At 38.7% G+C, this 63,667-nt stretch overlaps 1 protein-coding gene and 3 non-coding genes across 5 annotated transcripts; 3 read left to right on the plus strand and 1 right to left on the minus strand.

Annotated features, from left to right (window-relative positions):
* The first annotated feature begins 867 nt into the window (after positions 1 to 867).
* Positions 868 to 977, plus strand: LOC112082565. The gene has a single exon (XR_002897233.1). It is a non-coding gene; the product is annotated as a small nucleolar RNA R71 (small nucleolar RNA).
* A 17,077-nt stretch (positions 978 to 18,054) lies between these two features.
* On the plus strand, positions 18,055 to 21,346 carry LOC18029990 (EPIDERMAL PATTERNING FACTOR-like protein 9). 2 transcript variants are annotated; one of them, XR_002896880.1, is made up of 4 exons: positions 18,055 to 18,373; positions 18,510 to 18,568; positions 18,728 to 19,796; positions 20,723 to 21,346. XR_002896880.1 is itself a non-coding variant. In XM_006414920.2 (3 exons), exons 1-3 carry the CDS (start codon positions 18,163 to 18,165, stop codon positions 18,881 to 18,883), a joined length of 426 nt encoding a protein of 141 aa, XP_006414983.1. In that variant the 5' UTR covers positions 18,070 to 18,162; the 3' UTR covers positions 18,884 to 19,024. The 2 variants fall into 2 exon arrangements, 1 of the variants encoding a protein (XP_006414983.1); XM_006414920.2 differs by lacking the exon at positions 20,723 to 21,346 and having other exon boundaries at positions 18,070 to 18,373; positions 18,728 to 19,024.
* A 3,099-nt stretch (positions 21,347 to 24,445) lies between these two features.
* On the plus strand, positions 24,446 to 24,552 carry LOC112082466. The gene has a single exon (XR_002897141.1). It is a non-coding gene; the product is annotated as a small nucleolar RNA R71 (small nucleolar RNA).
* A 37,407-nt stretch (positions 24,553 to 61,959) lies between these two features.
* Positions 61,960 to 62,066, minus strand: LOC112082614. The gene has a single exon (XR_002897280.1). It is a non-coding gene; the product is annotated as a small nucleolar RNA R71 (small nucleolar RNA).
* Between the last annotated feature and the right edge of the window lie 1,601 nt (positions 62,067 to 63,667).

Genomic DNA, 63,667 nt, shown 5'->3' on the forward strand with positions numbered 1-63,667 from the left:
GCTTACTCTCCCAGTTTGGTGTTTCGAAGCAGATTAGACATCTTCCCTGTGGATCGACACCCTAAGTCCTACAACGTACATATGTGCACTCTCAGACATTAGGTTTTTATAAACACAAGCTCTAAGTGCTCAAGCCAAAGCTCTCTGCTCGCAGGTCTCTCGGTGAGGCTGCTTACTCGTCAACTGCTCCTTCTTGGCTTCTAACATATGCACTTTGTTGGCACTAAAAAAAAGGGTATTCAATCCACTAGTGCATTACATATTCTGAATCGAAACAAGAAAGAGCTCATAACCACTGCTTGTGAAGAGCTCTCCTCAAATGAAGGTGCACCTACTGTTACTATCAGTGACGTCTCTCTCAGGTAAAGTTTTGATCAGGCAGAAGGCTACGTCTTGTACTCTTGCAAGTAGGGAGTCTGGAATGGTTTTTCAGTGAGAGGTTAGGAGTTGATTTAAAACTCCAGACCAACGGGCTTGCAAAAGACTTGCAACCCTGAGGCCCATCACATCTCTTGATCTTGGAAGTTTTTCTTAACTTGTTTCTGTTATCAACATAAGTTTCAATAGGGTTGCTCCAATCATCAAGGTTATGTGTTGTGCAAGACCTTTGAGGATTTTGCAATCCAAAGTGATCCATTATATGATAAAGACATTTCGTAACATATGAGTCTTCTTGTTTGACCTTAGGACGTCAAGATTTGGTTAGGAGTCTTCTGTTTCTGGTACTTCCAGCTAGATTAGTAAAAAAAGGTGTGAGCCTCATCTACAGATCTAGTAGAAAAATCTCCATTGCTAGAGGTATCAAAAGATGTTTTTAACTCTTCATTAACCCCTTGGTAAAAGATCGTCAATAAGCGTTCTTCAGAAAATCCATGGTGTGGACAATCTCTCTGATAGTCTATGAATCTTTCCCAAGCATCATAGAGGTCTTCTGTGTCTTCCTGCTGAACTTTTTGTATCTCGTTCCTTAAAAGATTGGAACATTCTCTAGTGTAAAAGTTACTTAAGAAAGCCTCTCTACACTCTTTTCACGTCTTTATGGACACAAGTGGCGAAGTTTTAAGTCATTTACTAGCTCTACCAGTCAAAGAAAATTGAAAAAGATTGCACATATGGTAATCTACATTTTTCGATATGGTTGAACACAGTTCTTCAAATGATTCAGTATGATCTATTGAGTGTTCAGTTGGATAACCACTAAATTGTTGTTGTTTAAGTAAACTAATGTAGTGTACCTTAGCTTCAGAATATCCATCCTCAGGTAAGGGTGGTCGAATTGCACATCTATCTTCAAAGAAATTGTGAGCTGCCTCGCACTCACTAATCAGTTGTTCTCCTTTCTTGGTATGTTTTGGTTCTCCAATCGCCTCATTGCTATCATCGATTGGGTCATTGAGCTAGTCATTAGATGGATCACCATATAGAGGAGGTGGCTTTTCAGCGAGAGGGTCAGGACTATTATCCTGATCATCCATCAAAAAGTACCTGAAAAATGCAAAGAAAAATAAAAAATAAAGAAAAGGTATATAGAATTAAGCAGAGATTTGCAACGAAAGAGATCAAAATCCCCGGAAACGGTGCCAAAAACTTGGTGCGAGCTAGGGTTAGGGGGTCGCAGATTAAGTTTTAAATTTATAGAACCCTAGTACCCTGCAAGTGCACAGTTGTGCGATGTAGTACTTAGGGTATCAATCCACAGGGATTATGAGTTTTCAGTGCAAATCAATCAGGGACTTAAGACTAATATAACAAAAAAAATGGGGTTTTGGTTTTGGTGTCACTAAATCTAAAATGCAAAATGAAATAGAAGGTTGTAAAACAATAGAAACTAGACGCTGGGCTTAAAGGTATTAGAAGGGTTCATTAACTGATCTAATGATAGACAAACAAATCGATAAAGGTAATCAACTAGTAAGGTTTGCAAAATCGAATAGACACGGGTATGATTAGCCAACTCTCGTCACCCTAATCAACTAATTACTCAAACTCGACAAGTAGCTTTCGTCCCTTGCCGTGAATGAGATCATGCATTATTAACAGAATTCATCTATGCTCACGATTCTCTATAGGTAGTTTTAGTCTCCTATAAAGATTTCACTCGTGTCCCTTCTATGTCAGGTAATCCAATACAACACTCTTGGGGCTCGAATTAAACCTACGATCAGTTTCTAAGTGGCCAGCAAAGAAAACTTGCATTAAGAACAGCAACGAACGAAGGAATCCTAGAATTCATTGAATGAAGACATGAATTCCATTTGAAAAATCTCTTGATAACCTAACTGGGAAACTAGTTAGACATAGCTGAGTTCAACATCACAAAAGTATTTAAGGTTTATGTAAATTGAAATAAAGAAAAGTAAAGAAACGAAAAACATGGTGAAGAAGGAGATTCGTTGGTGCCCCTCTTGGTGGCTCCTCTTCAAAGTTGGCTTCTCTCTATCTTGGTAAACTCGGCAAAATCGGGCACAACCCTCTTTGAATGACCTAAAAGAGGTATATATAGTGTCTGGAGTCTTCGGGAATATCTAAGATTTGCAGGACTAATGACAAAAATGACTTGAGCTCTAAAATGGGCTTCTGAGGCTTGGAAATAGGCTCACCGCCGTTGATAAAGTTGTGGCCGCAGATAATAGACCTCCGACCGCGAGTGGGAGTGATCTCGCCTTCCGAACTATGTTGATTAGCTTTCAGTGCACCAAGCATATCTAGAGATCTAACCGTTGGATTGCTTCCATTCCAATTGTATTGAAAGCTGTTTATGTTTTACAACGTGTGTCCAAATTTGGGGATGATCAGACGGTGGAAAAGTCTTCATTTGTTGCCAAACTTTCAAAGGCCTGAATTTATTCAAAAATTATACTTTTGCTCCAAAATGCACTCATTTTGTCCAAATATCCTGAAAACTCTTTTGAAACTCTAAATATGGAAATCACTTAAAAACTGTTGAAAACTAAGTTAAGACACCTGAATAACATCTTATCATCCATAAAAGTGGTCAAAATACGGTGTTATCAAGAAGGTAATACCAAATGATGCCAAAAAATTCTTGATCCATAAGAGCTCTTGTACCGTCAAAAGTAATGCAAGATATTCTGATTCAGTACTTGAATGGTAAATGAGTTTCTGCTTCTGTGTTTTTCAAGAGATAGGAGAAACTTGTTCATGATTATTTGTTATGCGACAACCAGACCAGTCAGAATCACACCACGCAGTAATGGTAACGTCCGTATAAGCACGAAGTAAAATTCCTTGGCTAGGAGTCCCTTTCAAGTAACGTACAACACGTAAAGCATCTTCCCAATGTGCTTGTTTTGGATTTTTCCTAAACTGAGACAGCACATGAACTGAATACGAGATATCCGAACAAGTCACCACCAAGTATATTAATCGACCTACTATATGATGATAAGGAGCATCATTTTGTAAGATTGGACCATGAGCCAACACCAAACGGTGATTCTGTTCAATGGGAAAAGCCTGGTGGTTTAGCTGCAAGAAGGCCCCTATCATTCGTAATCTCAAGCGTATACTTGCATTGACATAGATAGATTGCAGTGGGATTCCGAGAAAGTTCCTAACCAAGAAAATATTTCGAAACAAGATCCTTCATTCTAAAAATTTACTCAAGTAGTCTTTGAAGGAAGCAAGGATAGACATGGAGCTCCCAGAAATAATAAGATCATTAACATACACGTGGACTTGTAGATGATCCCTCCGTTATCCTAATTGAATAAAGAGTAATCGGTTATAGATTGAATAAACCCATAATCATGTAACACTGTAGCAAGCTTTTCGAACCAACATGGTGTCTTCTTCAACCAAATATAATGACTTGCGCAATCGACAAACTTTGTTGTTGTTCGAAGCATGAAAACCTGGAGGAGGACACATATAAACCACTTCATTCAAGTCACCATGAAGGAAAGCGTTATGAACGTCCATTTGATGGACTTCCCCGTTCTGAGATGTAGCAATCTGCAAAAATGTTCTCACGGTAGTCATCTTTGAGGCAAAAGTTTTCTTATAGTGATCACCTTCGACTTGAGTGTTTCCAAGAACAGCAAAGCCTTCTTGTATCGTTCCAAAGAACCATTAGATTTGAATTTGAGCTTAAAAAAGCACTTACAGCCTATGGCATGCTTTCCAGGAGAAAGATCTTCTACTGTCCATGTATTATTTTCCTTAAGAGCCTCGTATTCATCACGAACAGCAAGACGCCAATTTTCATCCAGAACAGCATCTTCAAAGGATCGCAGCACAAAAACAGAGGAGATCGCAGAAAGAAAATGATGATGTTTGTCAGCAAAATTTGAGTAATCCACATAAAACTCAAACCCGTAGGGAGCAACGATAGGACTTTGAACAACATGAGATATCTCTTGGAGGATAACATCAGAGTACTTCTTTGGTAATTGCTTATGTCGAAGACCACAACCTAATTCAACAATCTGGGATTCAGTTGTAGTAGACGGTAGATCTGGTAAGGCACCTGGTGAATCAGAAGGCGACGAAAGGTCTGAGTCTCGTGATGGAGAAGTCGACTCTCGTGAAGAAGAAGAAGTCGTCAGAACCGGTTCAATTTTAATGTTCGGTCAATTTCAGGATCAATGGCAGGAGAAGGAACCGAGCCTGAATCAGAAGAAGGAACCAGTTCAATTTCAGTAGATGTGGTAGGTGTAATAACTGGGTTCCAATTAGAAATGTGTCCTGGTTCAATTTCAGGAGACAAAACAGCTAATTTCTTTGTAATCGAGGAAACAAGGTCAGCTGGCGAAACAAAAACACTTGGAGGAGGTATGAATGGCGACTCATTGAGAGAAGCAAGAACATCCGAGGAGAGAGATAACGACGACAAATCCTTGAAAACTTCTCAGAGGAGATGTAGCGAAGGCAAACTCTGATTCACAAAAAATCACATATCGACTCGCAAATATTTTTCCAGAGTCAGGATCAAAATCACGTAACCTTTTTGTACCAAGAGGATAGCTGATGAACACTCCTTTGATACTGCATGAAGCAAACTTATCACCCTTGTAATTCTGATTGTGAGCATAACACAGACACCCAAAGACACGTAAATGAGTCAGGCGGTGGCTGATTGTATAGACACTCAAATGGTAATTTTCCATCCAAAAGCGGTGTAGGAGTGTGGATAATCAAATAAGCAACTGTCAAGATGCATTCATCCCAAAACTCAATAGGTAGAGAAGCTTGAAATCGCAAAGCTTCGACAACATTCAAGATATGTCTATGCTTACATTCGGCACAACCGTTTTGTTGTGGTGTACCAACACAAGAGGTTTTGTGCATAATTCCTTTCTCTCAAAAATAAGAAGTCATGCACATGAATTCCGTGCCATTATCGCGGCAAAGTGTTTTGAAATGAGTGTCAAAATATCGTTCAATAAGAACAACAAAGTCTTGTAGAATGTGTTAAACATATTGCTTAGTGGGTAACAAATAGAGTCAAATGCTTCTTGTATAGTCATCAACGAGAGTAAGAAAATATCTAGCACCACAGCGAGCTGGAGTGCGATAGGGACTCCACAAATCAAAATGAACCAAATCAAACAGAGCTGTAGTTTTATTATAACTTGTAGGAAAAGAATATCGAGTTTGTTTGGTATGGACACAAGTCTCACACACTTTATTCGACAAAGCAACACCACTAGATAAATCCAACATAGGTAGTAAATCAAAAACTTTAGAAGAGGGTTGTCCTAAGGGTTGGTGCCATATATCTGCGGTCACACGTTGCACTTGATTCATTGCTCCTTCGAACTCCATCCCTCGAAGAAAGTAAAGCCCGTCCAACTGTTCAGCCACTCCAATCAGCATCTTGCTAATGCGGTCCTAAATCTGGCAAATCTTATCAGTAATCTGAAAGAGACAAGTTTTTTGCCCAGTCAACTGAGAAACCAAGATCAGATGGCATTGCAAACCATCAAAAAACAACACATTCTGAACAGTAACAACTGTTCTTTGATGTGTAGCAACGGTAATTTGGCCATCTGGTAATTTAACAGGTAAAGGAACCATATTCCAAACATCAGAAAGATACTGAAGAGAACCAGTCATGTGATTCGTAGCTGTTGTATCAATAATCCAGGATGATAAGAAGGGTACACTACAAACAGCATGTGCCATCGTATCCACCTATTCTTCTAAAACACGTGAAGTGTGTTTAGAATACTCGTCTTGGAAAACTGCACTATAAGCCTCATCCAATAAGGGAAGAGGATCATGAGAAAGAAGATTCAACTTCACCGCACCATAGAGCTATTCATCAAGTCCCTTTAAGAACTCATGTAATCGGTCTTCTTCATGCTCTTTCTCAAGAAGAGAACTCTCGGGACAGCCACAACTTTTGGATTGTCAGGCAACTCTGCTAAAGACATCCAAAGCTGCATTAATTTCCCATAATAAGTCTCAATGCAGAGACCATGTTACCAGCAAGTCGGGAGTTCAGTTTTGATGCGTTGAACATGCTGTCCGTTCTTCACAAAGTAACAGCGTCGGATATGTTCCCAATAATTCATCACAATTTCAGGATTAGATAAGCTTAACCTAAATGTATGCGGTAATGGTCAGCTTGATCCTGGACATAACTAAAGCGTTATTGGTCCACCAATCCTCCAAATCAGGAGAATTAGACACATGTTGTGGTATAGAACCATCCACAAAGCCAAACTTCTTTCTCGCCTTGAGAGACATGCGAAGGTTTGTAGCAAATTCGTTGTAATTAGGTCCTTTGAGTAGAGGCTGAGAAATCAACGATCCCGGATTATCACTGGAGGTGAGATCATAAGGTGATATCGTCCGGTGTTGAACCGTGAGTGGCGGCTGAGTCGTAGGTGTGGACTTAGCTGAAGTACTCACGGAAGAGTCGGGGAGTCCGTCTGTGCCAGACATCGTATCGTAGAAGAAGAGAGACAAAGATGAAACAAAAACAAAACGAGATGTCAAAGAAAGATAAGGTGAAGTGAAAAAAAAACGAGCAAGAATTTTTAAAGCTCTGATACCATGTCAAGAAACCAAGATATGTATGAAAGGATTTCTTGTTATTCACAATGATCAAACGATCTTACTTATATACAGACAAGTTTAACCTAGCTTCCTGCATATTTAAGAAGATTACACAACTAGAAAAATATGAAAATATTCACAAAGTATATACGAGTAAATCTCAATAGACGGATATATTCCATATACAGTATCTGTCATAGACCTTGAAAAATAAATCACGTTAGATAAAGAGGAAAGCGAAACCTGATCAAACATGTCCCTGTAAGATTTTACATAGAATTGCTCATGAATCGTCCACCTCATATAAAGTTGTCACTCTCACTATTTTCTGGGTACAAGATCGCACAATAATTTTCTACTTGTAGTTTCCAGCATTCAATACGAGATGAATAAGCATGTCATACATGGTGTCTAAATCTTCCGTAGTTAGCTTGTGGTAGGGATGGCCACTGATAGGATACCATATTAGTTCCCAAAATATAATAATTATAGATCTGCATCAGCTAAAAATAGTTAAAAATAATATTATGAGAGTTTAGAAAAAAAAATGTTAAATAACAACAATTGGTGATTTTCGAGCTAGAACCTATTAATTATATTTTATTGAACTAATAAAATTATATATGTTTTCCACATATATATATATAGATTTTATTTCTTAATAAACCACTATAACATGCTGATTAATAAGAACAAAAATGGAAACGTATATTTTGAATCCATAGTTTATACTCTGAATTTTAAAAATATTTCTTCCACAACAAACCTTGAATAACTGGAGATTTATGTATTAAGGTTGTTATAAGGACCATAATCTTCTATTTTTTTTATAGAAACAATTTCTAATTTAGCCTTTCATTAAATTAAAAAGTATTGAATATATTCTCATATTAAATTTCATAATATTTATGTCCCTAAAACTTTTATTTTATACAAAATAACCACATAAGTTTTGACTATTTTAACAATTAACTTATGCACATGTGATTCTAAAAAATTCTTATAATCTCATACTGCGTCCTAAATATATGCTCAAAATTGTCATTATACAGCAGGGCATAACAAATCACATCGATTAACTATAACAAAATAAAATTATAGCAGTTTTCGTTATAATAATCATAACTGTTTACATTCTATAATGACAAATATAGTCAAATAACATAGATCAATTATGAAAAATGCGGCATAAAAAATGATTAATACATGTCAATTTTTAACTGGTTTTACTTTATTAAGATCTTTTAACTTTATTGTACAGAGTGTAAACCAAAAACTTTATTTTAACAATCAGGAAAAAGTTTGTATAAACATAACCAAAACATAGAACAAAAAAAATAACCATATCAAACTCTGAAAACATCCATTCGAGAAGTATGCTCATGAAACACTTTTGGTGAAATAAACTGTTTAAGTTTCTGTCGAAAAAAAAAACTGTTTAAGTTTCTGATTTTAAAGGTTGTATATTATATGTTAGAATTTTTAAAGGTTGTATATTCTTGAATGTCAGAATAGTTAATCTCCGCTAATATATATTATGGTCAGTGTGAAGAGCTGCCATAAGTCTAAAGCGAATTTTTTCCCCAATTTCATTCATGATATGCTCTAGGTTTATACTAAGACTTATTTTTCTACTTTGCTTCAAAATTCATAACACGGTACAGTTCTTATCCACATCAAATCATATCACATGAAAAAATATTATAAGTATTATAGATTAAGAAACCGGCCAACTTGATGAGTCGTTCTGTTTTTGTTAGGTTTTATCAACTCTTATAAAATCATTATATTATTTGCGAAGTAAATCGAGTTGTGGTTTAATGCACAGATTTGGATGTCGTTTTGATTAATGAAATCTTTATATTCTGATTGGTCAGCTAATGTTATGTTTTGATTGGCTGGTGTTAATTAATTATTACTCCCTCCGTTTCACAAAGAATGTCGTTTTAAGGTTTTATTTTTGTTTCACAAAGAGTGTCGTTTATATTTTCAATGCAAAATTTTAAACAATATTTCAGTTTTAAACCTATTAATTTAATGTATTTATTAGATGAAAACAAATTATTTAATATATTAATAAGGGACAAAGTTGTACTTTTAATAATTTTCTTAATATGTGTGAAAAATGTCAGAATGACACTCTTTGTGAAACGGAGGGAGTATTATTTTAATGTCGTTTTGGTGGAAAGTCTTAAATTACACTTATGCCATTAATAAAAATACTATATTCTGATTGGTTCAGACATATTTTTCGGATTGACAGTTTAATATATATATTTAGTGGCTAATGAATTTTCAAAAAAAAAAATGTTAATTCTGTTGGTTGGTGGCCCAACTTTCTTAACCAACATGTAACAAGTTCGAATCCCTGCCTCATTAAACTATTTTTTCCCAATTTCTCTTATTTAATTAATCTCTGTTTGTAAAAAAAATCTCGCGATTGAAAATTGGAAACTTTATATTTGTTTATTTTATGTAATTATTATATATTTATAAAAACATGAATACGATATACCTTAATTTATCACTTTCCAAAAGGGAAGTTTTCCTCAAAGTCAATAATCAAATATTTGATTAACAAAAAGATAAAATCGTATCTAGATTTTTTGGATTACATAACAATCGAATAATCAAAATAGAATATTTGATAATATCAAAAATTATAATAATAAAAAGCGTTAACCTTACATCACGTTTTCGATAAATACTTTGTATCTCCTCTCATATTAGTCACAAGTTTTTTCTTTTTTACGTTTTTGATCTATGATTTGTTTCATGATATCGACCTCCTTCGTTTGATTTCTGTTTAGTGATTTTTCTTTAGGTTTAATCTCTATCAATATTTTTGATTGCTTTTCTTTATATATTTTTTGCTCTTTCGATTATTATGTGTTCTGTGTATTGTTGTTAGTTCTAGGGTTTCGTTATTGGTCATCACCGCATCAACATATCTTTTTGTTTGTTTGTGTTCTGTGTATTGTTATTAGCTCTAGGGTTTTGATATTTATTTCTTTGTAATTATATCTTTGTTTTTGTTGTATTTGCTATGAAACTGATCTTTTGATTTTGATTTTTTGTAAGATAAATGAATTAAATAAATAGAGAGCAACAATTGGCAGAAAATAATAATTCGGTGTGGACTTGTGCATCCCTTCCATATTTCTGTTTTTGTTCTTAGTCAATTTTTTGTTACGTGTTCTTTTCTTTTTCAAGGGTTCTAAGAAAAAGGTAGAAGATGAGGAAGACCAAATAAAAGAAATTGACGATGAGGAGAAACCAGAAGAATTAGATTAATCACTCATACAACAAAAATCAATCTTAACTCTGTTCGTATTCGTTGATATCACCAACAAAAAAGGTATGCCATGCCATTGAATTGTGTATCTTTTATTTCTTCTATTTTAACTACTACGATTGAATTCCTTTTTTTTGACAATCTGATTATTTTTCTTTGCCTTTTTTAAGATTTAAAATCTGTATGTCAAGGTAACTCAATATTCCTTTCATATTCATTATATACGTATAGTAAGTTTTTTTTTTTTTGGTTTTTGTTCTACAATTTAGTCAAATTCTTTTTTTTATATGGTTTTTAAGGGTTCTTAATGAAGGTCGGGGGTTGAGGTATTGCCTTAAAACTCTTAGTTTGTCTATTTATATTTTCTCTCGCTTCGTTTTTCTTCTAATTGTTTTTTAGATCATATAAAAACATGCAGTAGAATTATTATAAAAAAAAGGAAAACCCCATAAACCGTAGAAGTATTTACGTATAAATACTTTGCTCTTTTTCTCATATTCATTACGTGTTAGATTTTTATTTTGTTCTAGGGTTTAATAGAGTTTTCTTTTATTTAAGTTCATTTATAGTTTGTGCATATCTGTATCTCTGTAGTATTATATGTTTCTGATTGATATGTTCAATGTAATGGTGCAGATTTTGTAGTTCTGATTTTGTCATTATCTATTTTCTTAGGTCACAACAATCATGGTTTATAGGCGAGTGGATATAATCGGTCATGATGAAGAAACTTTCAGAAGGTTGACGACTTTGTAGTTCTTTTAACTCATTTAGGTTTGTTTTGTTTTGATTTGTGCTCCTTCTATTCAACTAAGGCACGTTAGTTTAATGGTTTAACACGTTGGTTTTTTATGGTCGAACTTTTTTTTCCTTTGTTGTTAAATTATCTATTTACTTTATGGTTTTCAGATTGTGTTCTATCTGATCTCTCAGTGAATTATTCGGACGTATTTGAAACAGCACACACGTTCAAACGACATTAACATTATATCATGCGTCTGTTTGTCTACTAATCAAGGCGCGATGATGACACAATCATCAAAATCTCTTCTTGGTATGATCTGTTATGTTTTCTTTGAATTGATTCACTTCTTTGACTATTTTTTGTCTATTTTTTCTTGAGATATATACAGTTTGTTATTTGAGAATCAGTACATGCTTTTCAAGTTAACGATTTTTTTTGTGGATCAGTGAATGATGTTGGGTTTCTAGGGGTAAATTCTCTTCCAATCAACAAAGATGAGTCTTTGAGTCTTCTCTGGTCGACCTTCCTTATTTTATAGCTGCTACTGTGAGTTTCATGAATTGTCTTGGATTCTAGACTTTTGATTTAAATTGTTTAATTTTTCTCTATGGATCAGAAGAGAGAGAATTTCAATGGACTGAAGTGCTTTCTTTGGAACCTAGAGCCTTCGTCCACAATAATTTATTGGTAAGTGTTCTTGATTTTAAGAAATTAAATATAGATTTCAATTTATTGAATAATTTTTTGCAATGATTTTCTTTCAGCTTTTTATGGTCTTAAATCAAATTATATTGCGTAAGTTATATTGTAGCTTAATTAAAAAAAAGCTTTAATCATCAATTTACTATTTTATTTGACCAGGCGATTGATGAATGTGAATATTTAATTATCTATCATAGATAGTCTAATCGGAAAGTGAAAAGATAGCAGGTTTGGTTTCTTTTCTCCATGGATGCTCATATTCATATCTGATAATTTCTTTCTCATTAAAAAAAATTAAAAAAATTCTGAAAGTATTTCCTGATCGTTTTGATGATTTTGTGAAATTATTTGCACTAGAGGTGAGAACAAGCTAACATACTCTCCTTAGGAGAGGAAGAATCAATGTCACTAATATCACTGAAAAATGAATTGGAGACTACACTAATCTTGGGCATGCTTATAGTTAGACAGGTGTAGATACTAACCTTTTGCCATGCTTAGATAGACCAAGAGCTGAGCATTTTTGCATTATTAAGGAGCTTAAATAATTTTCCAAGGGAGTAAGTTGTTGATTAGATGATTTGTCTGTTGAATGTTGTGTAATCTGAGGAATTTGAATGCAACTAATGCAATTATTCAACACAATATGTGAAGTAATATATAGGTGCACTGAAACCGTTATTCACAGTTGATTGATATTGACTCTATATGATCTTTATTATTGTTTATGATTCTGGTTTGTTGCTGCAGCAAAGGAGGTTGTGCACAGGAAGAACAAGAGAGGCTTGTGGGCCGAATACTAACGTGGTAATAGTTGAAACACTCAGGCTCGAGGAATAGCGATTTGGCTAATGAGAGAGGTAAAGAAAATGTTTTATATCAAGGCACACAAATAGCTTTCTCAAAGAAAAGAGGTACGCAGATAGTGTATTTAACTATTGATATAAGCATGGTCTAAATATCAACTCTCATTGGTCTCTACAGATAATGTAATAATCCCCAAAGAATGCTTTATGGTTCTTTTTCTCTCGGCAGCGCACTTAGACCAGAGCTATTACAAGTCAATGTCGGGGTAAATGATCAGGATGAGGCTGATGACGGTAGTGAAGTAGTTTTTTGATCAAAGGTAGTGAAGTTGTGGTATTTGATTTTTTAAACTTATTTTACATCAACATATATAAATAACGTTGGTATAGCTCTGTTATTTTGGTTATGAATGTGATTACCATGTATAGTTTCAAAAATATCAGGTTATAGACTAGATGTAGTGTCTCTTATGTTTCATGGATTGATCTTTTTAACAAGTGTTGTGGGAGAGTACAGTTGCAATCTATTTTGACTCTTTCTTTGGGTTTGACTAATAGGTTAGTCATATTATACAGATACAGTCCAACTTTGTATTCTGAGAGACTCGAGTACTGGCTCATGTTTTGACTGCTGAAGGTGTATGCATTTTTTCCTTTGACATTTTCTCACAGTTTATGATGTGCCTCTCTGATATTATAAAAGCAAAGAAGATATGCTTGCTGAGGTAGGGATGCTAGATGGTGAGAACAAGTTATTGTCTTGGGTTAGTGTTTTAGTTTATAAGCTTTGTTTTTTTATCTATCTATTTTTCATTGAGAAGTAGACGCTTGAGCAGATTTTAAATTTTGTTTCTTTCTCTTTATATTTCTTCCTAAGAAGATTTGGTTGATGGTCTTGAACGTTCGGGGAAGCAAATGTGTATTAGAAGTTTTTGGTCAATTCGTTAACTAAACCAGACAATCTTCTTGGTTTGTTATTTCCAGGTTCAGTTCGTTTTAATCCATTCTCTCTAATAAAAAGTTACTTATTTTTATGACTTGGTTTATTGACAATTATCTTGCCTTACCTATTTCAGGTTTTTGAAGGCTTTGGAGATCTCGCATATGGTAAATATTTTGTTCTTTAGATTTTTGGAGTCAGAGTAGTGGTATTACTTCCCTGAAAAAATGGTTTTGGAGATTTTTACGCTTATGATTCAATGGGTATTTGTCATCATCAGACAGTACACTGAAGCGAAAAGAACTGTTAGGGAGAGGCCAGAGAAAGCGAGAAGATCTATAATGGAGAGGCCAGAGAGATATATAGACTGAAAATTCTTATCATGGACAAACATAGGAAAATTTAGAGTAAATAGCTTAGATATATGTAGGTTTAGAAAGAATTAAGAACTGTGTTTCTATGTTTCATATAAAATATGTTTGCCACCTCTAAGCTGGTATCTAATATATGTTTTCTTTCTTTCATGGTATAGGTTTTTAGTTAATAAAAAACATTTTACACGGTTAAAAATGAAATTTATATTTGAAAATGGAATTTTTCCTCATCATATGTAGTTAAATCTTTGATAAATGAAAAGATAAAACCGTATATATGTTTATAAACCTATTTAAAAAGGAAAACGCGTGTATGATAATCTAGAAAGAATATACTATAATATTGATGCTTATCTTACGAAAAATGTCAAAACGCCTAAACCTAAATCTCTTTCTGTATAAATAGTTGTGTTTCACTCTATTCACGACTTGTGAGTTTTCGTGTTTGTTCTAAAAGTTTAGCTATTTTCTTTTCTTTATGTGCTCTTATTTTTATCGTATTATAATCAGAAGAAGAAGATGTTGAAAACAGATAAAAAAATCGAAGAAGACAAACAGGATAAATAAGAATAAGTGTAAGTCAGTCAAAGACGGTGAAGAGAAAGATGGAAAAAAATGAAAGATAATATGAAGGTGAAGATCACAAAGTATGAGAATGTGAATATGAAGGAGACTAAGAAAAACTATAAGAAATTAGGTAATATAGATACACAGAATAACAAAGAATGATAAAGATAAGGATATAAGGAAGATAAAAAAGAAGAAGAAATCTGAAAGATGACAGAAAACAAGAAGAATAATTAGAAAATCAAAAGATGTTGTAGAGAAACTATAAGAAGATGAATATGAGGAATACGAATTCATATAAGATAAAGAAATATGGGAAGTAAACAGAAAACAAAAAAAAAAGAAGGAATTCAGAGAATAAAAGACGAAGAATTACCAAAAAATAAAGAAGAATACGCAGATTAAGTCAAAATAGAAGAAAATGAATACATACACGAGGTAAGTAAGAATAAGAGAAAGAAGACAAATAAGAAGAAGAAGTCTAAGACGATCAAGAGGAAGCTGATAAACAAAAATAAAAGATGAAGAAAATGAGAAAGAAGAAAAAGACGAAGTTGACTAAGAGGTATTTTAGAAAATACAAAGACCAAGAAGTTGAAGATGAGGAAAGAGACCAAAAGATGAAGATGACAAAGTATGAGAATATGAAGATAAGAAAGGATGCTAAGATAAACAAGAATAATATAAGTACCAAAAAATAAAAATAATCTGAATCAAGGAATGTGGATAGCATGAAATAACGAAGAATAATAAGCATAAAAAGATGAGGAAGTTGAAGAAAAATGAGAAAAAGCGGGAAGATGAAGAAAACAAAGTATACAAAAAAGAAAATTGCAAGATGATGTAATCAAAGTATAAGAAGGTGAAGATGAGGTATAAGAATTTAAATAAGATAAAGAATATAAAAAAGATGAGAAGAAAAATTGGAAGAATAAAAAAATAAGCAGAAAAGTTAGAGAATACGAATATGGTAAAAATGATGAAATTGAAGAGGTAAAATGCGAGGAAGCAAAAAATCTGAAAGATTAAGAAGAAGAAGCAAATAAAAACGAAGTAAAAGTGAAAGAATACATAGACAAGATAAATAAGAATAAGATAAATTAAAGGAAAAAATGAAGAAAACCAGCAGGAAAAAAGGAAGAAGTTGAAGAAGACAAGAGGATAAAAAAGAAGTAGAAGTTGAAGACGAGGAAGAGGAAGATGAAAAAAATGAAAGATCAAGAAGATAAATTGATAATATATATCCGCATACAAAGCTAATAAAGATGAATATATATTCGCATACAAAGCTAATAAAGATGAATTTTTAAAATACAAGGACAAAGACATTGAAGCTGAGAAAGGAGACCAGAAGATGAAAATGACAAAGTATAAGAATGTGAAGATGAATAAAAATACTAAATAAAACCAAAAGAATAAGAAGACGAAAAAAAGACAAATACGATGAGCTATGGAAGATCGATAGCATAAAATAGAAAAATAATAAAATAAAAGGATGAGGAAGTTGAAGAAGAAGAGAAAACCGGAAGATGTAGAAAAAAAGTAGACAAAGAAGAAAATCAGAAGTGATGTAAAGTAAGTACAAAAATATGAAGATGAGTGATAAATAAGACAAAGAATATCAAAAAAAAAGGAGTAGTAAAAATTGAAAAAAATAAAGATAAAAAAGAAACTAGAGAATACGATAATAGTAATGATGAAAAAAAATAAAGAAAATATGATTGGTAAATTTGGTTTAATATTTACTTTATTTGAAAATACTGATAGTTTTTTATATATTTAATATATCGTAATAATGATTGCATACTTTGATATTATGTAAAATTATGAATGGATTGAAAGAACCATATTATATTTATTTAAAATATATATGGATATATAATATTAAGACTAATATACATAATAATTTCATAATTCCATTTCCACTTTGAGAACATATATATACAATTGATTATAATGAAAATTTTGAATCAAAAGTATAGTTTTTATAAAAAATTTAAAAAACTGTATGACAGCGCATGGTATGAAAATTGAAAGTAATTGTACAAGCTAATTATCTATAAATTCAATTTATAATTTTGAATGTAATTTTAAAACTATTAAAAATAATTATCTATAATAATTCTTTCGTCTGATTAAAAGATTTTAAAATTCAGAATAATAAAAAAAAAATTTAACATTAGGGTTGCTGTTTAACTAGAGAAAAAAAGGTCAAACAAAAGTGTCAACCATTTATCACCTTACATATCCAAAATAAAAGAAAACTGAAAATGAATTTGATAGATTCAATGGCTAGGAAAAATATGTGAGTGATCAAAAAAGTAGTCATCTTCAATACTGACAAAATCATCTGTGTAGTCTAGCATGCAAGAACAAGATAAATAATGAGTCGAACATTCAACCATTTCATTTAGGAAATTTACAAAATGATACCGGTAAACAATGCTTGCATAAAATGAGAATTTTCGACTTCAGAAATTGGAGGATCAAACAATATTTTAGAGAATTCTCGGCCAGAACATACACATATTTCATCTGCACAAAATGAAAAATTATATTAACTACAATTGATATACGTTGATATATGGTTGATCGCGAGAATGAAAAATCACCTCCATAACGACACATCTCCCAAAATCTCAATACACAGAAAACGATATTGCGACGAAAGGTGTTTTTTAATAGGGATTCAAAATGTTCAGCTTCTATGCCCCACGCTATGCAATTGATGTCGAGACCCCTAAAAACCAGAATTAAGATGTGATTTTCCTTAATATCGAGAATACGATAGTAAATGTTTATATATGTATTAGTCTTTATTGTCTTAAATAATTTATATATCATGTTTGTGAATATTTTATCATGTTTATCATTGACATTAAACTCTCTGATTTTACTAATTTATAGCGGTCGTCGTTTACAAGTGCATCTAGATGGTGATCACTCAGAATTTTTTTTAGGATCTCTACTTAATTGCAAACAACCTATTGTCATCTGTGTTTTAAAATTTGTAAAGGTAATCTAAGTGCATGACATCTGGATTGTTACAACAGCCTTCAAATGTAGTAAAGTTTTGATTGATCCTCCATTCCCCGAAATTCACCGATTCAAAAATCTTAATTTAGAGACTTAGACATAGATATTTTTTCTGAAGGAATATTTATTAAAGTTTGTTTCATTACTATCTAAAATACCATTTTTGCTATATTTGATCAATATTAATGGTATAATTTCATTTTATTATTGTAAATAAGTGTTGTTCATCTTAAAAAGATGATATATACTGAAAGTTTAACAAGAAATATTATACAATTTAACTATTATCCTTAAACTCAAATATAAAAATATTATACAACTTCTTAAATATATAAAATCCGCGCTTAGCGCGAACAATCACCTAGTTATTAAGTAAATATATTTGATCATAAATTACCAGCGTGTTGACGCGCGCGTTTGTTTCTTAGTTCACATAATGGGACAGATAAATTATAACAGATGTATATAAAAAACATGATATGTGATAGGGAGAGAAGAGACTAGATCATACATAAGATGAGTTATCTATGATGTGCCCAAAAAAGAAAAAGATGTGAGTTAAATATGTTTTTTTATTCCCTTCTGTTTAATTTTAGTGGGTTAAAAGTGAATACTTCATCCTCTGTATTTTCCAACTCTTATCTCTACGTGTTCGCAAACATCACCATTAGATGATAAGTAGAAGACAAAACTTACAGCCAAATAGCCAAAACTTATCTCTCTCCAAAACATTTGGTCCATACGATAAAGCAAGAAGAAGAATTAAGAAGACGAGGAAGAAGAAGAACAAGATGAAGCATGAAATGAGGAACATCAAGCCTCGATGGATAACACTCTTCTTTCTTCTCTTTGGTTTGCTTCTTGGAAATTGTGCAGTTCAAGGTCTCATCCTTTCCACACATGTCTTCGTTTTCCATTTTCTTAGTTACAACTTACAATATATTAATCTACATCAATATTCGTAACAGTAATACTATTATAATTATTGTTATTTTTAAAATTCTCCTATATGTGTCAGCCTCAAGAGCTCGTGTTATCGCAGATACGGTCTCACTTCCCTCACAAATACATCGCCTGGTAAATTCCCATAGAGAGATATTTTGTTTTTTCAGTAATTACTTGAAGGAAACAATAAATTTTATAGTTGATTTAGTTGTATAATAATATAGTAGTTTGTATGTATGACAATATTTTAATGCAGAATTTTTTTTTGAACATTTAAATATTTTTATGCAGAATTTAAGGAGGCTTATGATAGGATCGACGGCTCCAACTTGTACTTACAATGAGTGCAGAGGATGTAGATACAAATGCAGAGCTGAGCAAGTCCCGGTCGAAGGCAATGATCCTATCAACAGTGCTTATCATTATAGATGTGTTTGTCATAGATAATAATGATAATCTTTTCTTTTTGCACTTCCACTGCAATTTTTGTATCGAGTTAATTGCATTTTCTCTTTTAAACGAGATATTTTGGTCAACATTATTGCTTCATCTTTTTCAATTTATAGGATGTCGTAGAGATTTTTACTTGATTTTTGTTTTTTGTTTCTATGCCAATATTTTTTTTTTAATCATGCAGTGTATTTTCGTATCCATTGAAATCACTTAACTTCTTATGTTCTTATGTAAAGGGAGATTAAAAAAACTTGTGTTGTTTTTGAAATCTCGAGCTTTCACACAAAACTTCTTATAAAACCGAACTAGTATGTTAATTATTAGTATTTCCCATTTTATGTTAGCCTCTTTTTAAAGCATGTGTTGGTCTTGATGATGATGATATGGTGATGATACTAAAATTGGGGTTTGTGGGTGTAGAGGCATATAAGTGTGTTCAAAAATCGCAGGGAAAAATCACATGCTCATGTGGTCCAGATCTAATACATAGGTCAAGAAAGGATCACATGAGCGAACTAGAGTTGGCATGTTTGTAATTTTAGCTCCCTCTCTTTTGTTCTGTTTCCCATAAGAAAATAGGCGTTAAAGGCCTTTGTTCCATTAGGATCAATAGAATGTTACAGAATGTTATGTTCCTTCCTCTTTTTTGTTTCCTCGCATCGCATGAGGATCAAAACGCTTTTTCTTTAGAGCTGTTTGGTGTTAGACTTTGAAGACTTTATAGGTTCACAGCTTTTTTTTTGACCAAACATGTTTTTTTTTTTATTTTTTTTTTTTTAATATAAATAACTCAGTGTACATCTCAGATCTGATCTATGGAAGGACTCAGACTAATCCCTAGTGCAGCCCATGGATAGACTTTTTCTCTGGATATTCAAATGGGCTGAAAAAAAAGGCTCATATCCATGTAAGTGTCCAAGAATAATGTATTATAGTTTCGTATAACAGGTGGATCGAACTTGAAACGTGTTGGCGTCACAAATCCATCTCATTACCACTTGACCACAAAACCTTGAATCATCTCCTAAATTTTTTTTGTTATTTTTTTAGTTGCAATTTTATTTACAAGCTAAAGAATATTTACAAGCATCTCCTCTAGCTTGTAAACAAAATTGCAACGAAACAGTAAAAAAAAAAGTTAAGGATGTAAAGGATTTTAGAGACTTTGAACTAATTTTGGGAAAACACAAGTGTGTTTGGTGAAACTACTAAAGATTTAAAACTTTTAAAAGCCTAATCTCCAAGTAGCCCCTTATTTTTTTTTATATATCGAAAAAGTCTTTTGTAACACTGCTAAAATTTAACTAATAATACATACCTAAAATCTTTTTTTATTATTATTATCTATTCAGATGTATAGATCATAAACAAATAAACAATGCTTATCATTATATGTGTTTATAAGGATTAAAATACAATTTTCAAATTAAGTTCTAAAAGTCTAATTCGCAAGCAGCCCTTAATCTTTTTTATTAATATGAATTTTTTTTTTGTAACGGCCCTACAATTTCAAAACTTCTTTGAAAACGTCACTTAATTAATAAAAATAAAATACTAAAATTTAACTTCAAAATCCAAAATCCTAATCAAAACAAAAATCCAAAAACAATATAGTATTGATAAAGAAATCTTGCTTTAAATCCCTGAAAAGCTACAAACTTTTTAAACTGATCAGTTTAACACAAATTGTGTGTTTTTCTTCCTCTTTAATATTTGGGTATTAAAATAAGTCTTGTGGGCTGATACCGTTTGGGTTGATGGTCTTAGTTTGCAACAAAGACGTTACGGTATATGAGTGGAGGTGACTGTAATCCTCTGATTTCTCAAATACAGTGATGCATGTGGAGAGATGATGAGGACATCGAAACAAGCACCACACAAGCCGATGAAAAGCTGATAACAATACCAACTATGAGGCCCGCATCAAGGACAAGGTCAGGCACTAAGAGCTTAAAAGAGGATTTTAACAAATCAATAGAGGGGCTGATCACGCTCATAGATCATGAAAAACTCAAAGAGAAGCTACTCAAAGGGGTGATCACTTGAGAAGCACCAATGGAGCCAGTAACCCAGTTCAACACCTTAGAGACACAAGACTTGGAGATCACGGCAGGATCAAACTGTGTGGAGCTTAAAGACCTTCAAGAATTCAAGGACACCAAAGAAACGCCAAACAATGACTACTCTCAAATTAAGCTTCAAGCTATACTATTTTTGCCGGTCTTACAAGGCAACAAGGAAGCAGCATTGTTTGTCATTGCCAAACAAGTGGAAGCTCCACTCTCCGAACCAATGTGAGTATTTACATTACAGGTTATTCTCACAAGTTTCTTGTTTGTTTTGCAGACACTTTTTCCTTAGTCGTTTTAGAGTTTTAGTAGTTTTTCCATTTTTTTTCTTTTAAGTGAAACGATAGGTTTAGTACTTTCCTTTTTGTAACAATTTCGGCCAAAAGAAGCCACCAGGTGTCGAACCATTATATAAGGTTCCTTCTCAGCTTGTAAATTTTAAACTTTGATTAATAAAATACCCGGCTTTTCTTAGAAAACAAAACTCTAGCCGCAGCTAGTTCTGTCTCTTCTTCTCTGGTGTGATTCCTTTGAGGCTGAGATACAAGACTTATCATAGAGTTTCCATCCTCTGTGTGACGTCTCTCAATCTATTGGGATTAAGGGATTTTCGATGGGGATTTATATGTTCGATGAAGATTCCATGAGCTTTTGAGCCGAATCTTAGAACTTTTTCTTCTGAATTCGTTTTTACTGCATGAGAGTAGCGTCATGAACTACAATCTGATCCAGATGCTTGGTGACACGAAAGTGTTCATCAGTTATCAGATCTAGTTTGGGAGAGCAAAACAAACATAGGAGTGGAAACCTACCTATGGGCGATTTGTGAATTAGGACGAGTCTTAAACATAATGCATCTCTTCTCTTCCAGGGCCAGAGTGGAAACCTACTGGTCAGGGTTGAGAGAGATAGTTGTCTATGATCACGACAGTGGCGTATTCATACGTCCGTGACTCCAGTTCGAAAAGTTTAAGCTAAAATCTTACCAATTTACTCTCTAGCAATGTTTTGAATCGTTCGTACCCCTGAGAAAACTTCCCTGAAGCCCAACGCCTTCTTTCCCATTGATTTACACTGTTTTTTCTTTTAAGCTTTAGTTCAATATTGTCTTTCCTTTTTAGTAGATTTTCATTTAAGCAATTAGAATATCCGTTTTTCTCATTTTTATTCATTTTCGTTAAGTTTAGTTATTACGCCATTTAATTTCCATATTCTCTTTTAATATTTCGTTTTTACATTTTAAACACACTACCAAACCCCCACAAAACCGTTTTGGTTCTAGACTTCCTTACTTTATACTTATTTCAAAGGCTTTTTGCAGGAAAATATCCTTCTTCCCTGTGGATTCGATCCCTAAGTACTACAATCGATCAGCTGTGCACTTGCGGCTATTGATTTCATTTAGGGTAAAACTTGACAACTCTCGACACAACCACATCAAGTCACCATCAGTGATTGAGGGCTCGGCCACGGTCATGTTCACGGTGCCGCGGTCAATGCACCCTTGGCCGCGGGTCGAACGGTCGCGACCGCGGCTCTTCTTCCTGCGGCCTATTGTCCAATCTTCTCGTTTTTGCCGGGCCGAGCGGCTAAAAACCTACCTTTTCTTCTTGGTTTTTCTAATTTTCTGATTTTTTTGTGTTTTTGTTTTATAACATACCTAAAACTTAAAAAGAAAAAGAAAGCATAAATTGTAAAAAGAAAAAGAAAACTAAAAGAAAGAGTACCTAAATGGGTTGCCTCCCATTAAGCGCTTTTGTTTTAAGTCGTTTAGCTCGACGTAAGCATTAGGAATCAGGCTGATTTAAATGGCACTCCACTTGATGTGCCTTTATTACTTCCAGTTGCTGGAGGTTTTACTTCTTCTCCTTGAGGAGCCGTCTTCTTCCCTTTATTCTTCTTTCGGACTTTAATGTTGTTCGAAACCCTTTCTGTATTTTCGATCAGCTCCTGGATTTGGTCCTCAGTAGTTTCTGTTGCATCTGGTGGAATGATGATCTTGATCTTTGCAAAAGCTTTCGGCTTCTCCTTTTCTTTCTCTTTTGGCCTGTTTCCTTTGCTTGGAAATTCATCTAAGATAGTAGGATAGTACCTTTTTCTGTCCACATTGAGGAAAACAGCATGCCGGTTTGCGTGATCGATAATTGCTCCCAGTGTAGCTAGGAATGGTCTCCCGATAATGAGTGGCCTCTCCTTGTCTTTATCCATCTCCAGGACTTGGAAATCTGCTGGAACAATCTTATCTCCCACTAGAACTTGTAGATCATGAATCGCCCCTTTAGTATCTTTTTGAGATGAATCTCCAAAGATAACCTTAACCGTCGATGTCCTTAAGGTTTTTATGCCCAATTTTTCGGCAAATGCCTTAGACATGATGTTGACATTGGCTCCAGAATCGCACGAGCAGTCTGTAAACTTGATTCCTGAAATGAAACACTGGAAAATAAAACGTCCCGGATCATCGGCTTTGGTAAGCCTTTGAAACGGTGATCGTTCAGGTACCTTAAACGGTGGCTGCTTGGGATCGATATCCTTGTACAGTGGTACAAAGATTGGGGTTTCTTCTTTCTTTCCATCGGTTCCGGCCTCTTCTTCGGGCAATGTGGTTATGGCATTGCAAAACTTCTTAGGGTTATCTTCAACTCTTCCTGGAAGAACTCCACTTTGCCTCTTTATAGAGTCGGTTGTTTGGGCGACTTGCACATCTAACTTTTTTACGTGCGAAGATAAAGATTCAAACTTACCATTCAGATCATTGTACATGCAGTCCACTTTCACGTTCACGTCTTTAGATGCTTTTTCGTTCGTCTTAACAAGCTGTTGGATTGACTGTTCAAGTCTATCGATTTGTGAAGCTAGCTGGTTTGTCGTGACTCCCTGCTGTTGTACAAATTGATTGTTAAAACCCGTACCTTGGTACTTATATGGCTGTCGCGGTTGATACGGTACTATTCCCCCAAAGTTTCCACCTTGAAACTTGTTTTGGAAGGATTTTTGCTGAGGTGGGTTGTACTGATCTTGAGGATTCTCCACATTTGGATTGCGGTAAGAGAGATTGTTGTAATTTGCATTCCGGAAGTTGTTGTTGAAGTTGTTGTTGGAGCGATTTTGGTATGGCACCAGTGCTCCTACGTAGTTCACATCTTCTTCTTGAAATGCTTGATTAATGTGATCGATATCACTAGGTCCTTCATCTTCTGCGCCATTGTTGGTTTCACATGCATGGATCGGGCGATTGTTGCTCTTCAGAAGCTTGCTCACCATGTTCTTCAACTCAGTTATCTCCTTGTTGTCTGTTCCGGCTTGCTTCATCGATCGATCGTATTCAGGACAGTCATTGCTATTGGTTTGAGCCAAATTTTCGATGAGAGCTCTTCCTTGGGTTATCGTCTTTTGCCCAAAATCTCCATTGCTAGCTGTATCAAGTGAAAGTTTGTATTTTGGTTGCAAACCTCGGTAAAATGTGCTCAGCAGGCTTGATCCATGAAATTCATGGTGAGGGCAATCACGTTCATACTCCTTAAAACGTTCCCAAGCTTCATAGAAAGATTCAGTTGGTCCTTGTTGAAAGGTTGAGATCTTCGTTCTCAAATTGTTCGACCTTGACTTAGCGTAGAAGTGGTTTAGGAAAGTAGTTCTACATTCTTCCCAATTGGTAATCGATCCTGCAGGCAAATACTTCAACCAACGGTGAGCTTTATCTGCTAATGAAAAAGGGAACAACTTACACTTCAAATAGTCAGGTGGAACTTGGTTTGTTTTCATCATGCTGCAAATTTCTTCAAAAAGCTCGATATGGTCCATTGGGTGCTCAGAAGGAACTCCATGGAACTGGTTTTGCTTCACCAATGAGATGATTGGAGGCTTGACTTCAAACTCATTCCGGTTTGGAAATGGTACTTGAATTGCAGATCGATTCTGAAAATTTTGAGTAGGTGCATCAAAATCAGCTATGTGATGGTTCCTGGCTTGTCTTCGGTGTTGATTTGCTGGCGGAATGGGGCAGTGAATGCGTTCATTCGGCTGCATTGCTGGGTAGTCACCATTGGGTGCATTGATGGGTGGATCAAGGTCTTCACGTCCTTCTCTCTCTCGGTTCTGGTGGTTTCTTGGAAGAACCTCATCCTCCTCTCCATCTTGTCGAGCATGATCACCTTCTATGTGATCATTCTCTTCGTTTTCTCCATGTTCGGACCGTCTTGGTCCATATTTAAATTTCGATTAATAGGATCTCCAGGCTGGTCGTCGTTGGCCATTCCTTGCGTTCGTCTAAGTCTTCGAAGTTCTCTTTCGTGTCTGCCTATCTCGTCTAGAATTGGAATGTCTCCTGCAGGTCTACGACTGGTATTCATGCAATTCAGAGAAAAACAAAAGAAGGGAAAGATAGTTCAGAAAAACTTTAAGAAAGAACTAGAGATCAGGTGTCTAGAACAGAAGTTAAAACAAGAAAAATAGGAAAAGGCAGCGAAACAAATCCCCGGCAACGGCGCCAAAAACTTGATGGTCGTGTCAACTGCGTGAGGGAACAAGTTTTACCCTTAACAAAACAAATGAAAGCCGCAAGTGCACAGCTGATCAGTTGTAGTATTTAGGGATCGAATCCACAGAGATTTGTGTGCCTGGTATTCTTCTACGGTTTTTTAAACTTTATGTCTAGACTAAATTGGTTTTAAAGGTTGGTTGTTTTTCTTGCGAATTAAACTAAAACAAAAGAAAGCAAATAAATCTATCCTAAAAAGCAGGTAAGAAAATCGAATGAAATGCAATTAGAATAAGCAAATATCGAATGAAAGACTAATAAGGCAAGTAAAATATCGCATGAAAGGTAAATAAAGCAAGTAAATAATGAACTAAGGAAATTGAAATGCAGGTCTAAGAAAGCAAGTAAAAATTGATGGAATTGTAAACTATGGCTAAAAACGTAGAGCTTTTGGGAACTCTAAGGGATCATAATCAGTTTTAACACTAAGGTAGATAGATTGGGATTGACAGATAACGATATATGACTTCTAGAGCTAGAGTACGGCGGTATGACTACGTCACTGTCGTGATCATAACCAACTGTTTCTCGCAACCCTGACCAGTAGGTTTCCACTCTGGCCCTGGAAGGGAGAGAACGCAAGAGCTGCACAAGACTCGTCAATACTCACGATCTCGCTGCAGGTAGGTTTATCGCCTGTTTCATTCTAGGGCTGATACTTAATGAAAACTTTCGCAACACTAACTATCTAGATCAGATACTAGGTGATCAATCAAGCATACATGCAATAAGAACAAGAATAAACAGAGAACAGGTCGAAATCCCAGATCTATAAACCTAGATGTCTTAATCGATTATGAGAGCCCCTTTCGGGAACCCTAAGCCCAACTCGGGATCTACTCAGACATGGCTGAGTTCGATATCATCATTGGTTTTAATAAAAGTAATGAAAAACAGTAAAGAAAAGAGATAAAGAAAGCTTCTCTATTGAAGAACTCGGACTTGAACAATCTTCTACAAAAATCTCATAAAAACGGCTAAAGGAAAAGGGTTTCTGTAAAGTATCAAGGGTTGTGTCTAAAAACGACCTAAATGACATGTATTTATAGTCTCCAATACTCCATGGTCTCTAGGGTTCCGGAATTGAGGCTGAGAATGACTTTGGGCTTCAGATAAGTGGGCTTTAACTTGGAGATTGATTGCCGCGGTCGGGAGTGTTGTGACCGCGGCAATTGGCTTGTTGGCCGCGGTCGGAAAGCTTCTGACCACGGCAAATAGCTTGTTGGCCGCGGTCGCGTGAGTTGCTGACCGACTTCGAGTGGCTCCGGGGCTAATGAAATATCTTGAGATCCAACCGTTAGAATGTCTCCAAACCAAGTGCATTTGAAAGCTGGTTGATTCTTCTATAAGTTGTCCAATTTTGAGGGTGATCAGACGGTGAGAAGGTCTTCGTCTCTCCATGAGAGTTCTGACGGTCTGCATTTATCCAAAAGAGTCTTTTTGTTCCATTTTGTGCCTCTTTATCTCAAATTACCTGAAAAGTCTTTTAAAATCCGGAAACATATAAATCCTTTGAAAACCTTTGAAAATGGAGTAAAAACACCTGTAAAAGATATTAAAATGATCCATAAAAATGGTCAAAATCCGGAGTTGAATCTACCCCCTTTACTTATTCGTTAGTTTTTGTTTCATCACTAGAAAAGTAAAAAAAAAAGGTATTGCATCGTTTTTAGTAGTCTTGAATTCATTTTACTGCAGTAGTATATTGCTTTCATTACATCGGTTGCTCATATAGTATTATCCTCGCATAAAAAATCATTCAAACTTAGTTTGTGTTCATCATTATAATTTCCGCAACTATTACTAGTTATTGCATCTTGTGTTATTCACAAGTTCCCTACCACACCGATTGCACATGATTTTTTGTTGTGTTTGTTGCACGCAGGAATAATATGGGAGAACAAGGAGAAGTTAACATGGCTCAAATGCTAGCCAACATCCAAGCTTAACTCACCACTTTAAGTGAGCGCATGACAAGGATTGAGCAGCCACCGCCGAATCATATAGGTCCCCTTTGAGGTGCAAACCCTCGGAGAGCCAATCAAGCCGACGATGAGGAGATGCCAGACCTAGAAGATGATGAAGCACACAACCAAAACCAACCCCGATGCCAACACCACCGAGACCGAGGAAGAGAAGAGAGCAAAGACATCAGGCTCAGTGCTCCTAGTTTTGCTGGTAAGGTGAACCCCGACACTTATCTGGACTGGGAGAGGCGAAAAGAGTACATTTTTGACTACAATTACTCTGAGGCAAGGAAAGTGTCACTAGCTGCCGCACAGTTAACTTACAATGCCCTGGCGTGGTGGGATCGAGATGTCACCAAGAGGAGAAGGCATAGGCATGGAAAAATCAACAACTGGGAGGAAATGAGATTCAGCCTCAGAAAAAGATATGTGCCAGCTTACTATCATTGAGACTTACAAAAGAAGTTTCACAAGCTCACTCAAGGGAGCAAGACCGTGGAGGAGTATTTTTAAGAGTTTGAAACTCTCAAGAACCGACTTAAGGTGACCGATTCAGAAGCGGCATTGATGGCTCAATTCATCGATGGCCTTGATGACAGAGTGTCGAGAAAGGTAGAGAGGCAAACTTACCATGACTTGGAGGATGTGCTACATCATGCCATACAAGACGAGCAACACATTAAGAGAAAGACCATCTCTACCAACAGAAGCAGAACTACTTGGCAACCGCAACCTCAACAAGATTATGACAAAGGAAAAGCTGTTGAAGTGGAAAATCGGCTCTCCATAGCCACACCCGAAGCTTCAAAAGTCCATAAATCCGAGGTGAGCAAGAACCCAACACAAAGATCTCGCGACATAACCGGTTTTAAGTGCCAGGGTAAAGGTCACTATGCGAGGTAGTGTCCAAACCAGAGGGTAATGATTCTCAAGCCCAATGGTGAATATTAATCCCAAGATGAAGGAGAGGAAGCTGATGATGATGAGGAATATTGTGGACTATCCGGATCAGGGAGAGCTATTGGTGGTGATGCAAGCTCTCAGTGCTCTTTTTTAACTAGAGACGATTCAAAGGGAGAACATCTTCCACTCACGGTGCACCATAAACACTAAGGTATTTAGCTTGAGTATCGATGGAGGTTCTTGCACTATCATGGCTAGCAAGTATCTTGTTGATAAGCTAGGGCTCACAAAGACCAAACACCCTCGACCCTACAAACTCAAATGGTTGAATGATGAGACTGAGCTCAAGATTGCTGAGAAAGTTACAGTGCCCTTTAGCATTGGTAAGTATGCAGATCAGGTGGTGTGCGATGTAGTTCCCATGCAGGCCGGTCACTTGTTACTTGGTACACCTTGGCAATTTGACAAGGAGACCTTACACAATGGCCGCACCAACTACTACACCTTCACACATGACAACAAGAAGCATAACTTAGCGCCACTCACTCCTCAAGAAGTGCATGAGATGCACAAGGCCATGTCAAGAGGCTTAGAGGTAAGTAAGACTAACATCTATGTTACACCTACGGTTGTTCTTAAATCTCTTGATTTATAAGAAAATGTGCTACTAATGATCTTCAAAGAAGGTTTGTTTTCAGATCAGGAGCAACAAGACTTGCCTACAGCCATCAAGGAGTTAATAGACCGATACGCAGATGTGTTTCCGGGAGATTCCTTCTGGCTTGCCACCCATCAGAGGAATCGAGCACCAAATCGACCTGATCCCTGGAGCTCCCTTACCAAACCGAGATGCCTACCGAGTTAACCCAAAGAGGCAAAGGAGCTGGAGAAGCAAGTGCAAGACCTAATGTCAAAGGGGTACATACTTGATAGCTTAAGCCCATGTGGCGTTCCTGTCTTTTTGGTGCCCAAGAAAGATGGCTCTTGGAGGATGTGTGTTGATTGTAGAGCCATCAACAATATCACAATCAAGTATAGGCACCTCATACCCCGACTTGATGACATGCTAGATGAACTAAATAGAGCCAGCATCTTTTCCAAGATTGACTTGAGAAGTGGAGAACAAAAACCAATCTTCTATGTCAGCCAAACGTTGACGGACGCCGAGACACGCTATCCGCAGATTGAGAAGGTTGCCTTGGGCGTAGTGATGTCGACCCGAAAGTTGCAGCCCTATTTCCAATAACATTCAATTGTGGTGCTCGCAATGCTACCATTACGCTCGATCCTGCATAGTACGAGCCAGTCAGGTCGGCTCGCTAAGTGGGCAATCGAATTAAAAGAATACGGCATCAAGTATCAAAATAGATCGTTCGCAAAATCCCAGGTGGTTGCCGATTTCCTCGTTGAGCTCCCCCACGAAGTAGCAGGCGAGCCCTCTCTAGAAGACATCTGGTTATTGCACGTCGACGGCTCTTCATCGAAGCACGGCTCGGAAATAGGAATCCACCTGACAACACCAACGGGGAAAATTCTGGAACAATCTTTTTGCCTCAACTTCCGCGCCTCTAACAACGAGGCGGAATACAAAGCATTGATAGCCGGTTTACGATTGGCGCTTGGAATCAAAGTCTAGAGGATAAGAGCTTTCTGCGATTCATAACTGGTAGCCAATCAGTTCAACGGAGAATATGAATGCAAAGACGGAAGCTAACCTCGGGGTGGTCCAGAACCTAGTAAAACTGTTCGGCGAATTCGAACTCACACAAATACCCCGCAGCGAGAACACTTCGGCAGATGCTCTAGCGGCCCTCTCCTCGACTTCGGACCCAGATCTTAGAATGACAATATCCATCGAATTTATCGAGCGACCAAGTATAGAAGTGGTGGAAAGAGTTCTGTTGATAAACTCTCTAGAAGAGGAACCCGAGAACAACGACGAAGCAATAACAATGACAGAAAATGCCTCGTCACCCGAGCTGGAGTATGGGTGCGACAAGGAATTGCTCGGACCTATTTGGATTTACATCGCAGACGGAGAAATTCTATCAAAAAAATGGGAGGCTCGCAAGCTAAAGGCCCAGGCCGCACGATATGTCATTGTCAATGACGAAGTATTCAAGTGGAGATTTTCAGGACCGCTAATGACGTGCGTCGAAGGAACTGAAGCGATAAAAATAATGCACGAGGTGGACAGCGGCGCGTGCGGGAACTATTCTAGCAGAAGGTCCTTAGCAATCAAAATAAAACGACATTGATATTTCTGGCCTCCAATGGTAAAAGACTGCGATAAATTTACCTCGAAGTGTGAGAAGTGCCAGCGACATGCACCTACTGTACATCAACCGACCGATCTGTTATCGTCGATTTCTTCACCCTATCCTTTCGTGAGATGGTCGATGGACATTTTCGGACCTCTCCACCGGTCGAAGCAGAAGCGATTCCAACTAGTCCTCAGCGACTACTTCTCAAAATGGGTCGAAGCGGACTCCCACGCGAGCATAAATGACGCCCAGGTCAAACACTTTTTCTGGAAGAACAGCATTAGTCGACACGGGGTTCCCTACGAGATAGTCACTGACAACAGTTCTCAATTCATCTCAACTCGTTTCGAAGCTTTCTGCGAGAAGTGAAAAATTCGCTTAAGTAAATCCACGCCAAGGTATCCCCAAGAGAACGGACAGGTCGAAGCAGCTAACAAAACAATCTTAGACGGGTTAAAAAAGAGACTCGATGCCAAGAAAGGACGATGGGCAGACAAACTGGAAGGAGTCCTTTGGTCACATCGAACAACTCCACGCCGAGCCATTGGAGGAACCCCATTCGCCTTGTCTATGGAACAGAATGTGTGATCCCTCCCAAGGTGAATTTTCCCAAAATTCAACGAAGACTTTTGTCGGACAAGAAGGCTTGAATCACCTAATGATGTTGGACGAGCTCGACTTAGTCAACGAGAGGCGCGACCAGGCCTTAATCCGGATCCAGAATTACCAACAAGCAACGGCGTCATATTACAACAAATATGTCTGAAGCCGAAGATTTCAAGAAGGGGAGCTCGTCCTTAGAAAGGCATTCCAGAACACTGCCGAGAGGAAAGTAGGGAGCAAATTGGGAAGGACCCTACAAGATATCGAAAGTGGTACGTCCAGGAGTCCACAAACTCGCAACGATGGCTGACGAAGCAATTCAGAGATCGTGGAACGCCATGCACTTGAAGAAGTATTTTTACTAAGGACACCCCAAGACCAACATGAACTACAAGACGGCTTGATCCCTGCAAAGGGTACGTAGGCAGCCCATCCTCGGATGGGTTCCGCTGTCCCCTCTTCTACAAAGAGGGGGGGGGGAGGAGTGGGTATGTATACACTTATACTTACACCATTTCTTAAATTTCTAGCTTGTCAAGTCAGCTATCTCTAGATTTATTTTCACTTCGGCTAGTTTTTCATTCACTTGTTTTCACTTCGTTTAGTCTTTTGTTCACTTGTTTTACGTCTGCTAGACTTTTACTTGTCTTACAAAGTGCTTTATTTTCATTCATCTTGCACTGCTTCGGCAAAGTTCCTGCTTGTTACCATTTCACTTCGGTATCCAAACACCGTACAACTCATCTCGTTGCTGGCCACAACAGAACAACAAATACAAAGTTCTCTAAACAGACTTTTACCACCTTTCTTAGGACAAGGGTGCAAGTTACATCCTCTATGGATAAAAATTAAGCGCGCTATACAAAATTCAGACCAATAACGTATCGGTCGCCATACTTCACTATCACACACCAGATTATAAGTCAAGACTACATCGCTTTTCTCTAAAACCGAAGTGAACTCTTAAAACCCCGAAGAACACACTCACCATCTCGAGAACGCTGGTCTATAGTCATATTCCAACACTATCCGCCTGGATTTTAACCTCGACAATGAGAAACTCAAGACTAACACCTCGGCAAATAAAAACCAGCCCAAGTTAAACACCTCGGCAAGTAAAAACCGGCCCAAGTTAAACTCCTCGGCAGCAAAGCCTAACTCTTCCTCATGATGATCAGTCTATCAAAAGGCCATAAAATATATCACCTGCTTGAAAAACGCTTCGGCGTTAATCAAAGATCCGCTCTTAACATAATCCAAAACGGCTCGTCTCCTGAGAGCCTTTCTCAAAGACAGAATGGACAAACCCCAACAAAAGACTAAGGCAAGTCAGCGGTCGAACAGATAAACCAGACAAGGCCATCAAGGCACAACTTCCAAAAAGAGATCTACTATAAACTTGAGTTCAATAGTCAAGTAGATAAAGCCGTCCAGGCACAAGGTTCAAAAGCAGAAGTAAATAAGACGATAAGAGCGGATAAAGTCATTTAGGCACAAAAATAATTCAATACAAAAGCGAGAACACAGAAAGCTATCCTTCTTAGCGCGGTTCGGATATGGCCGCATCAGCGAGATCACTAGCCCTCGGGGTGTCAATGTTAGAACCCGTCGGATCTGTGACTCCAACCAAAGCATCAATAACCTCCAGTGGCTTGTTTCCCAGACGAGAGTCAACAAAGTCCGGATAAACCGGCGAAACAACTAACTTATCCCTCAGACCCGTCGCAGCACTCTTAAACATCTCCTCGGCTCCAATCAGCTTGGCTTCCCAGCTCTTCAGTTTCTCCTCTTCAGCATCAAGACTGGCATCTGGCTTTCGGTGATCCCCGATAAGCACGAGGTTGCTTCTGATTTGGCCGAGATCGTTTTCGTCTCTCTTAGCCTTCTCCAGCTCTGCCATTTTCTTCTCGATACCAGAAAGTCTCTCTTGAAACTTAGCCGCTGCCTCGCGCCTAGCCTCCTTCTTGGCTATCACTTTAGATTCGAGGAGAAACCATTTTATTGTACTCATCCTTCAGGACTGTCGCTTGAAGCTTTCTTGAGATCGGCTTTACACGCCGTGACGTCTTGCTTCGCCTTTTCCAAGCAACATTCAACTTTCATCACATCCCCTTCGTAACCAGCCAACAACTCACTTATGGCTGCGTAGAACTAAGGAAAAAAATGACAGAAAAACACACCTCAGAATGTTAGACTCAGCAAAATAAAAAAATATATACATGTACATATGATACATACCTTTGTCCCGCGTTGAGCCATAGCAGCATAGCACTTCGAACGTCTAAGTTTTTCAGGAGGCGGGAACGAGACATCGGCATTATTCACTTTTGCGAACAACCGCGCCGAGGCAACCAGGTCGTCAACCACGAGCTTTCAGTGTTCCGGCTCGTTAGTAGTTCGCCTCGGCTTCTTCTTTTAAGGTTCGGGAGCGACGAGACTTTGTTTTTCTTGGTAGCAATATGCTTACGTTTGGCTGTCTCGTGACTAACCAAATCAGAAGTAAGAGGCCTCGACGATTGAGGAAGAGCGAGCATTAACGGCCTCGACGGCTCGCTCAGCATTTTTGTTGATGCCTCGGGGAATACCTCTCCCTGCTCGACGTCTTTGGCGGTGGATCTCTCCATGTTTGTTTGTTCAGCAAGCTGCGGCTCTTCTCGAGTTTTGCCGTCAGCTTGATTTGCAGCCTCTTCGGCTTTTCGAGCAGCCGTCTTGGCCTCCCTTTTCTTCCTCTCCCTAAACATCTCGAGAACCATCTTGTCCCTGGTGTCTCTAGAAGAATTTGAGGATCCCGAGCTGACTGGAACTCCGACTAGGATCGATCAAGCTTTCTCGACTCTTTAGAATGAAAAGTTTTGTTTCCAGATATTTTTCCGAGGCGCCAATGTGTCTCGAACGTTGTACAAGTCCTCAGGAACCGGGGGAAGGATATTCCGGACTGCAAAAAACACACAATAAAAGAAACTCAGAAAGCTATAAGAAAGACAAAATACCAAGGCAAAAGGACGGGTCGGCTACCAAGTAGTCCCTAGTTGGTCTTGGTAATATTGGTGAAGCCGCCAACCAACGCTTCGTTAACAAGAACGTAAGAAACGCTCATCCCAGAAACTGTCCTTGATGGGGAAGACGCATATAATCTTACGCTTCACTTTATTTGAGATGTAAAATTTTTGTCCTCCGGGAGCCTTACGAATCTCCAAAAAATTCAGCAAATGATCAAGAGTGATGTTGACGTGACATTCGAAACTCCGCACCAAAGTCTCGATCATATGACGCAGCCCCCTCGGCATGATTTGACCAATGGAAACTCCATGTTTCCAGAGGCATCGCAAAATCACCTTGGGGATTGCAAATCAGAGGAAGCATAGCTCGACGAAGCATTCATCTACCGTAAATTGATTAGGAGGTGGGAGATGTGCGCGATCAGTCGGGCTTGGCACAACAAATTCAACCGCTTCGGAAATCCCGAAACGGGTACGTAACAACTCAAGGACTCCTCTGAAGACAGGGATGAACCATGCGGGTCGGGTTTTTGTCTTTTCTTTTTCCGAGCCCTGCATTGACCCGAGGTTGAGGCCCCACGGCTCGCCATAAGAAGTTCTAATTCGGGCTTTGCCTCGGCGGGATTAAACAGGAAAGCTTCATCCTCGCCTTCACCGCAGAAGACATCAATCTCATCTCGGGGAGCCTCGGGACATGAGATGAACTCGTTGAGGCATCCCTGACCGTACCAGCATAAGATAAAGCCTTGTCTTCGTTTTAAAGGTTCGACGAAGAAAACGCCTCGTTCCCTGGAGATCAAGCCTCGTAGTTGAAGAGAGGATCTAGCGAATCCTGAGATCGGTTTGTCACATTCTATACAGCAGTACAAGAGTTACAGCTCGGCAGGGCGGAAACTTCTACACCAGAATTCAGGACGAGAACGGCGGCGGATACAGAAACCCTAGCCAGAAAAATAAATTAACTAGAGAGATAAAGAAGAGATAAGGGAGAGCTACCTTTAAAAAATTGGAGATCTGAAGTTACGAAGGAGAATGAAGGGAGAGCCCTCCTTATATAGGAAATCAGAGACGTGTGGGACCCGCATAAACCTTGAGAACCAGCAAAAACTTAAATATGGCTCGTGGAATCCGTAACGGTTTCTTTCAGAGACATACCAGTAGCAGGGTCCGTCCAATACATGCGCCTCAGATAATATTTTGGCGTTAAACCTCTCCTAGTAAGCACTTCGACCTTTTCTGTCTCGCGTGATTATCAAGATGTCCGAGTCCTTTGACAAACGGCCTGAAATCGTCTAATAAAAAGGCCTCGTCATTATTATTATACACGGCTCGGCGTCGCTTAAACGAAAAACGCCTCGTCCTTATCATTATACATAGCTTGGCGCCACTTAAACAAAAACGCTTCATTTTTATCGTTAAACTTGGCTCGGCATCGTCTAACAAGAACGCCTTGTCGTTATCACTATACATGACTCGGTGCATTTAAACAAGAACGCCTCGTCGTTATCATTATACACGAATTAACATCATTTAAACAAGATTGCCTCGTCGTTATCATTATGCACGACTCGGCAACGCTTAAACGAAAATGCCTCGTCGTTGTTGGTTTTTAACGGCTCGGTATTATCGAGCAAACGCCAACTATTACCCTTTGCGGCACGCCTCGGTGAAAGCAGTGCATAAAGAATCCCCGAAGGGCCTCGTATCTCCCTTATGTCTCGGTACGATGGTTAACTCTATGACCAAGAATGACAAACCTCGTCACTTTCGTCTCCAAAACTGACGATTTGGGGGGCTAACTTTCGGGGTCGGTTTCACCCCAAACATTTAAACCATCTCGAAAATGACTAAGTACTTAAAAAAACTGAGCTGCAGCAAAGGACACTCGAAAGGGCTGAATCCATAAGGGAGAGTAAGCACATGGAGGTGGTCTTGTGGGACATTTTGATGTTACTAAGACTCTGAAAGTAAATCAAGATCAATTCTACTGGCCGCACATGAAAACGGACGTGGAGAGAATCTGCAAAAGATATGCACTTGTAAACAAGCTAAGTCTAAAGTCAAGCCTCACGGTTTATATATTTTATTACCTATCCCTTCTCATCCTTGGAATTTGAACTTGGCTTACCTAAGACTCCATATTTGTTGTATTTGATAGGTTTTCTAAAATGGTCCATTTCATAGCATGTAACAAAACGGTTGATGCATCTCATGTAGCTAGCTTGTTCTTTAGAGAAGTAGTTTGTTTGCATGGCATGCCTATGACCATTGTGTTTAATCGTGATACTAATTTTTTTAGTTATTTTTGAAAAACATTATGGTCCAATTTAGGCACTAAGCTTCTATTTTTCACTACTTGTCATCCGCAAACTGATGGGCAAACAGAAGTAGTCAATAGGACCTTTTCCACATTATTACTTGCATTGATCAAAAATAATTATAGGACTTGGGAAGATTGTTTGTCGCATGTAGGGTTTGCATATAACCATTCTATGCATTCTACTTCTAAGTTTCTCCATTCCAAATAGTTTACGGCATTAATCCTTTGTCTCCCTTAGATCTAACCCCTCTCCCTTTGTGTGAAATAGCAAGTCTTGATGGACAGAAGAAAGCCAAGTTAGTTAAACAGATCTATGAAAAAGCTAAGCTCAACATAGAGGAGAAGACTTAGCTTTATGTCAAGAAAGCCAATAGAAACCGGCAAGAGATGATATTCAAAGTTGGAGACCAAGTTTGGGTTTACTTGTGGAAGGAACGATTCCCAGCAGATAGAAAATCTAAACTGATGTCAAGAATTGATGGACCCTTCACAATAACAAGGAGAATAATCAACAATGGTTATCAGCTTGATCTCATTCCTTTTGTGGCAGATGAACCAGATTTGAGGAAAAATTCTTTTCAAGAGGAGGGGGATGATGCGATCATGGACATTACAAAAGTCTACGAGCTTGGACCTAAAGAAGATGAGATTGAAGAACAAGAGAAACTCGAAGATGTAAGAATATTTTGAGGTCACAAATATATAATCAATGTGTTAGGATCATTATTTAAAGTAGTCAAAACTTATGTGGTTACTTTGGTATTAAAGAAAAGACTAGGGGCATAAGTGTTATGAAAAATTAAAGGGACGATACATTCAATAATTTCTAATTTGATGACGGGCCGAATTATAATTTATTTCTCTATATAAATAGAGAGGTTATGGTCCCTATGACAACCCTAACGACAAATACAGAAACTCTCTGCATCCCATGTACAGAGACTTATAGCCATTCAGGATTTGTTTTGGGAGAACCATTCTCATATTCCGCAAATGTTCTTATTAATCAGAAATTAACATGCTATGGTGGTTTATAAGGAATTAAAACCTAACAATTGGTATCACAACACCATGTTCAGTTTCTATTTAATTATCAAGTTGTTTTTATGAATAAATTCGGATTTATTATTTGGTGAAAATTTTTGATTATTAAATCTTATTTTTCTTCTAAAGTTTATCCCTAGATAAGTATTTTGGGATCTATTAATTTTAAAACTTAGATCTGGATTAAACATGTTTAGATCTGGTTTTAGGTAATTGTTCTAAAGAAAAACTTGTTTAAAATTCTTGCTAATTCAGATAAGGATTATTGCTCTTATGGTTTTGTTTTTTCTGAAAAAAAATTATATATTTTTCAGAATTTTTTGGGAGCAATTATCGGATTTTAGTCTTTGATATTTATCTAAGTTTCATGTTCATAAGGTATTTTTGAAACTCTAGAAAACTTTTCGAAAATTTTGAGCAAAATTTCGGATCTGGTTTTAGCCTTGACGGCTGTAAACTCTAATGTTAAAGATATGGGCACTTTTGTAATTTTGAAAATTTGTTAATGAAACTATGCACTTTATATGGTTAAGTCGGATTGGGCCTGGGCCTAGGCCTAATTTTGACTGAAGTTGCATTTAAGCCCAAGTTTCATTAAACCCCAAATTTGGTATTATTCCAATAAGGTCCAATTTGTTTTAATTAAAATGAAAACGCATCACTAGAGATTCGAACCCAGGTTGCGCTACATGGGCAGCCCCTTCAAGTTGGTCTTCAACCCAGACTTTTAGCTGTATGTCTGTGCAAGAATATAATTAAGTTCATTATATCAATAAATATTTTTTTTTTGATTGTGCAAGATTAATATTTCAAGTGGATTTCTTGAAACAATATGTTGCCAAAGTAACCTCTATTGTGGATATTTTTTTATGAATAATATTGAATGTTATGTGTGTATGTATATTCATGCGAATATTAAATCGATCCAAAGGTAGATTTGTATTTGGCCGAATTATATATATACCTGTGATGATAAACATGTGAGATTATTAGGAATAACCATGTGAATGATAAATCAATCCAAAGATAGGTTTATTGTTTATCATGCATTATTGTCAGTGTTTGAATGTTACAACAAGAGTATCCCTAGCAATTAATATTACTGTCCAAAGAACTTGATATTAATGTTGCACTTTGTATCTTGAGATGGGTTGTACAATTTTTTATTTTTATTTATTAATTTAATTTGATTTAGTAGTAAATTACTAATAAAGATTGTTCTACTTTGCAGCAAATTTTACTGCAGTATCTGCAAACTTAAGTTCAATTTCAACACTTACTGATTCCAACTACAAAGAATGAAAAAGTAAAGTTAAAATTGTTCTTGGGTGTATAGATCTTCACCTTGTGTTAAGGATGGAACAACCTGCTTCTCCTACAGCTACCAGCATTGCTGAGTATAAGGCAGTTCATGAGAAGTAAGAACGTTCTAATCGCGTCGGTTTAATGGTCATTTTGGACACCATTCCAGAAACTTTTACAGGTAATGAGCAGATCTCGGATCTCAAACAATTCTGTGCTGAGATAGACTTGCGTTTTGCTAGTAGCGATAAAGCAGAAATAAGTTCGCTTCTGTATCACTTTAGTACCATGAGGTATCACAGTAAATGAAACATAAGGGAGTACATTTTGGAAATGTCCGACATTGTTTCAAAACTCAAGACTCTAAAGATTGAGCTTCCAGAAGAAGTGCTCATACATTTTGTCTTGAAATCCCTTCCTCCTCAATTCAATCAATTGAAATCCAGTTACAACACACGTAAGGAGAAATGGGCTCTTAGTGAGCTTATTTCGTATTGTGTGAGTAAGGGGGATAGGATGAAACAAGAAAGGTCTGAAAGTGCTCATATGGTTAACACCTCTAAGGGTTAGGGGAAAAGAAGGAAAATTGAGGTTGTTAAGAATGATGCACTAAAGGTCCATCTCAAAAGAAGCAGACTAAGGATGAAGATACTTGGTTCTTTTGTAAGAAAACTGGACACATGAAAAAGGACAGCCAAAAGTACCATGCGTGGTGTGGTAAGAAAGGTATATTCCTTGCTATGGTCTGTTTCTAAGTGAACTTAATTGAAGTACCCAGAAATACTTGGTGGTTAGACTCAGGTGCAACTACTAATATCATTGTTTCATTACAGGGTTGCCTGAGCTACCAAAAACCAACTGAAGCTGAAGATGCATTCATGTGGCTGATGGTTTTGTGGTCGATGTGGAGGTAATTGGGAATTTCAGATTTTTTTTTTTAGTACTGGTCGTTTTTTGGATTTGAAAGACACTTTTGTTGTACAGTCTTTTAGACGGAGTTTGGTTTCTGTTCTTATTTAGACATATCTGGTTATTCTTGTCTAACTGAGCATGAAAAATCTACTTTTTCTTTAAATTCAATTTTAATTGGAACTGGTACACTTATGGAAAATCATAGTCTTTATATGCTTGACACTATAACTTCTCATGATGAAAGTTTAAGTTGTTGAATCAAGGGGTACTAAAAGAAAGTTTGAAAATGCAATTTCATGAACTCTGTGGCACAAACGCTTAGGTCACATTTCTAGAAATAGAATTGAGCGACTTGTGACATATGGTATATTGAGTTATATTGACATCACAAATTGTTATGTCTGTGTGGATTGAAATAAAGGAAAACAAACTAAACATAAGAAATTAGGTGCATATAGAGCTACTGATAACACCGTATTTGTACCTATTTTCACCATTGATTTCAAATGCTTTTTCAAAGGTTTTAATGAGTTTTAGGAACTTTTATTATGATTTCTATGTATTTGTAGTTTCAAGGCTCTTTTCAGGAAATTTAGGGAAAGTGATGGCAAAATGGAAGAAATTCACATTTTCAACTAAGATTCATACCATCAGAAGTTCAGCCTCAAATAAAGACTTTCTCACCGTCTGATCAAGCTCAAGTTTGGAGAAAATCAATAGGAGACAACCAGCTTTCCGTAGCACTTTACATCACGAAGATCCAACGGTGCAATCAAAAGATATACATGGAGAACAAGTTGACCAAATTCACCAGTACCGGAAGACTCTCACCTGCAGCAAACATGCATTTTGCCTGCCCCGGAAGACTTTCACCACCGTTAGATCCATGACGAGCCACAAGGCCCAGCATCAAAGCCCACTTCGCCATTTCTCTTCAGACAAGCCCTAAATGAGACCTGCAAGACATTATGACCTATAAATACATATCTTAGCAGCCCTAAACAGGTGTGTGCTCCTGTAATGAGATTTTGAGCTACCAAACTTTGTTTTTTTAGGGTTAGGCGATGGAGATGGGGATTCTTCCCCTGATCCATTGTTCTTTCTCTTTTTTATCTAATTAACTTTTCTGTTTCATCTTTTGCATTCTTTCATGTCTTTTATCACCATTGCATCATGAAGATCTGTCCCAGAGAGTCGAGTTGTTTGAAGAGTTTTTGATAGGCATACATGTCGATTAGTATTTCTAAGTTTCTAGACCATATTTTTCATCTAATCTCTTCTAAGTTGTTCATATTGCATGAGAGTAGATTCATGACATATTCTCCGAGCCTAGGATTGATCAGAGCCACGAGAGTGCTGTATCAGATCATCCATACCTAGCTTCAGAAGAACATAGTCGCTATAGGAGTCGATAGCTACCTGTAGAGAAGATTTGAGCAGACGAATTCAATATTTAATGCATGATCTTAATTCTGGCATGAGAGCGAGAGTTAATTTTCAGATTTGAGTGATTAGTTGATTAAGGTGGCGAGAGTTGGTTAATCATACACATGTCTATTCTAGTTCCATGCAGATCCCAAAAACAGATGAAGATAAATCGCCCGGAAGCTAATTGGAAATGCTTTGACGTCGATTAGAGTAAACCGGAGAAGTCTAAATCGCCACCTAGAGTTTAGGGTCTATAGTTTGAGTCCACATCCTTGAGATATTATTTTAACAATTCATTTGCATTGCATTTTATTTCCTGTGAATATTAGATTAGGTTTAGCTTAGGATTCTTAACCAAAAACTCCAAAAATCCCATGAGTTTATGACTTTACTTACTTTCCTAGTTTGTTGCTTCTTGCAGATTAGACATCCTCCCTGTGGATCGATACCCTAAGTCCTACAACGTACATCTGTGCACTTGCAGACACTAGGGTTTTATAAATTTAAAACTTTTTGAGGACCAATGGGCTTGTAAAAAATGCAACCCTTGGCCCGCACCGCATCAAGTTTTTGGCGCCGTTGCCGGGGAGGTTTTAGTCGCTGGAGGTCTAAACCTAGGAGGTTGAAGCCGGAGATGAGTATATATATGTCAAGTTTCTGCCAAAACATCGTAGGAAGTAAACCAAACTCATAAACACCCTAACTTTTTTTTTCTGCTTTTTCTTTCTTCTGCTTACCCTAGTTTCAGAATCCTTGAAGCATGGATCATCCAAGATGAAACCCTAATCCCGAGCAAATGTTTTGCAACCTGTGTGAAGCTCCCTGCACATATGAATCACCATTCAGGCATGATTCCGATCATCTTGTTCGGCCGAATCATCCGAACCATTACCATGGAGACCCACGAACTCCCAGCCACCAAGATGAGCCTTATTCGCCTCACGTGGTGAAGCGTCGACCATCTCATCCCTTACCTCATCAGATTCTGCACCAGAACTATAAGAACAATCAATTTAACACCATGCTAAATCGATTGGAAGCCAAGCTGAATCAGTTCCTTGCCTCCCAAGCCCTCATCGAAGCTGCCCTGCAAACAAGGATAGATGCCATCACCATCGACTTTAAAAAGAGTTTTGATGAACTCTCTGAGCACGTGAAGACACTGGAGGATCAGAGAACCGAAGACAATGAAGTGCTGAATCAGAGAATGGAGTCTGTCGAAGAAGAGCAGGATAAGAACAAGTTCAACATTCGACAAAGTGAAAGGGAGCTGCAAACCCTAACTTTCAAGATCGATGACTTGGATAAGGAGCTGAATGAAAGCAAGAACCAGACCTACGACTACACATTGGAGCAGTGGCAAAGCGTAGCTAAGGTTGAAAACAAGACAAAGTTGTCTATGCTTTAGATGAAGTAGAAGAGAAAGTTGAAAAACTTTCTAAAGATCATAAGGAGTATGATCTGAACACTGGAACCAATGATTTGGATACCCAAGACGTGTCTGACAACCACTGGAAGCAAGCGAACAACAATGGAGAAAAAAGATTGAAGAAGCAAGCATGGTGAGCCGGGAGAAACTGACCGCGGCTGCGAGCACTTCACCCGCGGCCAGGACAACTTCCACCATGGCCCAGAGCATCCCACACGTGGCCGAGCCTGATTTTTCAGACTGGGAGTCCTTTCAACCTCTCTTGAAACCTGTTCAACTGAAGACCGGTCCCTTGTGACTAGATCTAGGTTGTTTGATCAAGCTGTTTTCTCAATCACTACACAAGCATCAAAGGAAAAGGAGGAATCCAACACTTATGCATCTTGCAACATGGTTTATACTTGTCACAATGAGCTTCAAGAGCAATTCTTAGAAGATGAAGAGTATGGTTTGTTTGTTGAAGATCCAAACCCTGGGGACAATTCATCTGATGACAACTCAGAACCAATAACCAAGAGCATATTGATAACACCTTATTTTGACCACTTTTATGAATCGTTTTGAAATACTTTTTCTATGTTTTTAATTGTTTTTAAGTACTTTTATCACGTTTTTCTAGTATTTGTAGTTCCAAGACTCTTTTCAGGTAACTTAGGGAAAAGCTTAACAAAATGGATAGAAAACCAGATTTCAGCTCAGAGTCAAACCGTCAGAAGTTCACCCATGATTGAAGGCCTTCTCACCGTCTGATCCAGCTCAAATTTGGAGACCTTAAAGATGGAAGTATCAGATTTCCAGTGCACTTTACAACTTGGCAATCCAACGGTTCAATCAAAAGATACGCGAAGAGCAAGATGTCCCGTAAACCAGCCGGCAAGCACTTCCACCCGCGGCCAACAAGCAATTATCCGCGGTCAGGAGCATCCCGACCGCGGCAAACCACCCATTCCCCGCGGTCAGAGCACTCCCGACCGCGGCCATCAACCTCCGAGCCCAAAAAGCCCATTTCTGAAGCCCACATTTGGAGAAACCCTAAGTGACGTCCAAAGAGGTCTTGAGCACTATAAATACTTGTCTTAGGAACCCTATATCGTGTAACCTAGAACCGAATACCATCTATTATTACTTCATACTTTTATTGTTTTTGCTTTAGCTTTTAGGGAGAGAGAGATTTGTTCTCTTGAACCCTTATTCTTTCTTTTTCAATTTCGGTTTCTATTCTACTTATTAATACTATGTCTTTGATTTCGTTCATTATGTCTGAGTAGTTTTATTGTTGGGATTAAGGGATTTTCGATGGGGATTTATATGTTCGATGAGGATTCCATGAGATTTTGAGCCGAATCTTAGAACTTTTTCTTCTGAATTCGTTTTTACTGCATGAGAGTAGCGTCATGAACTACAATCTGATCCAGATGCTTGGTGACACGAAAGTGTTCATCAGGTATCAGATCTAGTTTGGGAGAGCAAAACAAACATAGGAGTGGAAACCTATCTATGGGCGATTTGTGAATTAGGACGAGTCTTAAACATAATGCATCTCTTCTCTTCCACGGCCAGAGTGGAAATCTACTGGTCAGGGTTGAGAGAGATAGTTGTCTATGATCACGACAGTGGTGTATTCATACGTCCGTGACTCCAGTTTGAAAAGTTTAAGCTAAGAACTTACAAAATTTCCTCTCTAGCAATGTTTTGAATCGTTCGTACCCCTGAGAAAACTTCCCAGAACCCCAACGCTTTCTTCTCCATTGATTTACACCGATTTTCTTTAAAGCTTTAGTTCAATATTGCCTTTCTTTTTTAGTTCATTTTCATTTAAGCATTAGAATATCCGTTATTTTCATTATTAGTCATTTTCGTTAAGTTTAGTTATTACGTCATTTAATTTCCGTATTCTCTTTTAATATTTCGTTTTTACATTTTAAACACACTACTAAACCCCCACTAAACTGTTTTTGTTCTAGACTTCCTTACTTTAAGTTATTTCAAAGGCTTTTTGCAGGAAAATATCCTCCTTCCTTGTGGATTCGATCCCTAAGTACTACAATTGATCAGCTGTGCACTTGCGGCTATTGATTTCATTTAGGGTAAAACTTGACAACCCTCACGACAGCACACATCAAGTTTTTGGCGCCGTTGCCGGGGAAGGCACGCGTTTTCTTTTCGACTCTAGAACCCCCTTTTTCTGCAACTTTCCATTTTTTGGTTATTTTGTTTCCATTTCAGAAGATATGGATTCTATAAATCGAAATATACGAAGTGAGGAAGGTTTCTATAACACTCCTCAAGCCACCAGACGCAGAGAGAAGCATCTACGTGATCTCTACAAAAAAACTCAAAGCGAAGACAACAGAACGTTCCAGAAGGAGCCCTACGCACCTCAAATGACCAACCCTGAACAACCTGCTCGTCGTTTGCCTCACAAGAATGAAAACGTCCAACCCATTCACCGATTGGAACAACTAGAATTGGCGGTCTCGCGCTTACTCGACGTTCAAGCAAGATCCACAATCGACGAGAAAATTGACGACTTTTCAATACGCTTTAACAGAAAGCTTGAAGATCTTTCAGCTCAAGTCAAGACCATCGAAAGCCAGCTAAACGAAGGTGCTGAAACCGTCCAGGAGAGGATGAAAGCAATCGAAGAACGAGTTTGAGCACACGAAGTTCGCATTCGCAAAGCCGGTTGGAGCATCCACACCTTAGAGATCAAACTTGGTGAAGCAGAAGAGACTATTAACTACCACAACAACCAAACCTATTCCTACGTGGAAGAGATTTGGGATGGAGTACACAAGGTTCAGGAGAAGGCAGAGGCAATAGACTCAACCGTGGACAAAGTAGTCTATACCCTCGATGAAATCGAAGAGAAGGTCGAAAAGCTTATGCAAGGATGTGAAACAAATGGTTCGACGCTTCTCATCGAAGATCTTAGCCTAAAAGAGGAGGAGACGGAGTTAGAAGGTGCAGAAATCAGTTCAGATGGCAAAGGAGCAGACGAAACTGAGGAGACAACTCGGAGCCTCATTCCCGCGGTCGAAACTCACGTGACCGCGGCCAACAAGCTTCCAGCCGCGGTCGTGAGCATCCTGACCGCGGCAAAGCTCTCTTCACCCGCGGTCGTGAAGCTTCTACCTATGGCCAGCACTCCTTCAGATGCCTTTCAGCCCTTTTCCACTCCTACAGGTCAATGCTCATTTGATACATCTGCTGGGATGGTCAAAACCCCTCTTCAGGAGCAAACGGTGTATGCTATCAGCTCCAAAACATCTCAAGAAGAAAATGAGGTACTCCCTTGCAACATAATTTTAGCATATGAGGATGAATATGAAGGGCACTACCTCGAGGACGAAGACTATCGTCTGTTCATAGAAGGAGGGAATCCAGACAAAATGGTGGAATTAGGAGCACCAATCTCCGGAGAAAGGCTCATTGAATTCATCAAGTTTGTGAAATCGATCCCTCTTTACACAGGTTTCGATGATATATGGCATCTTGGTTGTTTGCAAGTTTTCTTTAGGTACAGCAAGGAGACAAAGGAGGATATCAGAACCTATTTTGGGAGGGCCAGACGTCTGACTTTTCCCAGAACATCACCTGATGCTGCTGTTTATTCAATCCACCTCCAAAGACCGGAAGAGTGCAGCCACTACACCAACAAAATCAGCAAGAAGAAGCTCGACGAATTCAATGATGTGGTTCAAAATTTGCCTGAAGGAATCACGTTTGCCAGAGCTTGCAAGGACTTTATGATAGGCCACTACTTCTGTGAGAGCAAAGAATCAATCCTTGAGATAGAGGACTTGTTCAATCATGCCAGAAGAGGTAAACCTGTTCAAACACTTCATAAAATAGAAGGTGTAGGTCAGTTTCTTATCTCTTGTTCTATTAGAGGAGAAATGTTTAAAAACGTGCTATGTGATTCTGGAGCTTGTCTTAACATAATGTCCAAGGCAATTGCTTTGAGACTTGGTATCAAACACCTGCGCAGGACTAGAGCAAAGATTAGTTTAGCTGATGATTCAAATGCAACACCTCAAGGAATAACTCATGAAATTCCTTTGAGAATAGGAGATTGCATAGTGCCTGTCGACTTCTACATTGTCGAAACGAGAGATGCAACATATCCAGTGATTCTGGGATGGTCATTTCTAGCAACTTCCGGAGCTATAATGGACTGGCCAAACCAGAGGATTTCATTTGCTAATATCGACAAAGATGTCTTCACAGAAGCTGTCCCGTCCCATACAACAGCAAAGCAGGAAAACGTTCTGCAACAGAAGAGTTTGAAGAAGAGCTTCGGAGTGACGAAGAACCTGCTAACCAAAGCAAGGAGATGTCGAAAAAGACTTGTCTCAGGACAAGGTCTTCTTCATTGGAATAAGTCACGTCCAACACCAAAAGTCGAGCTAAATGACTTAAAACAAAAGCGCTTAATGGGAGGCAACACATTTAGGTATTGTTTTCTTTAGAATTTTTCTTTCTTTTTCTTTTGATCTTTTTCTTTTTCTTAGTTTCAGGTATTTCTTATAAAACAAAAAAGCCAAAAAAATCAAAAAACCAGAAAAAACCAAAAAGAAGGATGGTACCTGACTGCTCGGCCCAGCAGGAACCAAGGAAAAGCAGGAAGAGGCCGCGAAATAAGCCCCCGCGGTCGCAGATGTTCGGACCGTGGGAAACGTATGATCGACCGCGGTCTCGTAGTCCTGACCGCGGCAAAGCAATGGTTCGCCGCGGTCGTGCAGCCCCTGACCGCGGCACTTGGTCGTTGAGATCCAAACCCAACCCAAACCACCCCTTTCACCTCATTTCACCTCACCAATCACCCTCCACCTCATTCATCACCTTCCACCACCTTCATCACCACCTAATCACCTTCCCAAACCTCTTCGAATGAATCCGGTTATCCTCCACCAGCATCTCGGATCCAGGTAAGTTCTCTTTGTCCTTACAATTTCGATTATCTATGCATCTTTCCCATCCAATCTCGACTTGTTTCACACTGAGGACAGTGTGATTTAAGTCTGGGGGAGGATTTCATCCCTTTCTAACCACTTTGCTTTCATGAGTCTTGCATTATCTACATTTTTTTCATTTTCCTTAAAGTTTTTCAAAATCGGTTTTCAAAACAAAATACGTTTTAAAGGGAATGGTGAACATGAATCAATGATAGTTGACTGTGTGCTTTTAGACTGTTCCTAGTGACTTGCTCATTCATGATTTAGGACTAGACTAGGCGGTAGCTAAGCACATTTGAAACGAAGTACCCCAGAGGAATTTGAATGATTTTGATTTAGATGAAGGGATACACTAGCTCTGTTTTATTTGGACTTAATTTGGACTTAATTTTCTCATTGAAGCATTAGACCAAGGAAACGAATCATACATTCAGGACTCCTTTATCCTTTTAACACCCTCTGTTGATCCTAAATGACTAGTTCATCTTTAGCTAGTTCCCCACCTTAACCAATCCTCTTTCAAACCACATGCACTCTTGTTTTCTATTGTCTTATATGCAGATAAGAGGAACGACGCAGTTTTCAGTCACCAAGGACAGAGACCTGCGATTTGCCGAAAAAGTTCCCGGAAGGATTCAACACAAGAGGAAGCTCAGTTTGCCTTAGAAAAATATCAAATTTTTGTACAATTTCGTCCTCTAGTCTCTCTCTCTTTAAAAGGCATTTCCTTTCCAAAAAAAAAATATGAAAATAAGAAAAGAAAGGAAATAAAAACCTTAGAGAGTCTAGATAGGTCGAATTTAAAGTCCCAAGGCAACTGGAGTTTGATTTCATGGAGTTTTGGAGATTGTTTTCTGATTCCCGGATAGAATCTAAGTCTGGGGGAACAGCTGTTTACAACAAAGGAGGAAGGATTATGCAACAACATTTGGCAAGAAGAAGTGACTGGAAAACTGTGGTCATCAACAGGTCCTTATCTCTCTTGCGGTTTTGCATATTATCTTGCATCCTCCAGATCTTCAGGTAACCCGAAACACTTTAACTCCACCACTTATTGATGTCTTTAATGAGAACTCACTATTGAACTTAATGAATGTAGAGAGCTCGTTGACTGGAATCAAGATTTAGATTGTTTAAGTTTTGCATGACGGAAAAAGTGGACTAGTATCTATTGTGCTTTGGTGAGAATTTTCTAGACTAAGTTGTGGATTGATGCACTATCTTTGGTCCTAGTTTAGGAGTTCATGTCTATGAGATTTGTGCATTTCCTATTTTTGTTTTCACTTAACCAGTTTAGGCTTTTGCTTTGTTTGAGGACAAACAAATGTTTAAGTCTGGGGGAGTTGATAACACCGTATTTTGACCACTTTTATGGATCGTTTTGAAATACTTTTTCTATGTTTTTAAGTGCTTTTAAGTACTTTTATCACGTTTTTCTAGTATTTGTAGTTCCAAGACTCTTTTCAGGTAACTTAGGGAAAAGCTTAACAAAATGGATAGAAAACCAGATTTCAGCTCAGAGTCAAACCGTCAGAAGTTCACCCATGATTGAAGGCCTTCTCACCGTCTGATCCAGCTCAAATTTGGAGACCTTAAAGATGGAAGTATCAGCTTTCCAGTGCACTTTAGAGCTTGGCAATCCAACGGTTCAATCAAAAGATACGCGAAGAGCAAGATGTCCCGTAAATCAGCCGGCAAGCACTTCCACCCGCGGCCAACAAGCAATTTCCCGCGGTCAGGAGCATCCCGACCACGGCAAACCACCCATTCCCCGCGGTCAGAGCACTCCCGACCGCGGCCATCAACCTCCGAGCCCAAAAAGCCCATTTCTGAAGCCCACATTTGGAGAAACCCTAAGTGACGTCCAGAGAGGTCTTGAGCACTATAAATACGTGTCTTAGGAACCCTATATCGTGTAACCTAGAACCGAATACCATCTATTATTACTTCATACTTTTATTGTTTTTGCTTTAGCTTTTAGGGAGAGAGAGATTTGTTCTCTTGAACCCTTATTCTTTCTTTTTCAATTTCGGTTTCTATTCTACTTATTAATACTATGTCTTTGATTTCGTTCATTATGTCTGAGTAGTTTTATTGTTGGGATTAAGGGATTTTCGATGGGGATTTATATGTTCGATGAGGATTCCATGAGATTTTGAGCCGAATCTTAGAACTTTTTCTTCTGAATTCGTTTTTACTGCATGAGAGTAGCGTCATGAACTACAATCTGATCCAGATGCTTGGTGACACGAAAGTGTTCATCAGGTATCAGATCTAGTTTGGGAGAGCAAGACAAACATAGGAGTGGAAACCTACCTATGGGCGATTTGTGAATTAGGACGAGTCTTAAACATAATGCATCTCTTCTCTTCCAGGGCCAGAGTGGAAACCTACTGGTCAGGGTTGAGAGAGATAGTTGTCTATGATCACGACAGTGGCGTATTCATACGTCCGTGACTCCAGTTCGAAAAGTTTAAGCTAAGATTTTACAAATTCCTCTCTAGCAATGTTTTGAATCGTTCGTACCCCTGAGAAAACCTCCCTGAACCCCAACTCTTTCTTCTCCATTGATTTACACCGATTTTCTTTAAAGCTTTAGTACAATATTGCCTTTCCTTTTTAGTTCATTTTCATTTAAGCATTAGAATATCCGTTTTTATCATTTTTAGTCATTTTCGTTAAGTTTAGTTATTACGTCATTTAATTTCCGTATTCTCTTTTAATATTTCGTTTTTACATTTTAAACACACTACCAAACCCCCACTAAACCGTTTTTGTTCTAGACTTCCTTACTTTAACTTATTTCAAAGGCTTTTTGCAGGAAAAGATCCTCCTTCCCTGTGGATTCGATCCCTAAGTACTACAATTGATCAGTTGTGCACTTGCGGCTATTGATTTCATTTAGGGTAAAACTTGACAACCCTCACGACAGCACACATCAAATTTTTGGCGCCGTTGCCGGGGAAGGCACGCGTTTTTTTCTTTTCTGCAAAACCCCGAGAAAAGTTGGTAAATCGACTCTAGAACCCCCTTTTTCTGCAACTTTCCATTTTTCGGTTATTATGTTTCCATTTCAGAAGATATGGATTCTATAAATCGAAATATACGAAATGAGGAAGGTTTCTATAACACTCCTCAAGCCACCAGACGCAGAGAGAAGCATCTACGTGATCTCTACAAAAAAACTCAAAGCGAAGACAACATAACGTTCCAGAAGGAGCCCTACGCACCTCAAATGACCAACCCTGAACAATCTGCTCGTCGTTTGCCTCACAAGAATGAAAACGTCCAACCCATTCACCGATTGGAACTACTAGAATTAGCGGTCTCGCTCTTACTCGACGTTCATACAAGATCCACAATCGACGAGAAAATTGACGACTTGTCAATACGCTTTAACAGAAAGCTTGAAGATCTTTCAGCTCAAGTCAAGACCATCGAAAGCCAGCTAAACGAAGGTGCTGAAACCGTCCAGGAGAGGATGAAAGCAATCGAAGAACGAGTTGGAGCACACGAAGTTCGCATTCGCAAAGCCGGTTGGAGCATCCACACCTTAGAGATCAAACTTGGTGAAGCAGAAGAGACTATTAACTACCACAACAACCAAACCTATTCCTACGTGGAAGAGATTTGGGATGGAGTACACAAGGTTCTGGAGAAGGCAGAGGTAATAGACTCAACCGTGGACAAAGTAGTCTATACCCTCGATGAAATCAAAGAGAAGGTCGAAAAGCTTATGCAAGGATGTGAAACGAATGGTTCGACGCTTCTCATCGAAGATCTTAGCCTAAAAGAGGAGGAGACGGAGTTAGAAGGTGCAGAAATCAGTTCAGATGGCAAAGGAGCAGACGAAACTGAGGAGACAACTCGGAGCCTCATTCCCGCGGTCGGAACTCACGTGACCGCGGCCAACAAGCTTCCAGCCGCGGTCGTGAGCATCCTGACCGCGGCAAAGCCCTCTTCACCCGCGGTCGTGAAGCTTCTACCCACGGCCAGCACTCCTTCAGATGCCTTTTAGCCCTTTTCCACTCCTACAGGTCAATGCTCATTTGATACATCTGCTGGGATGGTCAAAACCCCTCTTCAGGAGCAAACGGTGTATGCTATCAGCTCCAAAACATCTCAAGAAGAAAATGAGGTACTCCCTTGCAACATAGTTTTAGCATATGAGGATGAATATGAAGGGCACTACCTCGAGGACGAAGACTATCGTCTGTTCATAGAAGGAGGGAATCCAGACAAAATGGTGGAATTAGGAGCACCAATCTCCAGAGAAAGGCTCATTGAATTCAACAAGTTTGTGAAATCGATCCCTCTTTACACAGGTTTCGATGATATATGGCATCTTGGTTGTTTGCAAGTTTTCTTTAAGTACAGCAAGGAGACAAAGGAGGATATCAGAACCTATTTTGGGAGGGCCAGACGTCTGACTTTTCCCAGAACATCACCTGATGCTGCTGTTTATTCAATCCACCTCCAAAGACCGGAAGAGTGCAGCCACTACACTAACAAAATCAGCAAGAAGAAGCTCGACGAATTCAATGATGTGGTTCGAAATTTGCCTGAAGGAATCACGTTTGCCAGAGCTTGCAAGGACTTTATGATAGGCCACTACTTCTGTGAGAGCAAAGAATCAATCCCTGAGATAGAGGACTTGTTCAATCATGCCAGAAGAGGTAAACCTGTTCAAACACTTCATAAAATAGAAGGTGTAGGTCAGTTTCTTATCTCTTGTTCTATTAGAGGAGAAATGTTTAAAAACGTGCTATGTGATTCTGGAGCTTGTCATAACATAATGTCCAAGGCAATTGCTTTGAGACTTGGTATCAAACACCTGCGCAGGACTAGAGCAAAGATTAGTTTAGCTGATGATTCAAATGCAACACCTCAAGGAATAGCTCATGAAATTCCTTTGAGAATAGGAGATTGCATAGTTCCTGTTGATAACACCGTATTTTGAACACTTTTATGAATCGTTTTGAAATACTTTTTCTATGTTTTTAATTGCTTTTTTATTACGTTTTTCTAGTATTTTTAGTTTCAAGACTCTTTTCAGGTAACTTAGGGAAAAGCTTAACAAAATGGATAGAAAACCAGATTTCAGCTCAGAGTCAAACCGTCAGAAGTTCACCCCTGATTGAAGGCCTTCTCACCGTCTGATCCAGCTCAAATTTGGAGACCTTAAAGATGAAAGTATCAGATCTCTACCCTGGATGATGTCTTTAATTAGAACTCACTATTGAACTTAATGAATGTATAGAGCTAGTTGACTGAAATCAAGATTTAATTTGTTTAAGTTTTGTATGACGGAAAAAGTGGACTAGTATCTTTGTGCTTTGGTGAGAATTTTCTAGACTAAGTTTTGGATTGATGCACTATCTTTGGTCCTAGTTTAGGAGTTCATGTCTATGAGATTTGTGCATTCCCTATTTTTGTTTTCACTTAACCAGTTTAGGCTTTTGCTTTGTTTGAGGACAAACAAAGGTTTAAGTCTGGGGGAGTTGATAACACCGTATTTTGACCACTTTTATGGATCGTTTTGAAATACTTTTTCTATGTTTTTAATTGCTTTTAAGTACTTTTATTACGTTTTTCTAGTATTTGTAGTTTCAAGACTCTTTTCAGGTAACTTAGGGAAAAGCTTAACAAAATGGATAGAAAACCAGATTTCAGCTCAGAGTCAAACCGTCAGAAGTTCACCCCTGATTGAAGGCCTTCTCACCGTCTGATCCAGCTCAAATTTGGAGACCTTAAAGATGGAAGTATCAGATTTCTAGTGCACTTTACAGCTTGGCAATCCAACGGTTCAATCAAAAGATACGCGAAGAGCAAGATGTTCCGTAAACCAGCTGGCCAGCACTTCCACCTGCGGCCAACAAGCATTTTCCCGCGGTCAGGAGCATCCCGACCGCGGCAAACCACTCATCCACCGCGGTCAGAGCACTCCCGACCGCGGCCTTCAACCTCCGAGCCCAAAAAGCCCATTTCTGAAGCCCACATTTGGAGAAACCCTAAGTGACGTCCAGAGAGGTCTTGAGCACTATAAATACATGTCTTAGGAGCCCTAGAAATTGTGTAACCTAGGAACCGAATATCATCTTTCATTACTTCAAACTTTTATTGTTTTTGCTTTAGCTTTTAGGGAGAGAGAGATTTTTTCTCTTGAACCCTTGTTCTTTCTTTATCAATTTCGGTTTCTATTCTACTTCTTAATACTATGTCTTTGATTTCGTTTATTATGTCTGAGTAGTTTTATTGTTGGGATTAAGGGATTTTTGATGGGGATTTATATGTTTGGTGAGGATTCCATTGGCTATTGAGCTGAATCTTAGAACTTTTTCTTCTGAATTCGTTTTTACTGCATGAGGGTAGCGTCATGAACTACAATCTGATCCAGATGCTTGGTGACACGAAAGTGTTCATCAGGTATCAGATCTAGTTTGGGAGAGCAATACAAACATAGGAGTGGAAACCTACCTATGGGCGATTTGTGAATTAGGACGAGTCCTAAACATAATGCATCTCTTCTCTTCGAGGGCCAGAGTGGAAACCTACTGGTCAGGGTTGAGAGAGATAGTTGTCTATGATCACGACAGTGGCGTATTCATACGTCCGTGACTCCAGTTCGAAAAGTTTAAGCTAAGATCTTATCAAGTTACTCTCTAGCAATGTTTTGAATCGTTCGTACCCCTGAGAAAACTTCCCTGAACCCCAACGCTTTCTTCTCCATTGATTTACACCGATTTTCTTTCAAGCTTTAGTTCAATATTGTCTTTCCTTTTTAGTTCATTTTCATTTAAGCATTAGAATATCCGTTTTTATTATTTTTAGTTATTTTCGTTAAGTTTAGTTATTACGCCATTTAATTTCCGTATTCTCTTTTAAGATTTCGTCTCTCTCTCTTTAAAAGGCATTTCCTTTCCAAAAAAAAAAAAATCCGAAAATAAGAAAAGAAAGGAAATAAAAACCTTAGAGAGTCTAGAGAGGTCGAATTTTAAGTCCCAAGGCAACTGGAGTTTGATTTTATGGAGTTTTGGAGATTGTTTTCTGATTCCCGGAAAGAATCTGGGGGAACAGCTGTTTACAACAAAGGAGGAAGGATTATGCAACAACATTTGGCAAGAAGAAGTGACTGGAAAACTGTGGTCATCAACAGGTCCTTATCTCTCTTGCGGTTTTGCATAATATCTTGCATCTTCCAGATCTTCAGGTAACCCGAAACAGTTTAACTCCACCACTTAAATAGCCCTTTAATGCCAAACGCCGTCTACCCTGGATGATGTCTTTAATTAGAACTCACTATTGAACTTAATGAATGTATAGAGCTAGTTGACTGAAATCAAGATTTAATTTGTTTAAGTTTTGTATGACGGAAAAAGTGGACTAGTATCTTTGTGCTTTGGTGAGAATTTTCTAGACTAAGTTTTGGATTGATGCACTATCTTTGGTCCTAGTTTAGGAGTTCATGTCTATGAGATTTGTGCATTCCCTATTTTTGTTTTCACTTAACCAGTTTAGGCTTTTGCTTTGTTTGAGGACAAACAAAGGTTTAAGTCTGGGGGAGTTGATAACACCGTATTTTGACCACTTTTATGGATCGTTTTGAAATACTTTTTCTATGTTTTTAATTGCTTTTAAGTACTTTTATTACGTTTTTCTAGTATTTGTAGTTTCAAGACTCTTTTCAGGTAACTTAGGGAAAAGCTTAACAAAATGGATAGAAAACCAGATTTCAGCTCAGAGTCAAACCGTCAGAAGTTCACCCCTGATTGAAGGCCTTCTCACCGTCTGATCCAGCTCAAATTTGGAGACCTTAAAGATGGAAGTATCAGATTTCTAGTGCACTTTACAGCTTGGCAATCCAACGGTTCAATCAAAAGATACGCGAAGAGCAAGATGTTCCGTAAACCAGCTGGCCAGCACTTCCACCTGCGGCCAACAAGCATTTTCCCGCGGTCAGGAGCATCCCGACCGCGGCAAACCACTCATCCACCGCGGTCAGAGCACTCCCGACCGCGGCCTTCAACCTCCGAGCCCAAAAAGCCCATTTCTGAAGCCCACATTTGGAGAAACCCTAAGTGACGTCCAGAGAGGTCTTGAGCACTATAAATACATGTCTTAGGAGCCCTAGAAATCGTGTAACCTAGGAACCGAATATCATCTTTCATTACTTCAAACTTTTATTGTTTTTGCTTTAGCTTTTAGGGAGAGAGAGATTTTTTCTCTTGAACCCTTGTTCTTTCTTTTTCAATTTCGGTTTCTATTCTACTTATTAATACTATGTCTTTGATTTTGTTCATTATGTCTGAGTAGTTTTATTGTTGGGATTAAGGGATTTTTGATGGGGATTTATATGTTCGATGAGGATTCCATGAGCTTTTGAGCCGAATCTTAGAATTTTTTCTTCTGAATTCGTTTTTACTGCATGAGAGTAGCGTCATGAACTACAATCTGATACAGATGCTTGGTGACACGAAAGTGTTCATCAGGTATCAGATCTAGTTTGGGAGAGCAATACAAACATAGGAGTGGAAACCTACCTATGGGCGATTTGTGAATTAGGACGAGTCTTAAACATAATGCATCTCTTCTCTTCGAGGGCCAGAGTGGAAACCTACTGGTCAGGGTTGAGAGAGATAGTTGTCTATGATCACGACAGTGGCGTATTCATACGTCCGTGACTCCAGTTCGAAAAGTTTAAGCTAAGATCTTATCAAGTTACTCTCTAGCAATGTTTTGAATCGTTCGTACCCCTGAGAAAACTTCCCTGAACCCCAACGCTTTCTTCTCCATTGATTTACACCGATTTTCTTTCAAGCTTTAGTTCAATATTGTCTTTCCTTTTTAGTTCATTTTCATTTAAGCATTAGAATATCCGTTTTTATTATTTTTAGTTATTTTCGTTAAGTTTAGTTATTACGCCATTCCGTATTCTCTTTTAAGATTTTGTTTTTAGATTTTAAACACACTACCAAACCCCCACAAAACCGTTTTTGTTCTAGACTTCCTTACTTTAACTTATTTCAAAGGCTTTTTGCAGGAAAAGATCCTCCTTCCCTGTGGATTTGATCCCTAAGTACTACAATTGATCAGCTATGCACTTGCGGCTATTGATTTCATTTAGGGTAAAACTTGACAACCCTCACGACAGCACACATCACATATCCAGAGAGAGACAAATCAAATTCAACAATTTTGTGAAGTCTATTCCTCTCTACCATGGATTGGATGACATCTGGAAGCAAGGCTGCCGTCAAGTTTTCTTCAGATACAGAAAGGAGTCTAAGGAGAACATCTCTACCTATTTCAGAAGATCCATATATCTATATTTTCCTAGATCATCACTTGATGCAGCTATTTACAGGATCCATCTCAAAGATCCCCAAGAAGCCAGTGACTACACAAACAAGATCAGCAAAAAAGCACTTGAAGATTTCAATCAAGTAGTTCAGACTCTGCCCAAAGGAATTTTATTTGCCAAAGCATGTAGAGACTACATGATAGGCCACTTCTTCTGTGATAGCAAAGAGTTTATCCAAGAGATGAAAGACTTGTTCACATATACCGAAGAAGGTAGACTAGTTTGAACTCTGCACAAAGTTCAAGACAAAGGTCAATTTTTTATCTCTTGTGACATCAGAGGTGAAAGAATCCTCAATATTCTTTGTGATTCTGGAACTTGCATTAACATGATGTCCAAAGCTACTGCTTTGAGACTTGGCATTAAGCACATTTCAAGTACCAGGACGAAGATTAGCTTAGCAGATGATTCAAGTGCAACACCAAGAGGGATAGCCCGAGACATTCCTCTAAGGATTGGAGATTGCATAGCCCCTGTTGATCTATACATTGTGAAGACCAAAATGACTCATATCAATTTTTCCTTGGATGGTCTTTTTTAGCAACTGCTGGAGCAATCATGGATTGGCCCAAACGGAGAGTTTCTTTTGCAAATATCGACAAAGACATCTTCTATGAAGCTACACCACTAAAGAGCAAAGGAGGAAATCATAAAGCCCATGCATTTGAACCAGAAGAACTCTGGATTAATGAAGAACCTGCAAGAGAAAACATGAGGATTTCGAAAAGGACTTATCTTAGGACAAGATCTTATTTGAACTAAGTCTTTTTCTTTACAAAGTCTAGCTAAGGACTATAAACCAAAGCACTTGATGGGAGGCAACCCATTTAGGTACTTATTTGTTTTTGTTTAACTTTCTTCTTCTATTAAAATTTTGTTTTTCTTATTTTACACAGGCCATGGTATGCATCTAAAATGTTTAAAAAAAAAGAGAAGAAGAAGAAAAGGAGCTGACTGCGACCGAGGAGCCTTCAGCCGCAGACAGAAGAGATTTTTCCGTGGCCACGAAAACTTGGCCCGCGGCCAGCAAGCATCCCACCACGGCCACGACACTCTGAACCGTGGCCAGCATCAATCCGGCCACCCTTGGCCACTTCCACCTCTACCTTGATTCAAATCAGTCCAAATTTGATCAAGCACCACTCTCCATCATCCACCATCCACCATTCAACATCCTACCACCTCCACAACCACCTCACAATCCATCACCAACACCAGATAAGTTTTTCTTTCCCTTCATCTTTTAAATTTTCACATACTCTATTTCTCATCCTTGCCTGATTTATTTCACACTGGGGGCAGTGTGATTTAAGTATAGGGGAGGATTTGAATCCTTACTGACCATCTTTTCTTGCATGAGCCCTTGCATTCTGCATTTTCCTTTAAAATTTTTAATTTTTTCGGTTTTCTTAAAACTTTCAAACGTGTTTTGAGTTTCAAAAACTGTTTTCAAAGGTCAAATACATTTTGAGGGAATAATGACAAAATCGATGATGATAACCAACCTGTTTGCTTCTACACCAATCATACATAAAAAGCTCTTTCTAGGTTTAGTACTAGACTAGGCGGTACTGATATGTCTATATTTTACATCATTTAGAGTGCATTTTAGAGTCCTCATCATGTGTTTTCCCATGTAAATTGAGTCTTTAGGCATGAAAATAGGATTTAGGGCTTGCATTAGGTCCCAAAGAGTTTTGCATGTTTTGAGGTCTTTATCAGGTGCTTTGGGAGTCATTTGGAGCTTAAGAAGAGGAGCAGAGAAGAAGACGGTGAAGAAAACGGTCAAAAATGGTGAAAACCGCTTGGAGGAATTTCTCGGCCAAATCGTGTACCGGACGGACAGAAACCTCGGTCAAAATCCTTACCGATCGCTCATTACCGGCCAAAATCCCTACCGATCGTCCAACCTCGACCAAAAAGCTTACCGATCGTTCAGCACCGACCAAAGTCCGTACCGATCGACCAAAGTCAGCCTGAGTCGAAGATCAGGTGTTAATACCGCGGGTCGAGTTTTGGCCGAGGCGAAAGAATTTTTACGACCAAAAAGCTCACCGCGGTACACAGCCCTCGGTCATTTTTCTTACCGCGGGAAGCTTTTCTCGACCAAAATCTGTCCTTGTCTGCGCAATTCAAAGATCAGAAATCCGGGGAACCTTCCGGTCCAAATCAGTTGGCGGGGTCTTCAGCAAAGTTGGAGATAATCAAACAAAAATCCCAGAACAGTTGGAATCATCCAATTCGGACCAGTAGGGAGAAAGATACAGCTTCCGGAAGATGCATCAACATTACGCGCATCCGAGAACTGAACGGCGAAGTACAAAGGTCACGGCGGACGGAGCCTTTCCAGACCAAATCAGCTTACCCGGTCTTCATCAAAGTTTGAGATCTGTGAAAGAACTTTTCAGAACAGTAGGGATCGCTCAATTCGGACGAGTGGTTTGAAAGATAAAGTCTCTGGAGTTTACATCGGTCCGAACAGCTTATTTTCCGGTGATTTCGATGCGATTCAAAGATGTGAAATCCAGGAAGACTTCCACTACCCAAGCTCCGACGGTTTCTTCACCAAAGTTCGAGTTTATTGAGTCACCTTGACTATGAAACTGGTCTCAGAGCATTCGGAGTCGTGGGTCGAAAGTTACTGCTTCCGGAGGGCGACATGGTCGATACGGGCCCAAATATGTTGCGATACGCGCTAAGTGTTTCTTCAGGGCTTGGCATCATTGCCTCGACATCGGCCAAGTCAAGGCTCATATTTTGGAAGTATCCTGAGCTAGGCCTCGTACTGATACCTCGGCACGTTGGGATCAAGGCATGCACACGTAAGAATGGAGCTGGAAACGACTAAGTGTTGAACATGCACCTCGGTGTAGCGACCTCGGCGTGCATGCCGGACCCTGTTCTCCCGAACCCCTCGACGTCCAAGCGCCTTGGCATTTCATGCCGAGGTCCATTGTCACAAGCCCAGAATCAAGAACAAAGCTGCTCAAGAACACACACGTGAAGATGGATCAAAGACTAGGGTTCATGCATGTTCTTGACGTGTTCTTCACGAGATCTTCATTTGGATCTGGACTCACGTGCGCTCCTCGACATGAAGACCTCGGCTTCACTCTCCGACACACCGTGGCACTCACCCATCAGCCCAAGAACGCGGTTCAGTACCCGGTTTGTTCCGGGCTGACCCGCGACACTTTACCTTTGCTATATATACATTTTGAGACTAAAAACCTAATCATCTTATCTCTTATCTGTTTTTAGCTTTAAGAACTTGCCTCTTTGGTGAAACTTGATCATTCTAATCCGATGTCTCGTTTTTGCATGAAAAATCTTGTTCTTTCTTTATTTCTTTTATCATCTAACATTAAACTCCTCATCATGACCAGCTACACGTCTTGCAAAGGACTTAGTGAGCTCGTTATGATTAGTGAGTAGTCGTTTAAGCGGCTTTAGATGAGTAGATTAGGGTGCTTTCAAGGTAGATTAGTGGGTTTAGGTGTCTAGTCTTGCATGTTTCATTCTTTAACCGACGAGATCTCTAGGCTGGATCCAAGCACATCACTTGAGGTTCAGATCTGAGACATATCTCGCATCAAAAGTGTTTGTAGAAATGTCTGAACCACTCGGTTAAGGGTTTAAGAGTCTTTCATCGCGAGAGTGATAGTTTGTTCTCTTAAATGACATTTTTGAACTGATTCTTATTGCTGATTGATTCGATGCTTCTCAAAAGACATTTTTGGTATGAAGGAGAATCAGTTTAGATGCTTAATACTTTCATGAGAAGATTAACATGCCTTGAGTTCAAAGTTAAATGAAACCGCTTGATGTTTTGATTCATTAACCAACTAGTTGAACTTGGAAGCACCCGAGTCAAGTATCTCGTCTAAAGTCCCTTGCTTTATTGCATATTATCATCATCTGAATCGTTTAGTTATTATTTGCATCCTGTCTCTGTTTAGATCTAATCATTTGCTTTACCTTTCATGCTTAGTTGTTTGTTACTTAGCTTAGTTCGAAACCTTCACCTTTTGTCTTGACTTAAATGAACAAACATCATAGTCTAGTGTCTCGTTGACTTGTCTGGATTGATACCTCTTTGTGCTACTTCGACAAAGGGGATTGATAGCCCTGAGACCTAAAATGTCTTATCTATCAATTGGCGCCGTTGCCAACTTGTCGGAGCATTAGTCTTTTGTTTGTTCTTGAGTTCAAGATTTTACCTTTCTTTGTTTTACTCACTTCTTTGCAAGTTCTTGTGCTGCTTTCAGGTGCATGAAAACCAGGTATCGGAGCACAGAACCGCCTCTACCGTACGACGACAACATCAACCGGATTGAGAGGCGAGCTCGCGAGAGGGAACGGCATTTTGAACGACTTGGAATGGCAGAACAGCAAAGGATCGAGCAACAGGCTCACGAAGCCGAACACCAGGCTCATGCTAATCAGGCGCAGGCAGGCAGGAATGAACAACAAGCTTATGTTAACCAACAACATGCTCAGAGGAACGAAAGGCTTGCTCAGCAAAACCAACAACAAGCTAATAGAAACGAGCAACAAGCCCACCATGTTCATCCGCCACCGCCACAAGCTCAGAGACAACCTCCTCCGGTCTTTGTTGGAGAGAACGACCGAGCTAATGCGCACCAATACCGAGCTGGGATTCAAGCTCCACCGGTTCAAAACAACAACTTTGAAGTTAAAGCTTCCCTACTCAACATGGTGCAGAACTCAAAGTTCCACGGTCTAGCCGGAGAAGACCCTCTTGAGCATCTAGATCAGTTTGATCGGGTTTGCGACCTAACTAAGATCAATGGTGTCTCGGAAGATAGCTTCAAGCTACGCTTGTTCCCATTCAGCCTCGGTGATAAAGCTCACCAGTGGGAAAAGAACCTCCCGAGGGGTTCTATACAAACCTGGGAGCAGTGTAAACTGGCGTTCTTATCAAAGTTCTTTTCCACATCACGCACGGCTAAGCTCAGAAACCAAATCTCAAGCTTCACGCAGCACAACAACGAGAGCTTTAGCGAAGCTTGGGAACGGTTTAGAAGCTACACTAACCAATGCCCCCACCACGGCTTCTCAGAGGCATCCCTCTTGAGTACTTTATACCGAGGTGCACTCCCCAAGATCAGAAACCAACTCGATACAGCTTCAAATGGAAATTTTCTTGGGAAGGAGATCAATGCGGCAATGGAACTAGTCGAGAACCTAGCCATGTCTAATGATACTTATGGCGACGACTTTGATAGAGCAAACCGTACAGAGGGCTCTGGTGAAGAACAGCGTATGAAAAAGGATATCAGAGAGCTTCAGAGCAAGCTTGACAAAGTTCTGATGGCGACTCAAAAGCCAATACACTTTGTAGGCGAGTTTGATGAGCAAGGGCCAAGTTTTGATAATGTAAACGAAGATGGTCTAACTCAAGAGGAGCTGAACTACATAGGGAACCAGCAGAGGTATCAGCGGTTCAACAACTACAACAGTAACCCAAACCTCTCATACAGAAACCCGAATGTAGCTAACCCTCAGGATCAAGTGTACCCTGCTCCGCAACAACAACAAAGCTACGCTCAAAAGGCTCCTTATCAGAATACCTTCCAGCCCAAGCAACAGTTTAGTGGGCAACAGCACGGCTACACTCAACAGAATCAAGCAGCTCAGGGTAACAACTTCACCAGCCAACCGCAGCATCACAAGTTTCCACCAGGGTTCAATCCGCAGCCGATGGGTAATCAGCGACAGCATCAGGGAACAGGTCAGAATCAGATGGGAAACGACGTCTGTGGGATATTACAGCAACTGTTACAGGGTCAGCAGAGAGTTGAGAGCCAGCACGCGACAATGCAGCAAGATATCAGAGAGCTTAAGCAGAATCAAGCCTCTACATCATCCCGAGGCCCGGCTTTACCAGGTAAACCGGAGCCAAACCCCAAGGAGTATGTGAACGCCATTACATTGAGAAGTGGTAAAGAACTACAAGCTCCAACGCCTAAGACTACGCTCATTGAGGCCAATGAGCAATCAGAGGGGGAGGCAGCCTCAGGTGATGCGTGTAAAGAAGCGGATTTTGAGAAAGAACCGATCAAGGACAAAGGAAAAGAGGTGGAAAAGACAACTGAGCCTGAAAAGCCATACGTTCCACCACCACCTTACCAACCCAAGATACCGTTCCCAGGGCGTTTCAAAAAGAAAATCTTAGACAAAGCCAAAGCGGTCTTTGAGAAACACTTGGAGAACACGCAACTCACCTTACCCATTATAGATGCTTTCTTAGCTATACCACAGCTTGGGAAGTTTCTAAAAGATGCGATCCTCAACAAGACAAAGGAGCTCCAGGGTATGGTAATACTGAGCCATGAATGCAGCGCCATAATACAAAGGAGGTCTATACCAAGGAAGCTATCCGATCCGGGCAGCTTTACCTTACCGTGTGCTTTAGGTCACTTGAAGTTCTCAAACTGCTTGTGTGATCTAGGAGCTTCTGTGAGCTTAATGCCATACACGGTGGCGAAGAGATTGGGATACAAAAGTTACAAGCCGGCCAAGATCTCTCTTATACTAGCTGATAGATCGGTTCGCTTACCGGTGGGTTTGCTTGAGGATTTACCTTTAAGGATCGGTGAGATAGAAATCCCCACGGACTTCATAGTTCTTGAGATGGACGAGGAACCATGACCCT

Source organism: Eutrema salsugineum, unplaced genomic scaffold (genome assembly GCF_000478725.1).
Source record: "Eutrema salsugineum unplaced genomic scaffold, Eutsalg1_0 scaffold_1, whole genome shotgun sequence".
In the NCBI taxonomy this organism is placed as follows: Eukaryota; Viridiplantae; Streptophyta; class Magnoliopsida; order Brassicales; family Brassicaceae; genus Eutrema; species Eutrema salsugineum.

Excerpts from the sequence above, each read along its gene's own strand:
- LOC18029990 (XM_006414920.2), top strand. The coding sequence starts at position 18,163 with ATGATAAGTAGAAGACAAAACTTACAGCCAAATAGCCAAAACTTATCT. Across the intron at positions 18,374-18,509 it reads TGGAAATTGTGCAGTTCAAG|CCTCAAGAGCTCGTGTTATC; the intron begins GTCTCATCCTTT and ends TATATGTGTCAG. Across the intron at positions 18,569-18,727 it reads CCTCACAAATACATCGCCTG|AATTTAAGGAGGCTTATGAT; the intron begins GTAAATTCCCAT and ends ATTTTTATGCAG.